Genomic DNA, 72,089 nt, shown 5'->3' with positions numbered 1-72,089 from the left:
AACTCTGCTGAAATTTTGAGAAAATGAAAGGAAAATGTCTTATTAGTTTTATTTTAATTAATTGCAAAGGAAAAATAGAAAAGAAGAAAAAAGGGGTCGTCGTTCTACTTTTATATACTTTTAAATATATATATATATGGTTTGTCCTGTCGCAAAAATGAAGATGGAAAAGAGTCTTATTTTTGATATATATATATATCTCTACATATATATATACAAATATAAAAATACGCCTTTATTTGTGGCAAAATTACTGGTTTTGCCAAAAGTCATGAAAGTAATAAATGTGCAGGGTTTTTCATAAAGTTTTATAAAAGTAGACGTCTAAATAAAGTTTTATTATTATTATTTTTTTTATTATTTTTTATTATTCACTTAGGCATAATCACCCCAATAAATGTGCAGGATGAGCACGGTACAAAACGAACCCTTTTCAATAATGACCAGGATCCCGTTTGAGTTGCGGTTATGGTGGAACGACTTAGGCAAAGAAGGGCAAGACAAAGTAAGGAAATATCTGAAAGGTCTCCCGGACCTACTAAACATTCAGCCTCGGGGTGATATCATCAGATCATTGGTCACTTGTTGGGATTCCGCACACAACGTGTTCCATTTTTCGGACTTCGAGCTCACCCCGACGTTGGAAGAAATAGCAGGGTACATCGGGATTGATGAAGCCCCTTTTAGATTCAAATACTTAATTGCACCTAGAGCTGTCACGGTACACAGGTTTCTGGATTTCCTAAAAATACCTCGGACATTCCACCATCCAGATCTTGCCAAAGGATTCTGCAGTCTCCACCTCATATATGCTAGATACGGTCACATGGGCGGGTTCAATAAGCCGGATTTCAAGCTATGCAGTAGAGGCAACCGACAAAAGTGGGACGAACACAGGCTAGTGGCTTTTATGACAGCCTTTCTGGGACTTATAGTGTTCCCTAGGAAAGATGGAAACATTGATCTAAGGATAGCCGGGGTTGTCAATACTTTGCTTACCCAAGATAAAAGTACTCTGGCGCCTATGATTATGGCTGACATTTTCCGGGCTCTCACTGCTTGTCGAGCCAGGGGCGACTTTTTCGAAGGATGTAACCTACTGTTGCAAATGTGGATGACCGATCATTTATGCCATCGCTCCTCACTTTTGGGTTATGGTTCGCCAGAAAAAACTTGTATTGGAGAATTCTACACGAGAATCAAAGGGCTCAATTTACCTAAGGGAGTCACATCATGGACCGCATTTCTCCGAACTCTCACTGCCAGCCAAATCCAGTGGACGCTCGGATGGTCACCTATCGAGGAAATCATATACATGCCGGCAACCCGGCCTCACTTTCTGTTGATGGGACTGAAAAGTATCCAACCCTATGCACCATATCGGGTTTTGAGGCAACTTGGGAGGTACCAAGTGGTACCGAAAGATGAAGATTTGAGTACCCAAGTGATTGAAATCAGTCCGAACGGTCATTTCCCTGAAGAAGAAGTCCGCCAAATATGGAGTGAATGCCAACATCTGACAGCAAACACTTGTGTGATTAATACGGCACAAGGGGAAGTCGCCCCAGAATATCACGCTTGGTTTAGAGGTAGCCTGTCCTACGAAAGACCGGCTAAGAGGCCGCATCTCAAAGATTTCGTAGAATCATCCCAAGGGCAATGGAACTGGTTAGCAAAAGAGAAGGGTTATCGGGCAGAGATTGGCGATTTGAAGCTACAAATGGATAGTCTGAAATTCGATAATAGCGTACAAGTCGCGGCGGATCGAAGCGAAAAGAATAGATTGATCCAAGAGAACGAAGAGCTTAAGGCCCAAATCCAAAAATTGAGATTGTCTCTCGACGAGCAGCCCAGAAGTCGATCAGACCAGCGGTTGATAAAGGGTTTGAAAAGGGAGATCGCGGAATGGCGAGACAGGTTAGAAGAATCCGAAAAGGTCATGACAGAGTTCAAGGCACGGTGGGGAACAAGAGTAGATAAGCATCGCCGGTGTTTGAACCAATTGAAACGTGACCACGAGAAGACTGTGGCCAAAATAAAGAGGGAGATGGCTACACTCGAGTTTAAAGCAGTTAAGCAGGCCGGGGATTTCCAATCGGAGAGTAGATACTGTTACGACTTGTTGGCCCAAATGAAGGAAGAAGTGCGACAGCTGAGGGATCAGCATATACAGGACTCACAGGTATTCAAGACGTGCAGTGATCAGATAAGACACCTACTCATAGAGAAGAAAAAAACCAGAGACAAGATCAGGGCCATTGCCCATGCCATCATCAGAAGGTGTCGACGGTGTGAAAACATGACCTGTGTTACCGTTCTCCCAGTAGTGATGGGTTATGTCAAACAGACCATGCACGAGTTGGAGCAGCTCGAAAGGGATCTCGCACCTAGAACCGCGAAAAGGCCGAACGATGCCTCGCGAGTCCCTAAGTTGGAAAATTAACCTCCGGCCGAGTCTTGTTTTAGTTAAGCTTTGATGTTTTCCCATATGTTGTTTTCCATTTTTTCTTCAATCAAATAGGGTCAAAGAACCATGGAGTCTGTACTGTTGCTATGTTGTTTGAAGCAATGTGTAATAGCAAATTTTGATAATGAAATTAAGTGACTCCGGAAGAATTTCTATGTGTCTTTACTTTAAGGCAGAACTACGCCTGGTCTGATTCACGCGGGGACGTGATACGTAGGCAATCCCCATAAGATTCGACCGCTTTTTAAATAAAGAAAAGAAAATGTAAATAAAATAAAAACGCGGGGTTTCGCATAATACTCTAAAAAAGAGACGAATGAACAAACCGGGATGACGCATGTGGTTTGAAGCAAAGCATGTAGAAACGGTCAACTGCCTAGGTGCATTGCATCCTCTATGTGTTATGATCAAATCTGTTAAGCTCTAACACTAACAAAGTTTGTTGTTGTCTGATACCAGACAGTTAGTTGTTAAAGAATTCTGGCAACACATTCATACCAAACCAGATCCAAAGGACCGGTAGCAACAAGCATGACCACTTCTGAGAATAGTAATGAGGAAGAAAGGCCGATGAGCCAGTTGCTAAAAGAGGCAATGGAAAAGATTGAGAGGATGGGACTGGAGATGCATGCCATGCAGCTAGCCCTGGCCAAAACGCAAAAGAGCCCTGAGACACTGGGACACGTACCGGAGTACCCTCACTCTGGCCCTTCCACAAGCCGCCCAAACCCCCTCTATCATCAAGAGAGAAGCCCTCATGATTCCCAAGCTCCACCACCCCACCAACCTCTCCCAACATCCAATATTCCCATTTTTGTGGGACCTGCATCAGCCCCTTTGCAGCGAACGACCAGTGAGCCATTGTTTCAGGCTCACGATACACAGTACTATCCCCCTGAGCCTACATTCCACGCACCGGAACCACAGGTTTACAATCCCCATTTGGAAGTACCGGCAGAGGTTGAGAAGCCTGTTAAGGCCCCAGAACAGGATGAAGTGTTAAGAAAGTTCAAAAGCCTGGAGCAATCCTTCAGAAACTTGCACGGGCTGGGCAATCAAGTCAGCGTGGCATACAAAGATCTGTGCCCTTTCCCAGATGTCCAACTCCCGGCTGGGTTCAAGATGCCCAAGTTTGATTTATATGAAGGGCACGGTGATCCCATGGCACATTTGCGGGGGTTCTGTAGCAAAATGAGAGGGGCAGGAGGCAAGGATGAGCTTTTGATAGCTTACTTCGGCCAAAGTCTGAGCGGATCTGCGCTGGAATGGTATACCAGGCAGGATTTCAGCAGGTGGTACACGTGGGATGATCTGGCACAGGCTTTTGCAGGTCATTTCCAGTACAATCTAGAGATAGTCCCTGACCGTCTCACGTTATTGAGGACTGGGAAGAAACCCGGGGAAAGTTTTCGCGAGTTCGGGTTCCGTTGGAGAGAACAAGCAGCTAGGGTCGATCCTCCCATGAGAGAGGGAGAAATGGTAGACTACTTTTTGCAGACATTGGATCCAACCTACTTTGGTCACTTGGTGACAACGGTTGGAAAATCTTTCAACGAGGTAGTCAAAATAGGGGTCATGATAGAAGAAGGTTTGAGGTCGGACAAGATCTTAAACTATTCGGCACTTAAGGCCACGACCCAGGCTATTCAAAGCGGCACGGGAGGTGCGCTAAGAAGAAAGAAAGAAGAGGTTGCCACGATCGAGGCAGGCAGTTGGTCCAGGGCTGGCAGGCCACACTACAACCAACCCAGGCCTCACAGGTCAAACTATCCATACAACCCACCACAAAATTTCTATCCACCTCGAGAACCACATTGTTCCGTACACCAAGCCCAGGTATACACTCAGCCTCCGGTTCGCCCACAATGGCGCGCACCGGCTCCCCAGAACATATATGCACCACCACAAAACACTTACCCTCCACCAAGGGCATATAGAAATCCTTCAGGGGCAGGTTTCCGGGGAAATCCAGATGCCAGAAATGACAGGTTGCGGAAGCAAAGAACCTTCACCGAACTGGGAGAAACCTACACCGCTGTGTTCCACAAGCTGCGGCAATTGGGTTTGGTTAGTCCCGTCCATACTCGGGAACCAAATCCCCCGCCTCAGAATTTGGATCGTTCAATCAGTTGTGAATACTGTTCAGGGATGCTCGGGCACGATACCGAGAAGTGTTGGAAGTTAAGGCATGCCATACAGGATCTTATTGACACCAATAAGATCGAGGTCCAGACACCGGAGACTCCTAACATCAACCAAAATCCACTGCCAGCGCACCACGAAGCTCACATGATTGAGTTGGTATGTGAGGGAGGTGAATTAAGAAAACCCTCACAAACAGTGATGATGATCCAAGCTGCCCCAAAAGAAGTCTTAACCAGGGGAGGAACAAATGCACAGTCGCAGGGAGAAGGTGTCAAGCCGGTAGTATTATGGGGGAAGAACCCGTCCGTCATAGCAAGCAAACCCGAGCCAAGCAAGTTGGTAATACCAGGGATCCTGCCCACACCGGCGGTCGTGTTGATAGGGGTATGTAGAGAACGGGTAACCATAAAGCCGGTGGTCCAACTGCCAATGCTTGACAGCAGGGCTGTCCCCTGGAAATATGAAAAAGCAGTGGTAACGTACCAAGGAAAACAGGTGGAAGAAGTCAGTTGTGAAGCGCAAGGGCTGACTCGATCAGGTCGATGTTTTGCTCCGATGGAGTTAAGGAAAACCAACCCAGTGGCAACCAAGAAGCCAGTGTCAGAAGAAGAGGCCGAAGACTTCCTGAGGAAGATGAAAGTGCAAGACTATTCTGTGGTTGAGCAGCTGAGAAAAACACCTGCCCAGATCTCACTATTGTCATTACTCCTCCATTCCGAGGAACATCGCCGAGCCCTGTTAAAAATATTGAACGAGGCCCATGTACCCAGTGAGATTTCTGTAAACCACCTGGAAACCATTGCCAGCAAGATTTTCGAGGTGAACAGAGTGACATTCTCAGATGATGACCTGCCGGTGGAAGGTACAGAGCACAACAAAGCTCTATACCTAGCTGTCAAATGTGAAGACTCGGTGGTAACCCGAGTATTAGTGGATAACGGCTCAAGCGCCAATATTTGTCCATTATCCACCCTGGACCAGTTAAAGATTGACCATGGAAGAATCCGGGAGAATAGCATCTGTGTCCGAGGGTTTGACGGAAACGGAACAGCCACTGTGGGGGATGTTGTACTTGAACTAACCATTGGCCCGGTCCTGTTTACCATGGAATTCCAGGTATTGGACGCCACGGTATCTTACAATTTGCTGTTAGGACGACCTTGGATTCATGCAGCTAAAGCGGTGCCTTCCACCCTACATCAGGCAGTGAAGTTCGAGTGGGAAAGACAAGAGGTCGTGTTGCACGGTGAGGATACAACATGCACCATGGGCGGAACCATTGTGCCTTTCATAGAGACCACTGATGACAAGGGTCCTTGGGTCTACCAGATTCTCGATACAGGGTCGGCCAACAAAATCTCTGAAGGAGAAATCATCCCGCACCCTAGGGTAGCTGCCGCGACAGTCATGATGGTATCGGAGATGCTGGGTAATGGGTTTGTGCCGGGAAAAGGCCTGGGAGTTGAACTTCAAGGGATAGTCCAACCTGTCTCCCTTCCTAAGAATCTGGAAACTTTCGGGTTGGGGTTCAAACCAACCCCAGCAGACAGGAAGCAAGCGCGAAAAATGAAGAAGAGGGTCTGGTTTCTGCCTAAACCAGTACCACGACTCTCGAGGTCTTTTGTTAAAGCTAGTGCCAAGGGGTCAGCGATCCCAAAGATTCAAGGACCTTTGATCGGCATAAATGAAGACCTGAATCAGAGTTTTGAGAGACTATTCGCGGATGTCAGTGTGGTGGAAGCTGGAGAGGGTTCCAGCAGGGCAGAGATACAATTTGTGGGGCCTGAGGCCAAGACCAACAATTGGACGGTTACTCCTCTTCCTGTCCGAGGGGAGTCTTGGTAGTAGGCTTTGATTAATGTTTTGTTTGTTTGTTTGTTTGATCGGATTATTCAAGGGTGTAATCCCAATTTTACTTTCGTTTTGTAAAAGTGTGAACCCTTTTTATCCTGCAAATTTAATAAAGTTCTTTTCTTTTGTCCCATTTTAATTTCTGGTTTTGTTCTTTTTCTTTCTGAACAGTTCTCTTTTTACTGGTCCTAATGACATGGCATGCACAGCGGATCTTCGACCTAGTCTAATAAATCAATCTGAATCTGACTCAACAATGCAAGAGGTCGTTTGTGATAATGAATCCGAATGTGACGAAGGAGAAGCCTTCGAAGAAATAAATCGAGAACTGTGCCAATTTGAAGAGAAACCCAAGCCTAACCTAAATGACACTGAGGCTGTGAACCTAGGAGACGCTGATATCATCCAAGAGACCAAAATTAGCATCCACATTGAGCCAAATGTCAAAGCAGAATTGATCGAAACTCTCAGGGAATTCAAAGATGTTTTTGCATGGTCATATGATGATATGCCTGGATTGAGCACCAATTTAGTGGTTCACAAATTGCCCACTGACCCGGCATGCCCTCCGGTCAAGCAAAAACTAAGGAAATTTAAAACAGAAATGAGTGTAAAGATCAAAGAAGAAGTGATCAAGCAATTACAATCGAAGGTCATTCGGGTCACTCGGTATCCCGAATGGTTGGCCAATGTGGTACCAGTCCCAAAGAAGGATGGAAAAATCAGGGTGTGCGTCGACTACCGCAACCTCAACAAAGCAAGTCCCAAGGACAATTTCCCGTTACCCAACATTCATATCCTGATCGATAATTGCGCTGGGCGCGAGATCGGATCCTTTGTGGATTGCTATGCGGGTTATCATCAGATCCTAATGGATGAGGAGGATGCTGAGAAGACAGCATTTATTACGCCATGGGGAACCTACTGCTATCGGGTAATGCCGTTCGGTTTAAAGAACGCTGGGGCAACGTACATGCGAGCAATGACTGCTGTGTTTCATGACATGATACACAAAGAAATAGAGGTGTACGTCGATGATGTGATCATCAAATCTTGGCGTCAGGAGGACCATGTGGCAGACCTAAGGAGATTTTTCCAAAGACTCCGGAGGTATGATATCAAGCTTAACCCGGCCAAATGCGCATTCGGGGTTCCATCAGGAAAGTTGCTAGGATTCATCGTCAGTCGACGGGGGATTGAGTTAGACCCATCCAAAATTGAATCCATCCGAGATTTGCCACCGCCAAGGAACAAAACAGAGGTAATGAGTTTGCTGGGTAGACTCAATTACATCAGCAGGTTCATCGCTCAACTCACAGCAACTTGTGAGCCCATATTTCGGCTACTGAGAAAGGATGCTGCAGAAGGTTGGACGACAGAGTGTCAAGAGGCTTTCGACCAAATCAAAGGGTATCTGTCTAATCCACCCGTGTTGGTCCCGCCTAAGCCCGGGAAACCCCTAATCCTTTACCTGACAGTCTTGGAAAATTCATTTGGTTGTGTACTGGGGCAACATGATGACACAGGAAGGAAGGAGCAGGCCATCTACTATCTTAGCAAGAAATTCACAGTGCATGAGGTCAAGTACACTCAACTCGAGAAAACATGCTGCGCCCTGACTTGGGTAGCTCAGAAGTTGAAGCACTACCTGTCCTCATATACTACTTATCTCATATCCCGCTTGGACCCATTGAAGTATATCTTTCAGAAACCTATGCCCACGGGAAGGTTGGCAAAGTGGCAAATTCTGCTCACAGAGTTTGATATCATCTACGTAACAAGGACGGCCATGAAAGCCCAGGCACTAGCAGACCATTTGGCAGAGAATCCCGTTGACGAAAAATACGAGCCTTTAAGAACGTATTTTCCTGACGAAGAGGTGATGCATACAAATGAGTTGGAATTACCCGAGGAACCGGGTTGGAAGCTTTTCTTTGATGGAGCGGCAAATGCAAAAGGGGTGGGAATAGGGGCAGTACTCATCTCTGAAACAGGACGGCATTATCCTGTTACGGCCCAACTGCGCTTCTATTGCACTAACAATATGGCCGAATATGAGGCTTGCATTCTGGGTCTGCGCTTGGCTGCTGACATGGATGTCCAAGACGTCTTGGTCTTGGGAGACTCGGACCTCTTGGTACATCAAATTCAGGGTGAATGGGAAACACGAGATCTGAAGCTCATACCATACCGACAATGCTTGCATGATCTGAGCAAGCAATTTCGATCGGTGAAGTTCAAACACATCCCGAGAGTTCACAATGAGGTTGCAGATGCTTTAGCCACCTTAGCATCAATGCTGCACCACCCTGACAAAATGTATGTTGATCCTCTGCATATCCAAGTCCGTGATCAGCACGCCTACTGCAATACCATAGAAGAAGAAGCAGATGGCGAACCCTGGTTTCATGATATCAAGGAATATCTCAGAATGGGGATATATCCAGAACATGCCTCTGGAGACCAAAAAAGAGCCCTTCGGCGTTTGTCGAATGGTTTCTTCCTCAGTGGAGGAGTATTGTACAAAAGAACCCCGGATTTGGGGTTGTTGAGATGCATAGATGCCGGGCAGGCAACGACGGTTATGGCGGAAGTACATGCCGGAGTTTGTGGGCCACACATGAGCGGATATGTATTGGCAAGAAAGATCCTTCGAACAGGGTGTTATTGGCTAACCATGGAACACGACTGTATCACTTTCGTAAGGAAATGCCATAAGTGCCAGATACATGGAGATTTGATTCATTCTCCGCCAACAGAGTTACATACGATGTCAGCACCCTGGCCGTTTGTAGCATGGGGCATGGATGTCATTGGGCCCATCGAGCCAGCAGCGTCCAACGGTCATAGGTTCATTCTAGTGACCATTGATTACTTCACCAAATGGGTGGAGGCTAAAACCTTCAAATCGGTAACCAAGAAGGCGGTGGTGGACTTTGTTCACTCCCATATCATCTGCAGATTTGGGATCCCAAAAGTGATCATTACGGATAACGGCGCGAATCTTAATAGCAGCCTGATGAGAGAGGTGTGCCAACAATTCAAGATTACACACCGCAATTCCACCCCATATCGTCCCAAGGCGAATGGAGCAGTCGAAGCAGCCAATAAGAATATCAAGAAGATACTACGAAAAATGGTGGAAGGGTCCAGACAATGGCACGAGAAATTACCCTTTGCTTTGTTGGGGTACCGCACTACCGTCCGGACCTCCATAGGCACAACTCCTTATTTGTTGGTGTATGGAACTGAGGCCGTGATACCAACGGAGGTCGAAATTCCATCCCTCCGAATTGTCGCTGAAGCCGGGATTGATGATGATGAATGGGTAAAAGCTCGATTGGAACAGTTGAGCCTGATAGATGAGAAAAGATTGGCAGCAGTGTGCCATGGTCAACTGTATCAGAAGAGAATGGCAAGAGCATATAACAAGAAGGTGCGCCCCAGGAAGTTTGAGGTAGGGCAGCAGGTGTTAAAGAAGATCCTCCCACATCAGGTCGAAGCAAAAGGCAAATTCGCCCCAAATTGGCAAGGGCCTTATATCGTGACCAGAGTATTGTCCAACGGCGCTCTGTGTTTGACAGATATCGAAGGTAGATGTGTCGACATGGCTATCAATTCAGATGCAGTCAAGAGATATTATGCGTAATTTCTTTAATTATGGCAATTTTTGGTTTATTTGTTTGTATTTGGCATTTGATGGATAATGAGATGACGGAGGCAATTCTTTCTTCTATCCAAACACTGTTTAACCCTTGCTTCCCCCTTTGAGCCTTAAGTAATCCTTTCATACCCCTCTTTTGGAATCACTAATGGAAAGGACATGAAAAAAAAAAAAAAAAAAAAAAGAAAAAGAAGAAGAAAAAGAAGATGAAATCATAAAGAAATACAAAACCGTGGGAACTACGTTTGACCTGATTCCTCAAAGAGGATACGTAGGCGCCTCACGGCTCGGTCATAGTATGCATCATAATAAATATAGGATGCATAATGTACATAGTATGCATAATAGACACAGCGTGCGTAATGCACGTAGCACAACATAAAAGTAAAAAATAAATAAATTCCCCAAGCAAGAAAACTGGGGCAGAAGTTATGTTTTAAGTTCCAACAAAGGTTTGATTCCAAAAGTTGTAGCACATCACCCTCCAAGTTGTTTTCATTTTTTTTTGTTTCCAAAAGTTGTAGCCTTCCTTCAATCCCACACCAAAACCAACATCGACATCCAAAAGACCTCCCGATCAATGTTCGAGAGATGCCAAATCCGGCAAATAAGGCCGAGAATGATACACCGATCCCCAGCAAAGAAAAGGATCGTAAGACTGGGAATGAGTTGATAGTCAAAAGAATCTCCAGAAGAGAGGATCATATCTACAACACCCCGATTCCTCGAAAAGAAATAAAATGAGAGAGTCTCATCGGTGAAAACCTTCACAGGCACCGAGAGGCGATGTAAGATGAGGGAAATGAAATGAGAGAGTCTTATTGGTGAAAACCTTCACAGGCACCATAAGGCGCCGGGAGATGAGAGAAAAGAGAGAGTCTCATTAGTGAAAACCCCTCGAAGGGCACTATGAGGCGACAAGATAGAGCAGCGAAACCTACCACATTCGCAACAAGATGAACATCCATTTATCATCCCCAGCAAGTCAGCCCGTCGGACAAATCAATTGATACAAATAGACTGGGTCGGGAATCTATGGTGCATGTCATGATCACGGGGACCAGTTGTGTCATCCAGATAAGTTCTTTTGATTGTCTCCTCCCACAAAAGATTGGTTCAGAAAGATTTTCTCTTTTCCATATCTTTATTTTCTTTTCCTAAAAAAGTGTTCTTTAAAGGATTTTTCAAAGCTTACTACCAGAAACCGAAGGGAAATTCACCCAATGCAGGGTAATACAAACAGTCTTAAAAGGCCGGCCCCAGGCGATGCAGGGACTGTGCTCGGAAATGTTGGAAGAAGTAAGCTCCAAAGGGAGTGGTTTCGGGAGTTAGAAGCAGACTCCCACATCATGTGTTTTAAAAGAAAGCAGAAAAGGGGATAAATTGAAAACCATATCCCCAGCAGGCTAGAGATCCCCAACAGGCAACTTTGCCTGCCAACCCATTATGGGGACAAAGAGCAAGAAAAGGGGAGAGAGAAAAATGGCTCGCCAGAAAGGCACCCTCTACCCCCACGATTAAAACTGACTAAAACCTTTTGTCTTTTGCAGGAGAGCAAAGAATTGATGACGGCAACAAGATGCAATGCCATGGAAGTTACCAAAAACCGGGGCAGAAAATTTTCTGCCGATTGTCGAAAATTTTCTCGGAAGAACGGGGAAACAATTGGAATACTTTTAAGTTCTAGGTCGCCCACCAGTATAATGCGGGAATACTTTTAAGTTCTAGGTCGCCCACCAGTATAATGCGGGAATACTTTTAAGTTCTAGGTCGCCCACCAGTATAATGCGGGAATACATTTAAGTTCTAGGTCGCCCACCAGTATAATGCGGGAATACTTTTAAGTTCTAGGTCGCCCACCAGTATAATGCGGGAATACATTTAAGTTCTAGGTCGCCCACCAGTATAATGCGGGAATACTTTTAAGTTCTAGGTCGCCCACCAGTATAATGCGGGAATACTTTTAAGTTCTAGGTCGCCCACCAGTATAATGCGGGAATACATTTAAGTTCTAGGTCGCCCACCAGTATAATGCGGGAATACTTTTAAGTTCTAGGTCGCCCACCAGTATAATGCGGGAATACATTTAAGTTCTAGGTCGCCCACCAGTATAATGCGGGAATACTTTTAAGTTCTAGGTCGCCCACCAGTATAATGCGGGAATACATTTAAGTTCTAGGTCGCCCACCAGTATAATGCGGGAATACTTTTAAGTTCTAGGTCGCCCACCAGTATAATGCGGGAATACATTTAAGTTCTAGGTCGCCCACCAGTATAATGCGGGAATACTTTTAAGTTCTAGGTCGCCCACCAGTATAATGCGGGAATACATTTAAGTTCTAGGTCGCCCACCAGTATAATGCGGGAATACTTTTAAGTTCTAGGTCGCCCACCAGTATAATGCGGGAATACATTTAGGTTCTAGGTCGCCCACCAGTATAATGCGGGAATACATTTAAGTTCTAGGTCGCCCACCAGTATAATGCGGGAATACTTTTAAGTTCTAGGTCGCCCACCAGTATAATGCGGGAATACTTTTAAGTTCTAGGTCGCCCACCAGTATAATGCGGGAATACATTTAAGTTCTAGGTCGCCCACCAGTATAATGCGGGAATACTTTTAAGTTCTAGGTCGCCCACCAGTATAATGCGGGAATACATTTAAGTTCTAGGTCGCCCACCAGTATAATGCGGGAATACTTTTAAGTTCTAGGTCGCCCACCAGTATAATGCGGGAATACATTTAAGTTCTAGGTCGCCCACCAGTATAATGCGGGAATACTTTTAAGTTCTAGGTCGCCCACCAGTATAATGCGGGAATACATTTAAGTTCTAGGTCGCCCACCAGTATAATGCGGGAATACTTTTAAGTTCTAGGTCGCCCACCAGTATAATGCGGGAATACATTTAAGTTCTAGGTCGCCCACCAGTATAATGCGGGAATACATTTAGGTTCTAGGTCGCCCACCAGTATAATGCGGGAATACATTTAAGTTCTAGGTCGCCCACCAGTATAATGCGGGAATACTTTTAAGTTCTAGGTCGCCCACCAGTATAATGCGGGAATACATTTAAGTTCTAGGTCGCCCACCAGTATAATGCGGGAATACTTTTAAGTTCTAGGTCGCCCACCAGTATAATGCGGGAATACATTTAAGTTCTAGGTCGCCCACCAGTATAATGCGGGAATACTTTTAAGTTCTAGGTCGCCCACCAGTATAATGCGGGAATACTTTTAAGTTCTAGGTCGCCCACCAGTATAATGCGGGAATACATTTAAGTTCTAGGTCGCCCACCAGTATAATGCGGGAATACTTTTAAGTTCTAGGTCGCCCACCAGTATAATGCGGGAATACATTTAAGTTCTAGGTCGCCCACCAGTATAATGCGGGAATACTTTTAAGTTCTAGGTCGCCCACCAGTATAATGCGGGAATACATTTAAGTTCTAGGTCGCCCACCAGTATAATGCGGGAATACTTTTAAGTTCTAGGTCGCCCACCAGTATAATGCGGGAATACATTTAAGTTCTAGGTCGCCCACCAGTATAATGCGGGAATACTTTTAAGTTCTAGGTCGCCCACCAGTATAATGCGGGAATACATTTAAGTTCTAGGTCGCCCACCAGTATAATGCGGGAATACTTTTAAGTTCTAGGTCGCCCACCAGTATAATGCGGGAATACATTTAAGTTCTAGGTCGCCCACCAGTATAATGCGGGAATACTTTTAAGTTCTAGGTCGCCCACCAGTATAATGCGGGAATACATTTAAGTTCTAGGTCGCCCACCAGTATAATGCGGGAATACTTTTAAGTTCTAGGTCGCCCACCAGTATAATGCGGGAATACATTTAGGTTCTAGGTCGCCCACCAGTATAATGCGGGAATACATTTAAGTTCTAGGTCGCCCACCAGTATAATGCGGGAATACTTTTAAGTTCTAGGTCGCCCACCAGTATAATGCGGGAATACATTTAAGTTCTAGGTCGCCCACCAGTATAATGCGGGAATACTTTTAAGTTCTAGGTCGCCCACCAGTATAATGCGGGAATACATTTAAGTTCTAGGTCGCCCACCAGTATAATGCGGGAATACTTTTAAGTTCTAGGTCGCCCACCAGTATAATGCGGGAATACATTTAAGTTCTAGGTCGCCCACCAGTATAATGCGGGAATACTTTTAAGTTCTAGGTCGCCCACCAGTATAATGCGGGAATACTTTTAAGTTCTAGGTCGCCCACCAGTATAATGCGGGAATACATTTAAGTTCTAGGTCGCCCACCAGTATAATGCGGGAATACTTTTAAGTTCTAGGTCGCCCACCAGTATAATGCGGGAATACATTTAAGTTCTAGGTCGCCCACCAGTATAATGCGGGAATACTTTTTCTAGGTCGCCCACCAGTATAACGCGGGAATACATTTAAGTTCTAGGTCGCCCACCAGTATAATGCGGGAATACATTCAGCTCTAGATTTTGGAATCAGTCACCCCACCTGAAGACGGAAGGTTACGACAGAGATCCCCAAACGGGAAACAATAAAATCCTCAGCACCAAGAAGCAGACAACTGCAAAAGCAAGCGCACATTCAAAGGGAAGAAGGAACGCGTCTCAAAAGAGCAGTTTGGGAACGCTATGGCATGCCCAACATAACAATTCTGATGAAAAGCCATACCACTGAGGAAACCATTGAAAGATTTAAAGAAGAAAGTCGTATCCCCAGCGGGTCAAGCAAAGTGACGAAAACTGGCATTCAAACGTCAGCGAAGGATCAGCATCATCTCCAAGTTCACAAAATACAGGCGTCAGAGGAAAGCATTAGCCGACAAGAAAGCAAGACAACAAGAACAAGTGGGAGATAGATGAGACCTCATACTCTAGCTTAACTTCTTGTTTTTCCTTTTAGAGCAATGTAATAGGGAGATCGGTTGAGCAGTAGCATCCTACAGCAGCATGCAACAGCGCACAACAACAGCAAGCAATACAGTCACATGGTAGTCCCAGCTACCAAAATTTCCCGAACTACATTGACCTGATTCCTGTTCAGCCCAGGATATGTAGGAAACCTCCGAAGCAAAGGTTCGGTCAAATCTTTTTCAAAAATGCTTCACACGGAGTATTCGGACGGGCAAAAATCGCTCGCTTTATCTTTGCGCGAAAACCCTTCGTGTCTCCGTGCAAAGAGGGGCAGCTGTAAGCACGTGATTTTTGCTTTACGGACATTCGCTCCAAAAGAAAATAAAAATAGTGACAAATGGCTTCGTTGTACAATTGTTCGAGTTTTCATGTGTTGTTAGTCACTTGTGGATCTGTCCATTCTTTTTTTTGCATTTAATCATTAACAAACAAAATACAAAATATATGTATTAGGATGGTTAAACCATAATTCGGTCAGTAAAAGAAAATTCAAAAAATATATATGTGCACCGTTCGCCCTAGGCTCTTAGCTAACCTACGTAAATATTTTTGTGATAATTGTGTTAAAATGTTGCATTGTTGTTTAATTCCGTTACCTTATTATTTGTTATTTTTATTTTGTTTAAAAGAAAAGAAAAAATAATAAGAAAGAAAACAAAAGCAAAAGAGTAGGGAAAATCGGTTTGGGCCAAGAAATGAAACAAAATAGGCCCAAGACCAGGACACAGATCCAGTCCAAACACAGGCTGCCCGGACACGTCCCAAACGACGTCGTATCAGCGCCTCAATCTGAGCCGTTGATTCATGGCAATCAAACGGTCCAATACAGCCCCTGCTAAGTCGAAACGACGTCGTTTCAGGCAAGTTAATCTGGGCCGTTCATTCCCATTGATCCAACGGATCCAGGCCTTCCTCTAAACCCGTCAACATGACCCGATCCAATCCCCTACCCGGTCATAACCCACTATCATCTCCCGAACGACGTCGTCCCTCCTCAATGGTTAGATCCTGGCCCTTGATCTCAATTGATCCAATGGCCAGGATCTAAACCCTCAATACATATATAAACCTAACCCCCTTACCCCACGCCCCAAGCCACACCCCCCCCTCGGCCACTATTCACCATCTTCCCCAGGCTCCCTTTCCTCTCAAACCCTAGCAGCCTAGGTTTCCCACCATAAGCCTGGCAACCACAGTTCCGATGACCACCAAAATAACACCCCCGATGCACCCGACCATCCTGAACACGAATCCACTAACCACAAGCCTCGAATCACTTCCGTTCGTCTCGAATCTTCGTTTGAAGATTTGAGTCGAACCTGGACCTATGCCAAACCACCCCATCTTCATGCTAGACACTCTCCTGACCTTCCTCGTGACCAAACCAAGCTTGGTTTGGTCCGAATCCACCCACAACTCCCAAAAATCCAGATCTGGAAATCCAGACTTCTGAAGCACATGCACCTGGGGAACCCGGCCAGTTTTGACATAGGTTTGAGGTCTAATAGACCTTAACCAAGGTGTTCTCATGTGAGAACACCCTGATTAAGGTTTGTTCGGCCTCAAAGGTTCGAAGTCGAGTTTGATTTGGGTCTGTTTGGTTTAAACATTTTGGTAAGTTTTCCGTTCTTTTGTTTTATTTCCAAATAAGTTGTCAGCATATCTCTTTGTGTTTGTTTGTTATTTTGTTACTTCTTCCAGATTTCTTTCATCTCTGTTAAAGACCCTTTATTTGGTCGATTGTCTTCTGTTTGTTCTGAATACACTCTGTGATAAACATGATCGTCAGTTAGATTAATCGTCAAAGGAACTAATTCATATAGGCCCAGTAATTTAATAAAAGTTGTCTGATACCCTTTAGGTCCCCGAACGTGTTGTTTATATGAGCGACTGATTATTACCTGCTATAATTAGTATAGTCGACTCGATAAATGTCGTCGATTAGTTTTCTATAACTAATGGATCGAAGGAGCTAGGAGTTTCACATAACTAATTAAACTCGGACACTGGCTGGATGACCTAGTAATGTTTGAAATGGTCTGTTGGCATTATAAAAATGACTAAAAGGGTTCAGTCTAGGCAGTCCTGAGTTCGAGTTTTCATCAGTGCAAAAATGCCCTAATGCTGCAATAGGCAGGGGCAGTAATAATCAAGGTTAACGGGGGTATTCTGGGGTGTTTAAAAAGAACAGAAGTAATTAGTTTAAGTGAGCTGACAAAAAGGGTACTAACTTAGGATTAAACTAATACCAATGGGGGAACAAGACACAAGGGTATGGGGGCTCAAAATGAATAAACAAATGAGCCCATAATTCTGGATTAAACAAAACCAGGCGTGGGGAATAAAGGGAGCTGACACCAAGCATGCTGAGCATGGGCTTAAAAGAGTATGGGCATTCTGCCAATTGGCAGGCAGGGCAGCTCAGCTGTAATGGTGCATTTGGCCTATAAATAGGCCATTTGATAACTAAAACAGGGGCTGAAGTTTAAGGGTCTTAGGCTGGACATTTTTGAGTCTGGAGAGAAAGAAAAAAAAAACAAAAAGAAAATTTCAGAATATTGTAACAAAACACTGTCTGAAAACTGCTTAGGAGTTCAAGTTAGCCAAGCTGTCTTTGCTAATTGTTGTTGGTTACTTGCCGAGCTGTTTGTGATTGTTGAACTGCTGGTGCTGTTATATTGAATACTCTGGTTTTCTGTTGGTTCATCATTCTGTTTCTGGGACTGCTTGTTTGTTGCTCGACCACTTGTGAGCTTCATCATTGTGGCTGGTTGTTGTTGCTGTGTTGTTGGTGTTATCTGCTGTTGCTGTATTCACTGCATATTGCTTAGCTGATCATTCCTTTCTTCTTTGTCCTCCTTACCAGGTACACAATCGATACCACTAATGTAACTGAGAGTTTGAACATAAATGCAAAAGAGAGGACCTGCAGATTGTTTATATACACGTGGACTGTTGTGTTAAATGTCATGTAGTATATAGTAGTTACATTTTTGTTTGGATAATAGAAGTAGCCTACATGCTTAGTGTATCAATGCAGGTTAATGCATGCTAGTCATGTATGTGTGCTGTTAGGTGAAAAAACATTCCCAGTGTAATAAGTTGTACCTTTAGACTTAGTCTGAGGGTGTAATATATTCTCTAATGTAAGCCAAATAGGAAAACTATCCACTTTAGTTAAAATTCTTTCTCCTTTTGCCAGATTGTCCCATATAAATTGATAAACTCATTTCACAGAACAAAGAATCAGTCCTAGGCCTCAATCTCATGAAGGCCGAGCCCAAATCGAAACAAATCAGTTAGGCCCATATCGAAAAAGGGGGCCTAAGTCTGGCCATCTCGCATGAGCTAGGTTTGGGCCCATAATTTTCGGCTAGTTATCCATAATCGCAGTCACATTTTATTATTCTGTAAAAGCATTTTAAATCCTGTTATAAGTAAACTCGCAATCATGTAATTAATTAGGACTGTCTACCGTTTTCAATTGATAGAGACGAACACGACAAGAAACGTAGTTGCTATAGGATATCCTTTTAAAATAAGAACGAGATGAGCCTCGATGAAAATAAACAAAACACGCAGATGCGGGGCCCTTGTTAAATGTAAATCATTGAAGCATTTAGTTTCCCGGACGGGTTGTTTAGCAAATCTCACAACCTTCCTAAAATGACAACACGTTAGTCTCTTTAGGATACGCTTTAATAAACTTTACCTTCTTAAACTCGGGTGCACATTTATGTGACCCAAATCCAAATCTCGACGGATTCGAAATGCCTCTCTAATCACGGGTACATTGACTGTGACGTGGTTCGAGATGCATGTCCATGACGTTGCAAATTCATTAGAAATAAAGAACGAGGTGAGCCTCGCCAAATAAAAATACAAATTGCGGGGCCCTCAATAAATATTGCTTTAAAAATTGTTTAGGCTTCGGGATGGACCGTTTAGTAAAATTCCACGGTCCTACCCAAAATAAATACGCTAGTCGCTTTAGGCGCGCCTTTAATAATTTAATTTCCTTAAACTCGGGTGCACATTGATGTGACCCAAATCCAAATCTCAACGGAGTCAAAGTGTGTCGACGACCACGGGTACATTGATTGTAACGCGGTTCGAGATACATTTTCACAACGTTGCAATTCTTGATAAAAACAGTAAATGATAAAAGCGGTTAAAAGTTAAATTTTGCACATAAGTTCACACTTGTATAAAATCAGATAATCAAGCCGAATATAACAGTTGAGCGACCGTGCTAGAACCACGGAACTCGGGAATGCCTAACACCTTCTCCCGGGTTAACAGAATTCCTTATCCGGATTTCTGGTACGCAGACCATAATATAGAGTCATTCTTTTCCTCGATTCGGGATTAAAATTGGTGACTTGGGACACCCTAAATCTCCCAAGTGGCGACTCTGAATAATTAAACCAATCCCGTTTCGATTGTCCTTTAATTGGAAAAAACTCCCCTGCGCCCCCGCGGGCGCGTAAAAAGGAGGTGTGACATGGGGTGCGTTTGAAAGTATATATACATAATGGGTGAGTGAATCCCAGCCGTTAGATCTGATGAGATCAACGGTTTGGATCACTTCACTTATATAAAATGGGGTCGTTTTGGTCTCAGTGGGGGAACTGGGTCGATCCAGGGAAAAACGGGTTGGTTATGGGGTGAGGTCTTGGACCGTTGGATGAGGATGGATGAACGGTCGAGATTTACTAGTCTCGAAACAAAGTCGTCTGATGCGTCTTTGAGAGCTGAGTGGTTTGGACCGGGTATAGGTCTCGTTTGGGCCTGATTTTGGCCCAAAAATGAAATGGCCCATTCCAATTTCTTTCCATATTTTTGTTCTTTTCCTTTTTAATTTCTAGTTTAATTCCGAATTTACCAAAATCCTAAAATAAATTATAAAACAACAATTATATTACCAAGACATTAATTGATTCTTAACAATAATTAACAACAACATCAAATATTAATTAAACAAAATCAACCATTAAACAATAGAGATGATAAACTTACCAAAATAATATTTTTTTTGTGATTTTCATTCCAAATATGATTTAATTAATTCCCAATAGCAGAATAAAATCCTAAATTCATACGACATGTTTTTTTTGTATTTAAACAATCACAGACAAAACTACAAATAACTATCCGAAATGCCACGCAGATTTTAAAAATTACGCACAAAGAAAATTTGTTTTATTTTTTGATTTCTTTTGGAGTAATTGTCGTGAGAGTAAAAATCACGTGCTCGCACTCTGAAAGATAAAGGGCTATATAAGTGAAATTTTTTGTTTGTTGCAAGGTTTTAGATCAAGCTATAAGACAATACATTTTATTCCACCATTTTGCATCATGTTTAATAAAGTTCCTTTGGTTTATTGTTAGACAAAATAATTAGTTTAATTTTGACAAATCAAATTCATTTCAATAGTAAGGATCTAGGAACAGATCTTTCAAAAACAAGCTTACGACTAAGGGAAGTGAAGACAACTCAAGTAGGGTTGTTCATGGTTCGGTTCGGTTTTTGTAATTATCGGTTCGAGTAGTCGGTTTTCAGTTTTTAAATATGTTAAACAGAATTGAAAGCATGGAATTCCTTAAGCCCTAAAAAGAGTAAACATTACTTTATATAGCCAAGTGTCACGTCCTTAGTTGTTAACTAAGTACACGTGCGACACTTGATAACTAGTTCACGATCTTGCACAACTTGCTCATGTTCTTGCTATGTCAAGTCAATCTTACTACACTCAAGATCGCTAAGAGAATGGAAGAAAGAACACAAGAGAACTGTTAAAGGAAGCTTTGTATTAGAGAGAACTTGAATTGTTTGCTTGGTGAATTACAAATGAGTGGCCCCCTTTATAAACTAGTCTCCTAGGGGCTAGTATGTAAATATTAATTATTATACAAGTCCTTGATATTTATAAGATAAGGGCTTTCTCTATAACTCTCTACAAGCCTAGAAGATTCCAATGACTTTCTTAGCAAATCCATAAGGATCTAGGTTCTTCCTAAGGAAATGTCCATACCTCTCTAGAATCTTCTCACAAATGCTAGCATTCTTCTTATGTAAGCTTCCATATGGCATTAATATATGCTAAATAGTGCCTATGTGGCATGATGACATGGCGGGTCATCACACTCTCCCCCGCCCAATATTGCGACGACCGCGGCGCAATGCTGCTGCATAAACTCTCGGATCTTATCTTTGAATTGCTACAAGTCTTCATATCATTCCCACGTGGCCTCCTACGGTGATTGCCCTTTCCAATGGACGAGGAACATAGCGGTGGCTTTTTGCCCTTGTTTTCACATGGCCTGGTAATCTATGATAGCCTCAATCTCCCGATCATGCGAGGCGGTGATAGTCATTGGCGCTCGACTTGATTGGCCCCTACTTGGAACATCCTTATCTTCATGATATGGCTTAAGCATGCTGGCATGGAAGACAGGGTAGATCTTAAGATACGATGGCATGTCAAGCTTGTATGAGATCTTGCCTACCTTGGCAACGATCTTAAATGGACCCTCATACTTGCGAATCAGATTCTGATGCATGCCCCATAGTGCCTTGAACTGTCTTGGGTTAAACTTCACCATGACCATGTCCCCAACTCTATAGTATGTGGGACGCCGCTTACGGTCCGCAAACTTCTTCATCTTCTTAGCTGCCTTATCCAAGTAGGACTTACCAGTGTCGAGCTGCTCCTCTCATCTTTTGGCCATATGATAAACCCCCAAACTCTTTCCCTCAAACGCGGCTGGTAATGAATGTGAAGTTTGTGGTTGTTGGCCTGTGGCTAGCTCAAATGGTGTCCGCCAAGTGGACTCACTCCGCTGCAAGTTATAAGAGAATTGGGTGATGTCTAGGAGCTTTGCCCAATCTTTCTGATGCACGCTTACATAATGCCTCAAGTAGCATTCTAGTAAGGCATTGACCCATTCCGTTTGTCCATCCATCTGTGGGTGGAAACTAGTAGAAAAATGCAGTTTCGTGCCAAGTATGTCGAACAACTCTCTCCAAAAGTTTCCAGTGAATCGGGGGTCTCGATCACTGATGATATGCCTTGGTAAGCCCCAATACTTTACCACATTCTTAAAGAATAGCTTGGAGGCTTCCTTAGCTGTGCAACCCGGTAAGGCAGGCATGAAGGTGGAATATTTGGAAAATCTATCCACGACCACTATAATAGTACCATAACAGTCAAACTTCGGTAGGAAAGTGATAAAGTCCATAGTCACGCTCTCCCATGGACGCTCTGCAACTGATAGTGGCTCCAAAAGTCCTCCAGGTTGTTGTTGTTCAACCTTGTCCTGTTGACAGACAAGACAAGTCTACACATAGCACTCTATGTCATCTCGCATGCGTGGCCAATAGTACACTGACTCAACCAAGGCCCTAGTGCGACGTTGACCTGGATGACCAGCCCACATTATATCATGACTCTCCCTTATTATCCATCGTCTAATGTATCCAAACTTAGGAACGTAGACCGACGACATGTGGTAAGTAGTAGGCCGTCTTCTATCCAAAACCGCCTCGTCTTGCCTTTGTTAGCTAACTCGATAAGTTGTCTGGATGCTGGATCATGTTACATGCCTTCTTTTATAGCCTCCCGAATGTCCCATCTCGTTGAAGTGATTGCAGTAAGCTCGGCTTTCCGCCTCAATGCATCGGCTACAATATTACCTTTTCCCGGCTTATACTCCAGCGCATAATCAAACTCGGCTAAGAAATCATGCCACCTAGCCTGCTTTGGTGTGATCTTCTTCTGTGTCTGAAAGTAGCTAGTAGCCACATTATCAGTCTTGACCACGAACCTCGACCCGAACAGATAATGTTTCCATGTACGAAGGCAATGCACAATGGCAGTCATTTCCTTCTCTTGCACCGTGTAATGCCGCTCAGTCTCATTTAACTTGCGGCTCTCAAATGCTATGAGATGCTTATCCTGTATCAGGACACCCCCAATGGAGAAGTTTAAGGCATCTGTGTGCACCTCAAATGTCTTTGGCAAAGTCAGGTAATGCCAAGACTGGCTCCTCTGTTACAGCTGCCTTAAGGCATTCAAACGCCTTTTGACAATGCTCCGTCCAAACCCATGGCTTGTTCTTCTTTAGCAACTCAGTCAATGGTGCGGCCTTTGCTGAGTATCCACTGATGAACTGACGATAGTAGTTAACAAGGCCAAGGAAGGATCTCAACTCAGTTACCTTTATGGGTGCCTCCCACTCCTGGATAGCATGTACCTTAGATTCGTCCATGCGTAGCTCGCCATTGCTAATGACATGGCCCAAGAAGTGCACCTTTGATTGTGCAAACTCGCACTTCTCTCTCTTGATGTATAGCTCGTTCTCCCGCAAGACTTGGAAAACCTTCGTTAAGTGCTCCATGTGTTCCTCCAAGGTGTTGTTTTAGATGACTATGTCATCCAGGTAGACTACCACGAACTGATCAAGGTAGGGATGAAACTTGTTCATAAGGGTGCAAAATGTAGTCGGTGCATTGGTTAAGCCGAAGGGCATCGCCAACCACTCAAAGGCTTCATATCTCGTCACACATGTTGTCTTTGGCTCATCCCCTTCCGTAATGCGAACCTGGTAGTAGCCCTTTCGAAGATCCACCTTGGTAAAGTACTTGGCTTGCCCAAGTCTATCGAACAAATCAGCAATGAGCGAGATCTGGTACTTATTCTTCATTGTAACCTTATTAAGTGCTCGGTAGTCTATGCACAAGCGCAGCGATCCATCCTTATTCTTCTGGAACAACACTGGTGCACCGAAAGGTGCCTTTGATGGGCGAATGTGACCAGCATCCAGTAACTCTTTCAATTGTTTCTTGAGCTCCTCCAGCTCAGGCGGTGCCATACGATATGGGGCAAATGCGGGTGGCTTAGCCCCTGGCTCCAACTCAATCTTGTGATCCACCTCTCGCCTAGGCAGCAAGTGCTTAGGTAACTCCTCGGGCATGACATCTTTGTTCTCCTCAAGCAATTTCTCTATGCAAGGCGGCACTATCTCTTGAAAATTGTTGTCTTCCTCTAGACTTGCAATGGTTTCCACGAACGTCGGCTCCCCCTTCTTGATCCCCTTGACAACCTGCATAGCTAAGAGTTGTGCTTGGATCTGTCCGTGTGGCATAGTCACTGTAGGTACCATGCAAGCAAGAGACGTTGGAGGTAGGGGTCGATTAAATTATGACAATGTCTAAAGAACTCTTGCCCCAATATGATGTCAAAGATATCCATAGTGGTTACGGTAAAGTTTGTCATACCTTTCCAAGTTCTCAATTTGACACCAACTCCCTCAGCTACCCCACGAGCATTCTGTATATCGGCATTCACGGTTTTGACGCGAGAGTTGGTTGGAGAAAGCTTCAATTCTAGTCTCTTTGCGGCAGCCTCAGTCACGAAATTATGAGTTGCTCCAGTATCCACCATTGCACGAGCGGGCTTGTTGTTGATGGTGAGATCCACGTACTGATTGCCATTCTTGGTAGGTTGGATAACTTACTTCGTGACAACACCAAATAATCTGATCATATCCAATTGTGCGGTTCCCGAACTTTTTCCTTGTGGCTGCTCCTTTCGCTCACGTACCATGGCACTGAGGCTCTTGAGGTCAGGATAATTCCTGAAGCCATGTGGCCCTCCGCATATATAGCATCCCTTCTTCTCGACCTGCGCCTTCTTCTCGACGTAGCCCTGACGGCCACTTGACTTTTTGAAATCTTGAGTCTTGGAGTATTGTTTTTGTATCTCCTTGCCTTTGCCATGGTCTCCCCCACCTTTGACATTGTTAACCTTTGACTCCTTGCCATTGCCTTTGTCGTGCTTGTCATGCCTGAAATCCATTAATGATTCGGCCTCCACTATGGCTTGGTCTATATCAGTGACTTGTCGGCATTGCAACTCCTGCTTAGCCCAATTTTGCAACTCGTCCATGAAGTGGAACAACAAGTCATCATTGGTCAGGTTGGGGATTTGAAGCATAAGGGTAGTGAACTCCTTGACATAGTTACGTATGCTCCCTGTTTGCTTCAATTCCCTAAGCTTGCGCCTTGCCTCGTACAAGACATTGTTTGGAAAGAACTGTCGCTTGAACTCCGCTTTGAACTAATCCCATGTGCTAATAGTACATAGACCTTTATCCACGTCGACCATATTCCTTCTCCATCATAGCATGGCAGTCTCTGAGAGCTACAATACCACAGTGTTGATCTTGGCCTCGTCGTCCCTCACTTTCCCATGCCTGAAGTGGTTCTCCAAGTGCTAAAGGAAGTTTTCCACTTCTTGTGCATCACGAACACCTTTGAACACCGGGGGTTTGGAGCCTCGATCTTGGCCTCCCTCGTCACCACAGCATTGGTGGCTACCTCGGTCACGCCAGCATTAACATGCTCTTTGAGTGACTCTATATTTGCCTTCATAGCATCGATAGTACTCAAAGCCTCCATGAGTCTGCACTCTAAGGCAGTGATGGTTTGCCTTAGTTCCATCTCAGTCCGTGTATGTCCTTCCAAGTCATTTCGGATACTATCAATCTCTTCAAGAGTGTGCCCATCAAGAACGTTAAGGGTGTCTTCCACCTTCCCCAAGCGTTGGCCAAAGATCTCAACGGCATCCATACCTGCGTTCATCTTTATCACCCACTCCTTACCGAGCAAGACATCCTCTGGAAGGACCTTTACTTCATCCTCGCTCGCCTCAGTGGCAGATGGTTCTTGGGATGTAAGCACTTCGTTTGACACAACCTCAGGTGGAACCTCCTGGTTCTTGTTGGTGGCATTCCTCTTTTTGCTACGACCGGTCTTGCCAGCAGCATCCTGGATAACGTTGGCTTGGGTGTTGGCAGCGTTAATTTCTCCGTCGTTCGCCATTCCCTTAGTTGAAACCTTCGCTCTGATACCACGTTGTCACGTCCTTAGTTGTTAACTAAGTACACGTGCATCACTTGACAACTCGCTCACGATCTTGCACAACTTGCTCACATTCTTGCTATGTCAAGTCAGCCTTACTACGCTCAAGATCGCTAAAAGAATGGATGAAAGAATACAAGAGAATTGTTAAAGGAAGCTTTGTATTAGAGAAAACTTGAATTGTTTGCTTGATGAATTACAAATGAGTGCCCCATTTATATACCAGTCTCCTAGGGGCTAGTGTGTAAATATTAATTATTATACAAGTCCTTGATATTTACAAGATAAGGGCTTTCTCTAGAATTTTCTACAAGCCTAGAAGATTCCAAGGACTTTCTTAGCAAATCCATAAGGATCTAGGTTCTTCATAAGGAAATGTCCATACCTCTCTAGAATCTTCTCACAAATGCTAGCCTTCTTCTTATGTAAGCTTCTACATGGCATTAATATATGCCAAATGGCACCTATGTGGCATGATGACATGGCGGGTCATCATACAAGGGTAAATTAAGTATATCATATCGGGTTATCGGTTAAACTGATGATGAAATTGGACAAACCGATAACCCGTTAGTCATATAGTTCCAAATCGTTCCAAACCATTAATCCAATAACATGGTACTGCCAAACAAGTAACACTTTTTTCAATTCGGATTATCGTTTAGAATAGCACATCACAATTCACATCCATGATATTGTTTTGTTCGGATTATCATGGATGTGATATCTTTACCAAACTGAGATGGTTGGATTATACAAACTTTTATTTAAGTTTGTATATATATATATAATAGTCAAATTAATATATATTTATTTCATCTCAAACATGGGTGTTCATAACAAATTTTTGACACGAAAAATAGGTGCCATTACAAAAGAATAAAGTAATTTTATCAATCAATTGTGAGTACAATTTTGTTCTCCCTTGATTAATCTCTTCTGATTATCTTCGTGATTCGTGCGTTTCTCGAACGTAGGATGATGCGGACTTCCTTGGATGTATCTGATATCCATGAAAGTATGTTGTGGATATTAATAATTATCTAGCCACATCTTGATCTATTTGTAAGTATCCCGTGAGTTTATGGGATATTCAAGATGATCTCCAGAGCTAGATTTACAACTGATAATTGAAAAATAGTCACAGTTTTAAAAGTAATTAAAATTTAACAACTTTTTCATGTAAAGATAAAATCTGAACAAAAACACCCTTAAAAATTCGGAAAACAATTTAGCATAATATGTTGGAGTTCGAAATTTAACATATGAGATTTTAGCATAATGTGATGGAATTTTATGATGTACTAGAGTTCCAACATAATATGCTGGAAATTCATACGCAGAAGCTTCAATGTTCAGTAAATTATGCCGGAACATTTTGTGTGCTGGAGTTCCAACATAATATGCTGGAAGTTTATGTGCAGGAGCTCCATAATCCAGCATATTATTATGTTGGAACTTTTCATGTTTCAGCAAAATAATGATTATTTTTTAATGACTTTACAAATGTTGACTATTTTTTAATTACCAATCCGAAAATTGACTAGCTTGTGCTATTTTTTATTCTACTAACTCATAAACATTAATCTTAAATTTGCCTCTGCAAGCTATCCCTTGAGAAGAAAGAAAAGTTTGCAAATTATTAAACAAAAGAGGCATGTACCTCCACAGAATATAAACATTAATCTTAAATTCTTTTTACGACATCAACTTTCTCTCTTAATTTTTTGAAAAAGTTGTAGATCCCTACATTTCATATGTGTCTACCATAACGATTAATCAAATAAGAAAAAAATTTAATGAAACTTTATTATAGCTATATACTTTCAAATATTCACTACAATTCATCGTTATTCTAAGGAAATTAACTCGACAAAGGGGAAGAAGAAGAGAGGAAAAGGCTGACAATATGTATCTTATCAAACTTGTGTATATGACCTTAGCTTGATCCTACAATTGGTCATGGTAGCACTATTACTTTTCGAATAGGACCTTAAACTTGATCACCAAAACCTGGAAAAAAAAAAAAAAAAACTCATACATGAAACTTTAGCATACCGATCTTAACAATCTCATCGGCCCAAGGGATTCACGATCTCAGAGAAAATGGCGACGTTCTTCATTCTTTTTGACACAGATGTACCACTGCTTGCCAACTTTCTTTCAACTTCACCGGAACCTGAAAAAACCTCATCTTCATCGCTCGACATATTGGCATCACCATTAGTAATCAGGCAAAAAGACGAGCTAGGCGCGTATATGTATCCTTCTAACTCGTGACCTCTATTATCTGCAGCCTCTTGAAGTTGTAATGCAAATTCTAGAGTCCTTACAACATCATCCATTGATGGCCTTTGGACCCCTTGATCCCTCAAGCAACGGTATGCCAATTCTGCAAACTTGCTTAAACATTCTGGGGCAATTTGACCTTGCAAGTTAGGATCAATGATTTGTTCAAGATTCCTTTTTCTACAGCCCCTGCAAGCCCACTCTGCCAAATTCACTTGGCCTTTTGGCAAGTTAGGAATTATTGCTGGCCTAGCACACAACACTTCAAACAGAACTACCCCAAAAGAATACACGTCTGATTTTTCTGTCAATTGTTGTCGCTTGTAGTATTCAGGGTCTACGTACCCAAAACTTCCTTTCACAGCCGTGCTAATGTGAGTAATATCTGTCCCACCAAGTGGACCTACTTTGGACAATCCAAAATCTGATACCTTGGCCAACCATTTATCGTCCAATAAGATGTTAGTTGACTTGACATCACGGTGGATGATCATGTTTTTGGTACCTGTAGCAGCAAAATCAACTCATTTTTCAAGTAATTCACTCAAGTGTAAATGTATTGGGTTATGATTTGACCCAATTAATTAGGTAAATTCGAAATGACTCATCAAACTAATGGATTAAAACATATCAATTTGTGAAACACAACAGGTCAAAATGCAACTCAAACATACAAAACCCAATTTGGAGATCTAGAATTACGATTATGTAAATTTGGAAAAATAATCTAATAATTTAAGAAAAATAAATTAGCTTTCATATTTTAAGAAAACAAAACAAAAACGGAGATTGAGTCATGTTGTGCGAACTGACATTGACCTGTTCTGAGCCAAGCCAACAGATATTGAACGGGCTGGATCATGACCTGTTTTGCAAATGTAACCTATTTTGACTCATCTGGATTTAACAACTTACCCGAATGGAGGTAATACAATCCTTTTGCTGCACCAATGCAAATGTCAAGGCGTTTCTTCCATGGAAGAGGAATATTATCTGTATTGTACAAGTGATCACGGAGGGTTCCATGAGCCATGTAATCATAAACCAATATCATCTCATTGTTATCATCACAATAACCAATTAAGGACACCAGATGTCGATGCCTTAGCTTCGATGACAGCATCTCAATCTCTGCCTGGAACTCGCGAACCCCTTGCCTTGATGAAGGATTCAATCTCTTCACTGCAACTATGGTTGTACCATTATCGAGGAATCCTTTATAAACATTACCAAAGCCTCCATAGCCAATCACAAAGTTGTCATCAAAATTGTCTGTTGCATTTTTTATCTCTTTTAGTAAAAAGTGTCGGCACAGATCGGATGATAAGCCTGAGCCGCCAGTCATTTGCGTGCACTTTGATGACTTGGGAACACTTGTAGCAGATTCTTTTCCCCCATTCCATCGCCGTAAAATTAAGAGACCCAGAATTGAGAAAACAAAAATTCCGCCAATCACACCTGGGATGATAGCAACGATGATATGCGATGATTTTTTCTTTTTGTTGATTGGTGGTGAATTGATCGGAACTTGTAAGAGTGATTCAGGATTTGGCACGGCCAAATTTCCAATTGTGTCATTCAATTTGAAAATTTCTAAGCCATTTAAGATTGCATTAGCATACACAGCTTTTGTTTCCATGTTAGGGCGCAATTCAAGCAACACATCTTCCTTGCTTCGCCGGCCATCTGTGTCTCTCACATACACCACATAGTCTCTGTAAACCGGGATTCTCCTGCCGCCGCTCCATTGTATTACATCAGCCAATTCCTCTGCCGTTTGGTTTCCAATGGATATATCAAAAACCCGATAATTCGCATCCTTAATTTCCAGCTGAAACTCACAAAAATGGAGCCTGAACAGATAGTAGAACCCAGAATCTAATGGGAATGTCCAATCCAGGCGTTGGCTGTAATTGGCCATTGTCCTAGAGGTTGTGTAAACTACGGTTGGCGTAGTATAAGCGGGGGTTTGAGAAGTGTAAGTGATGGGGACATCTAAATGTAGAGTTCTAAAACCAAGTCCAACAACACAATTCTGATCTGCAGCCCATTCACGATACATCCCCGTATCCTCTGTGCTACTAACCAGATTGCCTCCGACGTTCAGCCTGTATAAAGTTTCAAGAGCAGTGCTGTTATTGATGTAATAAAAATTATTCCGCCCCTGTACCAATTTGATGCCATATTCGTCTCCGCGGATATAAAGATCAGTTGGCATGGAAACAATCTCAATCCCGTTAACAAAAGCATAAGAGTTTGGTGAAGGAGAAAAAGTTATATTGAGTATTTGACTTTCATCAACATGGATGACGTATTCTTTTCGAATTGCTTTACTAGACTCATCATCATCACTAGCAGAGACAGTGAGGAAAGCGCTGAAGTTACTCAAGAGAGTGACATGATTAGCAGTAACAGAGAAAAAGGATTCAGATTTATTGAATCCAGAGTAGTCGGTCGGATAAAAATAGAGACGGAGGAATTTAGTGCCAGGGGAAACAATGAAATTGTAGGTGAATTGAGATTGGAAAATACGGGCACTCATATAATAGACTCTAGTGACCTGTCCAGAAGCGTTGGCTGTTGTAGATATGCTTGAAAAATCTGAAGGTAAGGAATCTGGATAGTTGGCATCAGTACTCCATAGACGGTCTTCGTCTATAGCGTCTGATGATGCGCCACAGTTGAGCAAGAAATGGACTGTGGCATTGTACTGTGGCCTGAGAGCCATAGTGACTGTCGTGAGATGTAATAGGACAAAGGAAAGCAAAGCAATGGCTACCATGGTGTTGCTAGTAAAATTTCTGTATTTGGCTACCATGCATTTTTATGACTTCTTTGACAATCAACAATTATACTGCACAATTGCCAAGACTTGATTGTTGACTCTCAATTCACTTGAGTTATTTCTAATTTTCCATTTGGTTGAAAGCTGCCGTTGACCGAGACTATTTCCTTAGTCATTGGTCGTTTTATTTACTTTATTGTTTAAGTTTTGTTAAGAAGAAATATCTTAATAACTTGTTGTAATCAGTTCAATTGAATTGATGGTGTAAAATTTCTTTAATATTATCAAGTATATTATTTTTAAGTTATTTCAGTCCAAGTTGGAGGTCTGTTAGTGTGAGGGGTAAGAGTGAGCCAAAAAACTAACTAGTGCAGAGATTGTGGTAAGATTGGCGAAATATGTTTCTGTTCGAATACTTCTGACTATCATAAATCAAGAAAAAATTAAGTCGATCAGTGAATGCAAAGTATCATTGCTCACTACTATTACCATATATATATGTTGGACACTAATTCAACCAGAAAAAATGAATATCTATGAAATGGAGAGAAGTAGGAATTAAGTGTACCACTTAGCAGGTTCAGTAAGTAGTTTATACTTTGCATTTCCATTCAATTTGATATTTACAACGAGGGAATACTCCTGTTATGTCTGAGTATGGCCTAAATTAAAAATCAACACCCGCTAAATTTCTTGATGGAGATCAAAAAAGAAGGTAAAAGTAGCAAATAGCCAGTTTACACAGAATATTCTTGTTGCTTAATTTCTTTTTCTTTAATTATAAAGCATCACATCTTTTTAATTATCACTTCACTCTAATTATCATTAGAATATTATAGTGAGTGAATATTCAGAAACATATTTCTCGCCAAATCTTCACCAAACAAACGGAAGGAAAGAGAATAGAACACAATCAATTTTCTTTTATAAACCTTTTTTTATGCCTCCCAGGAGCTATCCACTTTGCTTTCTTGGTGACTCGAACCCGCAATCTCACAATTAGCGATGGAGAATGCTTACCACTTGAGCAACCTTCTCTTGTCGAACATAACCAAGTTTGGTTCTATATGTTGGGTTTTAAAGATAAAAACTCCAACACGTTATATATGCCGGAGTTGATTACTTGGAGAAGCTTGAACTCTGGCATTATGTGCTGAAGTTTTTCCATATTTTAGTTAAGAGTCTACATTTGGATTTGTGATTGTTTTTCAATATATGTCTGAAATTCTAAAGGGCTTCTACTTAGGAATTAGCAAATATGTCTTGAATTTTAAATTTTCAAGACACAATCCTGAATTACTCTGAAACTAAGATTTTTAATGCAAATTTTCAGGACAAAATAAATATTGGTTAATCCCTAAATAGCAGCCTTAAGAATGGATGTTTGTGCACTTTCCCCTAAAGTGGACACTCAGTACCATTTTTACTAAGAAGATCTACTAACTGGACTGTCGAAACAACCTGTTGGGCTGATCTATAACCTTATTTACTGTTTTGGGCTAGTTTTTGAATGTTGCCCACGGACTAACGAGTCACAAAAGGGCCTAAAATCTATTAGCAAGAAGGCGACAACTCATGTTCCTCGTCTCGTCTAATGTCTACTACTTCCACTCTTACATTTTATACGAATCCACGTATGATAACACTATTTTTTTTTTTTTTGATTTATCTCAACAAAAATAACATATTAATGACATGCTCTTATACCCATAAAAATATCATGACATATTTAAGAACTCTATCTCGATGTCTATAAACTAACATTCTCACAAAAGGTAGGTAGCTTATAGCAAGGGAAATTGATAATATGCCGGGTTCATTAGATTCTACCACTGCGAGGCTCAGTTGCTTTTGTTCCATTACTCAAATCATTCAATGCATTTAGAGCTATTTAAGTTGCCAACTATCAAGTAGCAGATTAAGTGCAGTAAGTAGAATACAATATATGAAGTGTTTTTGAGGAGGACTTGAGGGAGATGTCATGAAGTTAATTACTGTGGCAACTGGCAACTCTTAGTTGTTGGTGATATGCTTTTCATCTACGTCCTCAAATAAATGGTTTAACTCATTGAAGGATTGAGATATTAATTAATGATCCAAGAGTTGAACTAGTCAACGAATGATGAAGAAAGATGCAAAGTTATGAATTAAAAATGGGGACCATAAACCCAAGAAAAAGACATGGAAAAAAAAGGCGAGGAAAACTTGTTAATTGGATAGTCTATCTTTTCTTGTAGGCCATGGAAACGACTTGTCTTAACACGTATTAGGCGTTTGACATAATTTTCTTACCCTATTTGGTTTTTCTATTTGTTGAAGGAAATGACAATATAATTAACTTAATTAGGTTTTTCTTTTTGTAGAAGGAAATTATAATTCTCATATACTTGGCTAGTCCTTTTTCTTGTAGGAAAAGGTTTGGAGTTCTATAAATTGAAGATTCGTGCTTCTCATTCAGTAGCATCCACAATGTAGCCATAGGGGGCTTGAGAGTCTTGTTTAGAGGGAGAACTTTACGGGACAAGTGTTAGTGTGTCACTTGTGTTTGCCTCTTCGTAAGGTTGTTCTCTCGATATTTTGTACTCTCTTTTTATATAGTGGATTGCTCATTTCAGTGGTGGACGTAGGTCAGTTGACGGAACCACGTTAAATGTTTGTGTCTCTTTTGTTATATTTCTCCTTTGTTGTATGATTTATCGTCGTTCAAGGTTTGCTTTGTTAGCTTCCGTATGACACTTGATTTTTACTTCCTAACAGTACTAAGTTGCCTTTCATTTTCATAGTCTGTTATTTTCCGTTCAATAATTCCAGTGGAGCCATCGGCCAGATATAGACATATTTCACATACACGTGAAATGAAAGGCATATATTGGGTGATTTTTCTTCAGAATTTGGATGATTCTTTGTTACTCATATTTTGATCAGACTTTTCAACACTTAATGAGTTGTAAGACATTAACTTTTTCTTTTGATAATTTTGTGAAAAAAGTTGCGGAGCCCTACATGTTCATATTTAAATACGTGTAACGACACATCAAATAATTAAGAGTCATAAATTTCAGGTAGGGAAAAAAATTAATTACCCGTAATTACTACTTCCACCCCTATAGTGCCATGTTTATTGGGTCTAAGACAAACAAACAAAACGAAGAAGAAAAGTAGAAGTCACTCATTTATTACTGGGCCATGAACATGATATAGCAACCTTTTCTTGTTCCTATTCATTTTATGTTGTTTCCTTTTCTTGATATGATTTATTTTCTTCTGCTTAAAAGTCTTCTCCGTATGGCAGTATGCCAGACATATACTTTAGAATAAATTCTCAAACCACCTAACCTTATTAACTCGACATTAGTCGTTTATCCAATAATTAATGGAACTTTATTCTACCCAAGAAAAAATAGTAAAACTTTATAATAGCTATATAATTCCAAAATATTCGCTACAATTCATTGATATTATAAGGAAATTTACTCAACAAAGGAAAAAGAAAAAAGAGAAGATCTAATATTTAATTCATCAGTTTGTAACAATCTCATTGACCAGATGGATTCAGGATCTCAGAGAAAATGGTGTCGCACGCTATTCAATTTATCACTATAACAACATGTCATGGATGTAGCACTACTTTTCGAGTTGGAAACTAACTTGAAGCGGAAAACCCCGTCATTTTCCAGAAGAGCGCGCTAATATGTAACTTATCGTGCTAGCCATAACAATTTCATCTGCCTAATGGATTTCGAATCTCAGAGAAAATAGTGCCACTCTTCAATTTGTCACTACTGGTCATGGAGCTACCACTGCTTGTCCACTTGCCTCCAACTTCACCTGAACCTGAAAAAGCCTCACTTTCATCTGTCGATATATTGGTTTGATCATTCAAAATCATGGGGAGAGAAGGGCTAGCCGGGTAGCTGTACCCTTCCACTGTGTGACCTCTATTATCTGCAGCTTCTTGAAGTTGTAATGCAAATTCTAAAGTCCACACAACATCACTCATTGGTGGCCTTTGGACCCCTTGATCCTTCAAACAACTAGATGCTACTTCTGCAAACTTGCTTAAACACTCTGGTGCAATTTGTCCTTCCAAACAAGGATCAATTATCTGATCAAGATTCCCTTTTCTACAGCACCTACAAGCCCAATCAGCCAAATTCACTTGGCCTTTTGGCAAGTTTTGAATTATTGCTGGCCTAGCGCACAACACTTCAAATAGTACCACTCCAAAGGAATACACATCTGATTTTTCTGTCAATTGTTGTCGCTTGTAGTATTCAGGGTCTAAGTACCCAAAACTTCCTTTCACCGCCGTGCTAACGTGAGTAATATCTGTCCCACCAAGCGGACCAACTTTGGACAATCCAAAATCTGACACCTTAGCGACCCATTTATCGTCCAATAAAATGTTAGTCGACTTGACATCTCGGTGAATGATGGTGTGCTTTGTACCTATTAAATTAATTTCAGAATCATAACAACTATACTTTATCAAATAGTATAACAATAAAGTCACTAATTTTACCCGCTATAAACCACAAAACCTACCAATCATCATGGCAACTTTAAGCTTAAAGTGGATTAAATTACTTCAACATGAAAAATAATAGACTTTTATCATTGTAAAGTTTAGTGACGATAGTTGAAATTAACCATATACCTGTATGGAGATAACACAATCCTTTTGCTGCGCCAATACAAATCTCAAGGCGTTTCTTCCATGGAAGAGGAACATTATTAGATCTGTACAAGTGATCGCGTAGGGTTCCATGAGTCATGTAATCATAAACCAAGATCATCTCATAGTTATCATCACAATAACCAATCAAGGACACCAGATGCAAATGCCTTAGCTTCGATAGCATCTCAATCTCTGTTTGGAACTCGCGAGCTCCTTGCTTTGACGAAGGATTCAGTCTCTTGACTGCAACAATGGTTGTACCATTGTCTATGCACCCTTTATACACATTACCAAAACCTCCATAGCCAATCACAAAATTGTCATCAAAATTGCCTGTTGCGGCTTTAATCTCATCTAATAAAAAGTGTCTGCACAAATCGGACGGTAGCGTTGATGAGCCTGAGCGGCCGGTCTTTTGAGTTGACTCCGACTTAATTGACATCCACGATGTCTTTGTAACGCTTCCACCGGAATCTTTCCCACTTTTCCGTCGACGGAAAATAAAAACCCCCAGAATTGAGAGAACAGCTAATGCGCTAATCACACCTGCAATGACATAAATAACGGTATGCGATGATTTTTTATCTTTGTTGATTGGTGGTGAATTAATCGGAACTTGTAAGTGCGATTCAGGATTTGGCACGGCCAGATTTCCATGTGTGTCATTCAATTTGAAAATTTCTAAGCCATTTAAGATAGCATTAGCATACACAGCTTTTGTTTCCATGTTAGGGCGCAATTCAAGCACTTCATCTTCCTTGCTTCGCCGGCCATCTGTGTCTCTCACATACACCACGTAGTCTCTGTAAACCGGGATTCTCCAGCCGCCGCTCCATTGTATTACATCAGCCAATTCCTCTGCCGTTTGGTTTCCAATGGATATATCAAAAACCCGATAATTCGCATCCTTAATTTCCAGCTGAAACTCACAAAAATGGAGCCTGAACAGATAGTAGAACCCAGAATCTAATGGGAATGTCCAATCCAGGCGTTGGCTGTAATTGGCCATTGTCCTAGAGGTTGTGTAAACTATTGTTGGCGCAGTATAAGCCGGGGTTTGAGAAGTGTAAGTAATGGGGACATCTAAATGTGGAGTTTGAAAACCAAGTGCAACAACAAAATTCTGATCTGCAGCCCATTCGCGATACATCCCTGTATCCTCTTTGCTGGAAACCAAATTGCCTCCCACGTTCAGTCTGTACAAAGTTTCAAGAGCAGTGCTACTATTGATGTAATAAAAATTATTCTGCCCCTGTACCAATTTGATGCCATATTCGTCTCCGCGGATGTAAAGATCAGTTGGTATGGAAACAATCTCAATCCCATTAACAAAAGCATAAGAGTTTGGTGAAGGAGAAAAAGTAATATTTAGTCTCTGACTTTCATCAACATTGACGACGTATTCTTTTCGAATTGCTTTATTTGACTCATCAGCACTAGCAGAGACAGTGAGGAAAGCGCTGAAGTTACTCAAGAGAGTGACATGATTAGCAGTAACAGAGAAAAAGGATTCAGATTTATTGAAGCGGCCGCCAGAGTAATCGGCTGGGTGAAAATAGAGACGAAGGAATTTGGTGCCAGGGGAAACAGGGAAAGTGTAGGTGAATTGAGATTTGAAAATACGAGCATTCATATAAGGGACTGTAGTGACAGAGCCTTGTTCAGAAGCTATGGCCGGTGTGGATATGGTTGTAAAGTTGGAAGGTAAGAGATTTGTGAAGTGGATATCAGTATTCCATAGACGGTCATCTTCGTCTGTGGCGTCTGATGATGCGCCACAGTTGAGCAAGAAATGGACTGTGGCATTGTACTGTGATGATGTAACAGAAACAGTAGCAGCCACGAAACTTAATAATAGCAGAAAGGAAACGAAAGAAATGGTGGTTGCCATGGTGGTGTTATGAATTGAATTTTTGTGTTTGTGTATAGAGATATTATATGTTCAGAGTCGAACAGTTAGAGAGACTAGAGAGCAATGGCCAAGACTTGTGTGTTGACTCTTAAGTTATTTCTGTTTAATTTCTAATTTTCTATGGTTGAAAGCCGACGTTGAGCGAGACCGACGCCTTAGTCATTGGTCGTTTTATTTACTTTATTATAGTGCTACTAGTTATGTACAAAAAGAAAGTAGCTTTAAATTGTATTGATATGGTATTGGGCTATTGTCTCTACTATTAATTAAACCCCTTTCTATTTATCATATTAAGAGAAGTTTAAAGTATTCGTTAACTGTTATGAAATATAATTCAAAGTAACAATATGGAACAAAAAAATAAAAGTAATTTAGTAAAATATGAACAAGAGATGGAGATACAGAGAAGGAAGAGATTTCTTCTTCAATTGTGTGTGTCTTTCCATTGCAATTACATAGCCTTTTATAGGCATAAAAAGTAAAAATGATGGACATAAAGTAGGATATTTAATCTTTAAGTTATTCACAACATGGGCATCCAATGTAGCATCCAATGTACAAACTATTCATAACACTCCCACTTGGATGTCCATGTAAGATAATGTGCCTCATTAAGAACTTACAAAAAAAATATTGGGATGTACATAGTTATTTATAATATGCATTGCTTGCTGCCTCATTAAAAACCTTACCAGGAAAACCCAGTGGGACAAAACTTTGGTTAAGGAAAAGAGTGCAGCGTGTAGTTACTCCCCCTGATGAAAAATCACTTAATGTCTCGAAGACGATGCATTCCAATCTTATATATCAGCTTTTCAAATATTGAGGTTGGTAATGCCTTAGTGAACAGATCAGTCAAATTATCACTTGAACGAACTTGTTGTACATCTATTTCACCATTCTTCTAAAGATCATGAGTGAAAAAAAATTCGGTGAAATGTGTTTTGTTCTATCTCCTTTGATATATCCTCCTTTCAATTGAGCTATGCATGCAGCATTGTCTTCATGCAATATTGTTGGAATATTCTCTTTCGAAGAAAGATCACATATTTGCTGAATGTGTTGAGTTATCGATCTCAACCAAACGCATTCTTGACTTGCTTCGTGAATGGCTATTATCTCTGCATGATTTGAAGAAGTAGCAACCATAGTTTGTTTTGTTGAACGCCATGATATGGTTGTACCTCCATTTGTAAATAAATAGTTTGTCTGAGATCGACCTTTGTATGGATTAGAAAAACATCCTGCATCTGCATAACCAATCAATGATGGCTTGGATTCATTTGAATAAAATAAACCCATATCAATGGTCCCTTGGAGGTATCTGAATATATGTTTAATACCATTCTAGTGTCTTTGTGTTGGCGAAGAACAAAATCTTGCCAATAAGCTTACTGAGAAAGTTATATCTGGTCAGGAATTATTGGCAAGATACATTAATGCCCCAATTGCACTAAGATATGGTACTTCGGCACCAAGAAGCTCTTCGTCATTTTCATGAGGTCAGAATGGATCTTTCTTTATATCAAGTGATCTCACAACCATCGGGGTACTCAATGGATGTGCTTTATCTATATAGAATCGCTTTAAAACTTTTCGGTATATCTTGATTTATGGACAAATATTCCATCTTTCATATACTCAATTTGTAGACCAAGACAAAATTTTGTCTTTCCAAGATCTTTCATTTCAAATTCTTTCTTCAAACAGTCTACTGTTTTTGAAATCTCCCCAGGAGTTCCAATGATATTTAAATCATCAACATATACGGCGATTATAACAAATTCAGATCCAGATATTTTTATAAAGACACAAGGACAAATTGGATCATTCTCGTACCCTTATTTCAACAGGTATTCACTCAGGCGATTGTACCACATACGACCTAATTGTTTCAATATGTATAAAGATTTTTGAAGCTTTATTGAACAAGTTTCTCGAAAACTTTTATATGCTTCTGAACAATTTAAATCCTTCAATGATTTCCATTATACGCATATCAAGTTTTTCATGTATTGCCAGATTAAAATCTTAAATGACTACATCCACCACAAGAGAACATGTCTCTATATAATCAATGTCAGGATATTTACAAATATTCTTGTGACACAAGTCATCTTTATGTCTATCGACTTGACCTTTTTCGCACAAGAATACATTTACCTCCACTGGATTTATACTTTCAGGTGTTGGGACTCCGTCCAATTTTATATTTTTTAAGTGAAGTCAACTTTCATTGCGTATTTTTCATTTGGCCAATAATTTATCTGTCCAAATTTCATGACAGATTTGAGCTCAAGATCCTCGTCAATATTAATAATATTGAGCGCTACATTATGTTAACAATATCGTCGACGATCATTTTATATTGGTTCAATTATTACCTAATAAAGACATAACTTATTGAGATCTCTTTATCTCATTATTTCAGGTACCTGAACCTCTCCCATGAGGTCTTATGAAATATTATGTCGCGGTGCTCTTCTAGAGCATTTGCCTCCTTTTTATGACCATTTTGAATATTTGCCCCTCTCCTTCTTCAAGGAGTTTTATCTTTGGAACCGATTGGTCTGTTACGCTTTATGTGTGGCATAGACTCTGTCCCTCATGGACTTTATTCTATTTGGAGCATTAGCAGCTGAAATATGACATTTAGCTTTGGGTCAGCAAATGCGTCTGGCAATAATTTGTAACTGAATTATCACTTGAACTTCAAGTTCATATTTTCTTGTACGAGGATCTATATGTATTCATAATAATTCATTTCACGGATCACTTTCTCATCTGCTCATTTTCTCCCCCTAATGTTGGGATCACCAACACATTTTCCAACCTTCTTTGGGAACACATATTTGTGCATTGTGGTGGAATAATTAAATCATATAACACATCCATATTTCTATATAGTAATTATTTGGTTCCTGGCCCTGAACCGATTGTGATAGGAAGATTTTTCATAACTTGGCTAGATGCGTACAAGTGCTGCTGTATATTAAATAATACATCTCATACAAAATTTCGTTTTTTTTTTAGAGTTTTGTTCTCATAACCAATGATTTAGCTATAACTGGAGGCATACAATTTCTGCTAAACCAACTTGGATTTAAACCAGTATTATTAAGATAAATTATCATAATTTATATTCTGGAATTGTGCTCTAATAATTTGAGCAAGAAATCTTGCAAAAGCCAAACTGCAAGTTGATAACAAATGCACATGTGACCATATAATAGATGCATCTATTAAAATCATATAATAGTAAACGGTCCACATGGCAGGTGACTGGGCACATATATTTATCACATTTTATTTGTTCCAGAAATCAAAGGATGCAATCCCTACCTTAACTGATATATCATGAGAATAAGCAGCATAAGAGAATTCTTGAAGAATCTTCTATTCTTCAATATATGCCAATGTAATTCTCAATTAATTTTTTTCGCATCATAATTGAACCGGGATGGTCAACCGGTTATGCCAACTAATATTTATTTTAGTAAACCTCTAGTTTACTTGTGGCATATGATTCAAGCATCATGCTTATATTTGTGTAGTACAAATAGAAATAAAACTGGGTAACCTTTCATATTTACCCGATATGATTATAGAAATATGAATATATTCAATTTTTCTTTCATTTATTGTCTCAATATGATAATCACTTTGACTTGTACATTTGAAACTCAAAAAGTTTCTTCTGAGACTTTACAATATCAATGTCATGAATAATTTTATTCATCCGGAGCTCTTAACAACTTTTGTACTACACGATCTTTTATCAAACCATTCATATGGTAAATGTCTCCTTCACGGAGAAACTTATATTATAATAAATTGTCATGGTCAAAATCATCATAAGCAAAATCATTTATTGCTTTAATTTTGACTTTAATAACTTTTATAAGGCATGGCAAAATAATATTTGGCGTATCACATGTACGCGACCAATGACATATTTATGTAACCACACAATAATATTTATTCTCTTTATTTCACTCAAACCTCCCTTAGAGGTGAGTTGTGTGGTATTCATATAATCATGAATTGCATGTCTTTATTCATTGCTTTTATCACATATTGTCACATTCAACTTTAGGAATGGGTTTGCATTCTCAATGATTATCACAAGTTACATTCTCTTCAAGGAATGGATCATAATCAGCGACGTGCTTTATTATTTTCATACCAATTTTATGGTAAACATTGTCTTCACATTTTGAAGGACTATTTTGAGAACCCTTATTGTTTTCCTTTAAAATCATAGTGATGATTATTATTATTTTGATCTTTGGAACGCCCACGTTCATTGTTCAACCACATGTCTTCATTTAAACTTATTATGTACTGCTACCACATTCACTTCAAGAATGAAGCAAATCAAGTGGGACAATCTGCATGCCTTTAATGAAAAATATATTATTTTTCGTTAGTCATCATTATATCATCAATATGATGCATTGGGACTCGAATCCAATGTATTACCCATGTAAAGGCATGTTTGACCATAATGACTTGAAACTCTATCAGGATTCAAATCCATGTTTTACCCCAAGCTTTAAAAATAATGCCAATTTATAATGATTACATGCATAAAACCAATTAGTGCTCTAGTGATATCATATTTGTAAGTTCATATGAACTAACACTATAAAAATATTTATTCTACACTAAATAACTAATTATTGTGGTATTGATTAAAAATTGGACATCGATATCTCAATAACCCAAAGCAAATATCACGTCCGCTAATTTGAATAAAATGAATTAAGTGGTGCATAAATATGATATAAAAATATCATAATAATTTGACAAAAATCGTAAATTAGATAATACCAAAATATGTCTAAACCGTATGTCTAGTTAGTGCATGGTATACATTATTAAATTATATGACTTAATTCGCATGACTTAAAAGGTACTAAATACATGTAGGAACAATACTAGTTAATATGAATACCTTATTGCACTAAGGTCTTTATCAAGCAATTCCAGTAATAATTTGGTTAAGTGATTTGACATGCTACATAACTAGTATTGTTGCTTTATTATATATCACAATTCATTTTTCAGAAAGTTAATAAGAAAGTAATAATATTTTGCTAGACAGTTTACATATTCTAATAGGCTAGCTAGCTATAAAACATAATGATATCACTATTGCCAAGTACAAGCAAAATCATGTTACTTTGCTTTTAAAGTCATTAGTTCATATAATTAGATGAACAATTCAATGAAGGCAGTAAACAATAACAAGGAAAGAATTGATTAGTTTAATAACTATTCCGATCAAACATATATCTGTCCGTAAAACTAAAAGGTCATGAGAATTGTACCAAAGTATAAATTATTTCACAGTTTCTAATGGAACTAAGCTCCAAAGTTAGTTAAAGAAAAAAAATTGTACCGAATTTTCATACCACAAGATGGAGTAGAAATGATAGAATGCGGCTTACTTGGAATATTATCGTTGTCCGATAAGAGATGTAGCAAATAAAGACATATATTTCCATATAGAAATGATTGAACACGTTAATTTGATAAGAACTATCATTAATGAAAAAATTGGTGTAGTACATACCTCTTATACTAATATTTTATCTTATCAAAATAAAATAGTTACGAATATTATTATTATTATTATATTAATTATATGTGACAGTAAACTAATGTATAATCATTATACTAGGCATACTAAATTGTATTATAAGGTAAAACCATAAGCATGCATAATAAAGTATAATTGTAATTTTGTAAATTATGTAGTCTAACGCATGCCACCTATTATTAGTTCACGAAAATTTAACTATACTATATTCATGAACAAGATGCTCAAGTTTATATTATGACAATAGATCATCCAGATATACCTTACCAGAAGTGGAATTCAACCTTAAGGTTAGAGACTTCGTGTTGATAACGTGTTATGAAATATAACTCAAAGTAACAATATGGAACAAGAAAATAAAAGCAATTTAGTAAAACATGAACAAGAAATGGAGATAGAGAGAAGGAAGAGATTTCTTCCTCAATTGTGTGTGTCTTTCCATTGCAATTACATAGCCTTTTATAGGCATAAAAAGTAAAGATGATGGACATAAAGTAGGAGATTTAATCTTTAAGTTATTCACAACATGAACATCCAATGTAGTATCCAATTTACAAACTATTCATAACATTAACTAATTTATCTCTCATTTTCTTTTTTTGGCTTTTAATCATCGTGGTGGTCTATTCTTTCAGAAAACATGGATAAAAAGTATCGCGCATTAATGATGCATGTCTTGGACCAAAAATTAGTTTGGCCTATACTCAAGTTGCACTTTTAGATTGTAATAGCTAGGTGTATAATCTTGACTCTTCTTTCTCTGATTTTTATTTTTTTCTTTTTCTTTTTTGGTGATGTAGTTAGATGTCAGATGATATAAAGTAAATATCTTTTACATGTAATTAGTTAGTTAATTTGGTCTAAGTGGTTTAATTGGCAAATTCAAATTTCATGCATAGTTCGATTATTTAACCCCAAAACGTTTCTCTTTTAGACATTTGGTTGTACAGGGGTTACAACATACTTTTCTGCAAACTAGGAATTACGCTAAATTACTAAATTTACTACCGGCGTTAAAAATTAGTAAGTTATGCCGGTATAAGTTATGCTGGGATTGTTGTTTATTCACTGTTTGGTATGTTGTATTAAGAATGACAATTATATAATTTCTAAGAAGAATGTATAAGTATACAGGTGCTAATTACCCCACCTTCTATAAGGTATAAGTTATCCCGGTGTTAAAATTAATACCGGGATAACTTATACCTAGTTTGTGTTATGAATAGGCCCATTACTGATTGTGTTATTGGGTTAGAAGCTAAGATATTCGGGCCAGCTGCTGAATTGAGCAAAACCCAATGTATGATGTGGGATCCAGGTTGAGACAAGACTGGTGAGCTGAACAGAATACAAGGCTTATATATAACAGGAGGGTGTACGGAGTAGAGTATGGAAATACTGAGTTTTTTCTTTAATTTGATTTAGCTCTTGTTGGAGCACTCTGGAACCTCCCTCCATTCTTGTTTTCCTTTTTAGTTCTTTTTCCTTGTATCCAATATTGTTTGTCCTTGGAATCAATCTCTATCTTCTTCGGTAAATATGGATTCATTACAGTTTGCTAACCAAACAAAATATTAAAGTGATATTAAATTTCTATACCACTCCTATAACTTCTTATACCTCATGCCAAACGACCCTTAGAGAATATATATTACTTAATCATGGGGCTTGGTGCAAATACAGAGTGCGGATAATTTTTTTCCAGTTTTGTTTCTCCCAGGAGAAGGTCCTTTCTAGTTTCTCCATACACGTAAGTTAGATTGGATCAGATGATAAGATATTTCAGTGAAAATCAAGGTATTACACAACAACAAACACCTTTAATGATTAATGACATAATGCTTCACACTCAAATGATTTAACGTAGAGATATACTCCACAGTGAGTCATAATTGCTTAATTCTTAGCTTAGTCTTCTTTAAGCTTTTGCTTATACCAGAATAACAAAATAGAAACCATGTGCAAGAGAGAGATTCTGCTATGTAACTATGTTGTTTATGATGATTTCTATGAGGATTAAAAAGTTTTCCAACGAGTCGTGAGAGTGTTGATTGTATCTCGTCTACAATTGATTTCCAGCGGTTCTAAATTATAATAAGCATAGTCATATTTCTTCTTGCTAATTAATGTATAATTTTTTTTTTGAAATTTCGATGAATAGAATGGAGCAATATCACAAGAAAGATTCTATTCTACCTTGTGCACTGATCCTTTCTCCTACCAATCATCCCCTAAAACGTTTTACTAAGAAAGCACACCCAAAAAATATTTAAAAAAAAAACATGAAGAAGTTGTTGATACAAGATGTTCAACAAAAAATAATAGTACATGATACAACAGCATCTCAATTTAGGTAAAATCAAGCGTGCGATTAGTACTTAGAGACATTGACACAACAGAATACCACAGTAAACAACTATACCAGTATTATTCCACATTGTGAGGTCTGGAGAGGAAGATAAACAAATACACTTAGCACGAAATGTACAATAAGTAGTTGATTGGTTCAAGAAGATAAACCATAACAAATTAAACTCGATCTATATAACGAGCGAAACATCAATTTGATTCCCTTGGAAACTTGTCCATCATTTCACAGCTAGCTGACATTACTTAGGGTTTGGCATATGTTTGCAGCGATTATCATAGGTGCAGGGTCGCTGTATACCATTCAGCTGCGCTCCGATGCAATTACCGATAATCTTTGCATCACATATCTGTGGTTTCTGAAGGCCTTTAAAGGCTAGTGGATCTTTTCCGTTAGCTAGAAGCATAGTGCTTGTTTCTGATTCCATTAGGAATTCATCGCTATCTACAAGGCAATCGCCTATGCTCGTCCCATTGCATTCTAATTGGCCACCACCCGCAATTTTTTGCAGGAATAAGAGGAATAGCGTTAGCACCACAAGTAGCGTCGCTTCTCTTCCCATCTCTCTCCGATGGTTTCAATAATTGATGATATACTATACTATATAACTTAAGTAACTTCTTCTCTCTTTGGTGTTTACTTAAATAGGAGTAATAGATCATTCAAACTGCCTACAATTAATTTTCCTACTGCTATTGACGCTGGGATAAGAAATGAATGGATACCCTTTTTCTTCTAAAGTTGACTAGAGGTCTTTCTTTGCTAATATCTCCTATATATGTCCTACTTCAATAGTGAAAACCTCAGCATCCACCAGCTCAGTGGTCACCCTCACCTACCTAGGGCGCTGTCTAATCTAATTAAAAGTATAGACAGTTAGATTTGGATCTAGAGTGGGTATTAATTACTCCAAGTTTAACTAAACTCAATGTTTTTGACTCATTTACTAGTTTATATGCAATATTAAAGTTAAAAAAAAATTATAATTGTGTGTCGGTTAATTCAGTTTCACAATTGAACTTGCAGGATAATGATGACGGATTCGAGGGACTCACTCCGAAAGGTGATGAAATTTATGCCCAATCACAACTGCTACGCCTACGACACTTGACAACGAATTGAAAAAAATGAGTAATTTACTCCTTAATTATTAAAACTATTACTCATTCATGAATTAAAAACATGTATAATTACTTAAACACGTCTTATACTCTTTTTGACATAAACTTTGTATCTTGCATTTTCCTCTCTGAATCCAATCTTTTGGCATCAAGGGTATAACATAGTATATAGCAAAATAGACACTTGAAATGGGGCGCATAAACATTCGAATGAGATGCATCACCGTTAGTTTGCTAAAAAGCAAGCATCTACTACTTAAGAGACACATTGACAAAATAAAAACCATAGTAAAACCACTGTATATAGCACAAAATGTACCACAAGTAGTTGATTCAAGAAGAGAGAAGTTACGCAATTAACTCGGTCTATTAGTGACAGTAATTGACTATTGCTTGGAAGTTGAAAGTAAAACAAACAACTGAATTAATTCAATCTGTTTACAAGATTTGATATGAAGTACTCACATTTCTCTATTAGGTGTTAGTATATTAAATAATGTAGATGCAACCTTCTACAATGAATTCCCCACCGCTATTGACGCAGGGGTAATAAATGAATGTTCCTACCTATTCTTTCTTCTTTTAGACTCAACGACTTTGTGACATACTATTTCCTACTTCAATTTATTGTGATTTTTTTTTCCTCTGAATCTAACCTTTGTCATCAAGGGCATATGCAAAGACTGAAACAAATAAAATCAGAAAAACGAGTCGAATAGAGTAGCAGTTTTGCAAACATGCCATAGCGAACCTTGATAACAGTTTTGCAGCCAGGGAATGGCAACATAGACCCTAGAAGAAGTTCCTTCTGCTTATGAGAATATCCTAACAAGTGAAACTATAGGATGAAGTTAACTATTTCCAAATACTGGAATCAGCTTGATAGTACAAAATGAAAACCATCATCACATAGAACTACAGCTCTTAAACCTTGACGGACAAAATAAAAGTGCTTCTTCTAAGCATATCTTTGCCCCGAACAAAAAAGATGACAAAAAATAATAGCTAAATTCAGCGGATAGCTAATCCTTGCATTTGTTGTGCGCTATCTTCTGTTATCTTGTTGGTTTGAATCGTGCTGATAACACCCGCAATGTTACCCTGCAAAGAGTTGAAAAGATTCAAACCATACACAGCATATGATCCATTACAAATAAGAATGAAAATGAACATCTAAATAGATGAAGCGTTAGTGTGGAAGCAATATGTTGTACTAATTTGTGTTTTGGGGCAGAAGTAAGGTAAGACCAAGCCTCGGAGGTATTTGAGAAGGCGGGTGGGGGTGTAACACCAATAAAAGCTTGTACAAACCAGATTGTTATTCGTGTTAGTTTGGGAAAGAATATCTTATTTACCCTCCAAGTAGTAAGCTTTGTGCGGAGCTCTTGCCACTGATACAACCCAAATACACGCTCTGTACATCGGCTGCACAATGACACAACAAAGGAACAATTGTTACACACAACGAATCACAGGAAAATGGTTAACAGAATTTTCAAGCTGAAGCAGAAGAGACAGTAAAGGGAGGCTGACTACAGAAAGCACACCTCACTATTACTACTTGATTCATCTGGTCAATCTTACAGTCAAGTAACTTAGCTGTAATTGCCTTAACAACCCAAGATTCTACCTCAGTGTCGTCAATCTGAAAAGAGCAAAAGACCAAATGAGCTAAATGCAGCGTAGAAACATCAACAAACAAAATAAGACGAGAAATATACCCGCAATGCGTCCTTGATGATAGAATAAGGAATTTGACTAGATCCATTCAAGCCAAGATCTACCAACGACATTAACCTCATTTTTGATATACAGTTTTCATGGACAAGTCCTACATCATTAGGCAGAAGTCTCAGGCCGCATAGCCCACTCCAAATTAAAGGCTTGATTCATACAATAGCCCAAAGTTCAAAGTAGCATAATGACAAGTAAATTACCATAGCTTTTTAATAATGCCGAATTTGCAGCCTCGAAATCCAAGTAAGCGTCCAGCCTCTGAGTGAGAAAGATCTTCAGAAGCTGATATACTGGAGCATATCTAGCATCTTTCTCCAACTGGGATATAGCAGGCATATCCAGCAAGTCACACTGCCAAAGAAAAGACAAAGTTCAACTATGGAAAACAAGTATACATAAGGCACAATCCTTCATTGTTTCTTTTCTGATAGGTCTTCGATCTGATCATATAGTGGTCTACTCTACAATACCAGTATCTAAATTTTTCTCTATAAGCTTCAATTCCACTCACAGCAGCCAGGAAATAGCAAATTCAAATCAACTAATCCACAATTACTGGGTCATTGTTGTTGTTGTTGTTGTAATCCACAATAGCCAAAACATTTAAAACTGTAACATACTAACCATGCATTCTGCTAATACTGTCAAGCACTCTGGTCAACCGTGACACGTGGAATGGTAAGACTACTAAGACCACAGAATATAATTGCATGGAATACTGTTGGCTGCTGTCCTTTTGTGTTTTTATTTTTTGGATAAGTCTATGTGTGCTGTTTATGCAATTTAAGAGCAAGTCACAAAACTATTGTGCATTTCAGTAATTTGTTGTCAGAGTTCACTTCACTATTGAAATACCTTGAACATATCAGGTGACCTGACAAAATCGATAATTGCGCGGGCAGCTTCTTCCTTAGCCTCATTCATCGTATAAGCATCTTCAGCCGAAAAGGTTTCCAGATACTTTGTTAGAAACATGAAAGAATCTTTTGTAGAGCTGCAAATGTGCACGAGAATGAGAAAAAGGCATCATCATCAGCATAAATGGTTCAAAATCAGAAGTCTTTCCCCTCTTACCCCTTGTTTTCCTTCAAAACGTTGGAGATTGCAAGGAAGAGCTCTCTCTGATCTTTGACTCCAAGATTCCATTCCTTCAAGAAGTTATCCATCTTTTTGACCGATGGCAAAATATGTTCAGTGACCTTTCCATGAATGGCCAAATTGAGGGACTTCAAGTAAACAAAGAAACGGCTGTATGGATTCTCCAACAGGTTATAGAGATTGAACAAGCTGAAAAGAGAGAAAAATGTTATTAGACAACAGAAAAAATTCAGATGAAAGTGATTATCACAAAGTGAGCTACATTTTCAAGCGCAAAGCGGGTTTATCATTTGGTTGCTGAATGATTTTAGTAGATATGAGGTCTGCCATCTCATGTACTTGGTCCAAGCTCTCAGGCTTCTTGACAAGGTTGCAAATGATAGTGAAAATGCACTCAAGATCTGAAGCAGAAGCCAATTAATGCATATTAGGTAACAACCGAAGCAAAAAAGGGGGAAAAGAGAAAACAAGGAGGAAAACATAAGATGACAATTGACAACAGCAGGCTAAAATGTCAGACAATCAAAGCCCCTGAGTTCAGAAAGGTCCAGGACATATCATTTAACAACAGTTGAATAGAATGAGGCACAAATGCAGTTTTACCTTTTTCAGAAGCTTTAGAAAATATTAAATCTGCGGAAGTGAGCATCAACGAAGCCAAATCCAACCACCTTCCTTCAATCATGCATTCCTGGGCCTCGACACACAATCTATTAACTTGAGGCTCTGCAATCTATAAATGGATCACCCAATTAAAACTTGTACAACAACCAGAAAGGTCCAATCAAAATAATCTTTCACCAATCAGTTTGTATAGAACCCTATGGAATTTATTGAACCATGACTCTGCATTTGGCGTCAGCTTGGGGTGTTGCCATAGAAAGCTTTATATGATGATACTGTGATTTCGGATGGACTTCGAGGGGTTCTTTTCTTTTATATTTATCAAATTTTCCCTTTTCTTATTTGTTGGTCAGCATATGTCAGCAAGAGACTATATGTCTTTTCACTCAGAGTTCTTCCAAGTCCCAGATGTGCCTCTTGACTTGTTATTGAGTCTTTTTTTATAACAGTAAAATCCCCGAGGGCTAGTGGCATACGATTCGAAACCGGTGGTTAATCCTGTACCCTTCTCCACTTAAATACCATGCATTTTGTCTACAACAAGGTTCAAACTCGTGACATGCGCTTAACCCACACATCACGTGCGGCACTTTTACCACTAGACCAAATTCCTGGGAGCTGAATTTGTTATTGAGTCTTCCAACTATATTTACCAGACTAATGATCCCCTTTCCAGTAACTCTAATGAGAAGGGAGGAAAATATGAATGTAAACTCCTGATAAGCATGTGATATTGGAGAGAATAGCAGAAGCAAAAAACTGCTGCGCAAATGAGAAGGGATGTCACAATACAACAATAGATCAATCAGATTCCAGCTTTTTTTTTCTTTTTAAAAAGCCAAAAGTGGTTATTATGCATCCTAACCAGAAACTATACATATATGCTTTCTTATGAATCCACTATAACCATTCCATATATGATTGGTCAATTGAGTTTGGGATATGCCGATAGGGACAAGCAAATTTTATATCCATGCTTCTTTTAAGACTTCTTGTGCGCACCTGGACTATTCCATCTACTACCTCCCGGCAGGATAATCAAATTGTACATCCATATATAAACTCCTAGATTAAATTTCCTATGAGCCCTCGATGTCCACTACATATAGCTAGGGATTGGGAGAATAATAAATAAATTGCCACCTCATTCCCAAACAACTCCTGGTCGGCTATATGAATCCTCTATATCGATTCAGCACAATTTTATTCCATATCTAAAATAATGCAGAGGATTGACAAAACCACAAAAAACGATTCCATCTAATAAAAGTAGAGGTCGAACACCATTTCCGCGAAGACATCAAACTCTTGAGAAAATAAATACATTTAATAGAATAAATAGAAGGTTAAAAGCAAGGGGCAGAAATTACATCGGCGCCGGCGTCAGACCATGACATCTCCGCCGTAAACCGGACGACGGAGAGCACGGGATCTTCCTCTGAAGTAGGGACCACCGTCGTCATTTTTATTTGTTGCAAATTTTCCAAGAGAGAGAGAGTGCAGCAAGCAGCGCAGCAGAGACCTCTCTTGGTCAGGAGGAGAAAAACCCTAGCTCGATAGGGATAAAGTTCGAGAGTTGCCAATTAGACGACACAATGACAAAAATAACCCCATATGGTTTGGGTTAGTCTAAACTGGTCCTTAAAACATACATTTGTGCAGTTTTAGCCCCTTATTTTTACTAAGATTGAGCACTTTTGATTTCTATTATTACAATCACTATTAGAGTAGAACATAGCATTATCTTTGATAGAATTGATCGTTAGAGGTAGATGAGCCAGTTAAACTAAGTAGGCGTTTGGACATAACAATTCTAAAATTCCAAACAAAAAATAGTATTTTTTTTTCAAGTAAAAATGGTATTTAAAAATTAGGGTTGTGTTCGGACATGAATATAATTTTGGATTGTTTTTGAAGTTTTGTGATTGATCTAAGTGAAAATTTTGAAAGCAGTTTTTGGAGTTTTTAAAATTTTCGAAGAATTCCGAAATTTTTCTAGGATAATACATAATTTTTCCATTATAATTGTACCAAAGTGTCAGTTGCGCCCCTTAAAAATACGGATGTCCTATGACCCCCTGAATTTGTTAGAAGTGTAATAAGTAACACCTTTTAAGCTCATGTGGTGTAAAGAGTGTAAATCAATCGAGAGACAAAAATAAATATTAAACATTCATTTTTATTAGCTTCTTTTATTAAATATTAATTATTTTTCACTTTTTAAGTTATGTAAGAATTTGTGGGCCCTCTTTTCTTTTACATAACATTTTTTTCTTTCTATTTCTTGTCTTCTCCATAGCCGTATCTCTCACCGACGCTTTTCCACTGCCACGCCACCATAATTACAACCAGCATATCCATTATCATAAGTTTTCTTTACCAACACCATATATTCCTTCATTATCACCATGAACATGCTTATTTGTCAAAGATAAAATCAGTCAATTAATCAATCTTTATCTTTAATGGGTTTGAATTCATCAACACTCTCAGTAATGTCTAACACATTTGCAGTTTTGCACTAATATTTTCCATCAAAATTACTCTTTAAGTATGAAAGAAAGACTGAGATTTGTGAAAATTTTCTCTTGTTGTTTCATTCACAGTAATTTGTTCCTTATATACAAGTCTATGTTATAGATACAAAGAATATAAATAAAATATTCCTATACACTTGTACTATCTCATATCGGCTAAATGTATAACTAACTATCAAACAATTATTCTTTACAATATGTACATGTGCTTATTCACGTGTAGAAGCTTCTAATATTCCTTCATCGACTGTATTAAATGAATGGCTCAGATTTTCCTTCTCCTTTAAATCAAGAATTCAATATTAGATCTTAGGAATTTAATATCAAAGGCTAAGATGCTAACACGTCACATAATCAAAAGTCTTCAAAAATAAGCCCAAAGCTTTCTTTGTAAACTCCGAAGACTTTTATGCTTTCTTCTTCATTGCATCTTCTTCTTCTCTCTTTTTCTTCTTTCTTGTATCTTCATCATCCATTAAATTATCATGGGGGTTCTGTTCTTCAAAAATCCCCCCCCTTCTCAAGGTGAAAGGGAGAGAATGGAACCCTATCTTGCACAAAATACTCCGATGAGAACCCCCAGATAAGGGTTTGGTAAATAAATCGGCAAGCTGAGAATCCGATGGAACAAAAGAAAGAGATATCAAGCCAGAGAGAAATTGTTGACGAACAAATTGGCAGTCCAGTTCCACATGTTTGGTGCGTTCATGAAAGACGAGGTTTTGAGCTATATGAATCGCGGCTTGGCTATTAGAGTAAATAGGCACGGGTAAAGTAGGTTGGATTGTGAGATCTCCCAAAAGGCAAACAAGCTAAGTGATTTATGCAGTGAATCGACGCATTGAATGATATTCGGCTTCGGCAGATGACAAAGAAATGGAGGCCTGTTTCTTGGACTTCCAGGAAATAGAGTCACCCCCGAGGTTAATGAAGAACCCATTCACTGATCGTCTAGAATCGTGACAGGCTGCCCAATCAGCATCGCAAAAGGCCATCAAATCAAAAGAAGGGTGTGAAGATAATAGAATTCCTTGTGAGGGAACTGTGCGAAGATATCTTAACACACGTTGAGCAGCAGAAAGATGAGAAAGACAAGGTTTTTGCATGTATTGGCTCAGAGACAAAACAACAAAGGAGAGGTCGGGTATGGTGTTCGTCAGATAGTTAAGCTTACCAACTAAATGGCGATAAAGACTTGGGTCATCCAATGGTGGCCCCAAATCTGCCTGAAGCTTAGTGGAAGGATCAAGTGGTGAAGTAATCCGAGCTCATGAACAATGGAACTCCTGCAGTAACTCAAAGGTAAATTTCCTTTTGTTGACAATGAACCCCTATTTTTCTACGAGTATTTTTATGCCTAGGAAATAGTGAATATCCCCTAAGTGTTTCACCTTAAATTCTGAATTGAGAAAATCAGTAATATGTTCAATCTCTGTTGCATCATCTCCTGTGAGTAGGATATCATCTACATATACTGCTAGGATAGAAACAAGACCTTCATTCTCTTTGTAGAAAAGAGAATAATCATTGAGTGAAGTAGGATAGCCTTTAAAGCTCAAAGCACCTACAAGTCTGGCATACCACTGTCTGGGTGCCTGTTTTAACCATAAAGAGATTTCTTCAGTAGACATACTTGATTTGGTTTAGGCTGAAGAACACCCGCAGGGAATTTCATATAAACCTCTTCCTGCAATTCCCCATGGAGGAATGCATTATTCACATCAAGTTGTGACGCTCCCCAATCTTTCTTCACAGTGACAGTCAAAAGATATTTTATAGTTGTCATTTTGACCACTGGTGAAAAAGTTTCAAAATAGTCAATTCCTTCCTTTTGAATGTGCTCCCTGACTACTAGTCTAACTTTCAATCTTTCCACAGTCCCATCTGAGAAGTGCTTGACCTTGTACACCCATTTACAGGGTAAAGCTTTCTTCCCTATATTTAAATCTACCACATCCAAAGTGTGGTTTAATTGTAAAGCTGCAATATATGCTTACATAGCTGCTTTCCATCCTGAGTGTATGGAAGCTTGGGCATAGCTGTTAGGTTCAAATATGGTAGAAAGTGAGTGAACAAGATGTTGTTTTGTAGCAGAAAGAGCCCTAAAAAAGAAAACATTAGTTGCAGCAGGCTGTGTGAAACAAGAACCAGTGAGATCAGAAAGAATAATAGCATTGCACACATAATCCTTCAAATAAGTAGGTCTTTGAGAAATTCTGTCAGATTTCCTGCTAGGTGGTAGAGGTGTAGGAATCACATTTCTGGATATTGGTTGAACAGGTAAATAGGAAGGAGTGTAGGACTCTTCTAAGATTGGTGTAAGGTTAGTTTCAGGATGAAGTGAAGAGCGTGGAACTCTGAGTGAGATAGGGCTAGAAACAGGTATAGAAGCTATGTCTGAAATAAAAGAATGTGGTGACGAATCTGGTAGTAGATTGTGTGAAGGAGAGTCAGTACTAGGAACTGAAGATGGGGTATAGGTTGGTGGCATAGCTGGTACGTGAGTATGGTTAGTGGAATTAGAATAAGAAGTAAAGTAGGTGTTGGAATGTGGTGAATAAAAAGGGAAGAAATCTTCATGGAATTTGATGTCCTTGGAAACAAATACTATTTTTGTATCTTTGTCCATTACTTTGTATCCCTTTTGACCTTGTGCATAGCCTAAGAAGATACAAGACTTAGCTCTTGGCTCAAACTTTCCTCTGTTTTAAGATAGAGTTGATACATAGCATAAACACTCAAAACTTGTTAGAACCCCATATGCAAGTTCCTTCCCAAACAAAACTGCATAAGGTGTCTTCCCTTTCAACAATTTGGAAGGGAACTTGTTGATTAAAAATATTGCAGTTAAAACACAATCTCCCCAATATTGAAGAGGAATATTGGACTGAAATAGTAATCCTATTGCAATTTCCAGAAGGTGTCTATGTTTCTTCTCAACTATCTCATTCTGTTGAGGTATAGCTACACAAGATGTTTCATGAATAATCCCTTGTTCTTGAAAGAATTTAGATTTTTGTGTTCCCTTTCCCAATTCCCAAGCATTGTCTAATCTTACTCTTCTTGTTTTCTTGTTGAATTGCCTCTCTACCATGTAGAGAAAAGACTTCAGGACTAGAAAGGCATTACTTTTGGTACTTAGTAAAAAGGTCCAAGTGGCCCTACTAAAATTATCAACTATGGTCAAGAATTAATTGTAACCATTGTATGTAGTAGTCCTAAAAGGTCCTCAAGTATCTATATGAATGAGATCAAATGGAGATGTTGTCCTGATTTGGCTAATGGGAAAAGGGAGCCTAGTTTGCCTTGACTTAGCACAAATTTTACATATATCATTAAAATTTGAAGGAAAATGAAAAAAATTGAATTTCTTCATTACTGAAAAAGGCAAATGCCCCAACCCGACATGTCATTGAATTATATCTGAAAGAGCATTAGCAAAGACTGGAAATGAACGAGAAGCTTTACTAGGTACTAGACTGGAATCACTTCCTTTTGGAATGGAAATTACATTTTGACTGAATTGAATTCTAGACTCAAAACTTCTAGGCTGGAGTAGATATAATTCATCTCTTACTTCACTACAAACTTGTCCCCTCCTCGTTAAAGGGACCTGCAATAGACATTGACTAGAAGTAAGATTGATGAAGCATTTGAATTGAGTGCATAACTTATGAACAGATAACAAGTTATACTTAAAAAATGAAACATATAGCACCCTTTATAAAACTATATCAGGCTAAATGCAAACCTGTCCTATGTGTGTGACAAAGAGCTAAAAAGAGTTAGGCAAACTTATATGTAAAGGCACATGCAAAGGTGACAAAGTTAGGAAAGATTTGGAATCAAAACACATGTTCTGAGGCACCCGAATCAATAATCCAGGTTTTAGTATTAAAAACAACAAGACATGTCCTTGAATATTTAAGAATAATACCAGCAACAACATTGGCACTAATCTATGAGTTTGTACTTCCTATACTTCCAACTTGCACCTGTTTGATTAAGTTTACTACTTCAGAAACCTGTTCTTTACTGAAAAACTGTGTCAGATTGTTTGAATGTCCTCCATTGTTTTCATCACAGTTTCCATCACCCTGCTGATATGCTATTGTAGCATTTACTTTTATTGTTTCTTGAAAGTTTCCGCTCTTGTTAAACTGAGATTCATTAGGGAATCCTATAAGTCTATAACAATCAGCCCTTACATGTCTTATTTTTTAGCAATGACCGCAACTAACATTAGGATTGAATTTGAACTTCCTTGGATTGGATTTATACTGTGTGTTAGCTGACTTTTATTGAGGATTCCACCCTTTTTGTGCTTGGTTATTTTTTTTGTGAAAACTTGTTCTATGTGCATACCATGAAAGAAGCCCCATTAGTAGAATAATGTGGGCTCATGTAGATCTCCCTTTGGCTCTCATCTTGTAGCAACAATGAGTAAGTTTGATCCATGCTAGGGGTAGGACAAAGCACGAGTATGTTTCCCCTTGCTTGTACATAAGCACTATTCAGCCCCATTATGAATTAAATGACCCTTCGATCTTCCATGAATTTAGCCATCTTCTTTTTACCATCACAGTTACATGCACAAGTGCACCCTAAGTGTGAATTAAGGGAGTCCAACTCATCCCATAGTCTATTAAGAGTGGTGAAATAACCTGATATGTTGTTGTTTTCTTGGATTGTCTTTGAAATTTCCTTCTGCATATGGTATAACTTGGCTCCACTTGACTGACCAAATATATGTTCTAGGCTGCTCCAAAGGTCCTTAGCTTTTCTTGAGTAAATGACATTGTCACCTATCTCTTTTGTCAAAGAGTTCAGCAACCAGGAGGTGACCATGTCATTGCATCTACTCCACAATGGATAATCCTTGTCATCTATTGCTGGTTCAACATAAGATCCATTGATAAAACCAAGTTTATTCTTGGCTGAGATTGCAATGAGGACATATATTTTCATCCTAGAAATCCTCTTCCATCAAATGGTGAGCTTACCAAAGCCATCCCTGGAGTATCAGAATAGTGTAAGTGAATAGGGTGATTGGAATCATTGGTTACTCCACTACTTGTTGATCCAGAGACAATAATATCAGTTGCAGCTTCTGTACCATGCATGATTTGACGTACAAATGAAGATAGAGCTGATTTGGGAAAATTGACAGAGATTTGAGAAAATTTGTGAATGGATCGAGCTAAATCTGCTCTGATACCATGAAAGAAAGACTGAGATTTGTGAAAATTTTCTCTTGTTGTTTCATTCACAGTAATTTGTTCCTTATATACAAGTCTATGTTATAGATACAAAGAATATAAATAAAATATTTCTATACACTTGTACTATCTCCTATTGGCTAATTGTATAACAAATTATCAACCAATTATTCTTTACAATATATGCATGTGCTTATTCACGTGTAGAAACTTCTAATATTCTTTCATTAGCTGTATTAAATGAATGACTCAGATTTGCCTTCTCCTTTCAATCCAACGTTCAATATTAGATATTAGGAATTTAATATCAAAGGCTAAGATGCTGACACGTCACATAATCAAAAGTCTTCAGACATAATCCCTAGGCTTTCTTTGTAAACTCCGAAGACTTTTATGCTTTCTTCTTCATTGCATCTTCTTCTTCTTTCTTATATCTTCATCATCCATTAAATTATCATGGGGGTTCTGTTCTTCAATAAAGTATGAAAAATTTATGAACTGATCAAAAATTTCACAAAATCACAAAAAAAGAAGAAGGCGATTTCAATTTTTGCACTACTAGGTTAGAATTTCAACTTGCCAGAAAAGTTTGAATCTTGTTTGGCAAAGATGAGAGAAGTTTAAGAGTCTTAGTCTCGGGCTTCAATGGCTTTTGCCATTGTTGGAGAGCTCTAATTTTTTTTTTTTGGGGGGGGGGGGAGGGGGAGAGGGGGGAGAGGTGAGGTGAGAGTCTTTTGTCTTCATGATTCCCTTCATTTTAGATTCAAGCATCACTAATAATCTGGTGCTAGTCTCCATTCTCGCCGGTCAACAATTTTCGGTGAGTCTGCATCGATCTAGGAGCAAAAAGAATAAGTGGGTTACATGGATAAAAATATTGAAGAAAGAAAGTGAAATCGAAAAGAAAAGAAAGATAATGAAAAGAATAAGAAGGAAAGATAAATAGAAAGGATAAATGAAAAATAAATAAATTAATTTATTCTACACGTGGCAAGTAAAGATTGATGCGTGTTCTACCCATCTTTTTTGAAACTGGGATTGACTTTAAAAGGTGTTACTTATTACATTTCTGACAAATTCAGGGGGGTCATAGGACAACCGTATTTTTAAGGGGTGCAACTGGCACTTTGGTAAAATCCCAATGGGGTGATTATGTATTATCCCAAATTTTTCTTAAAATGAAATTTGAAATTTTTTTGGCCAAGCACTAATTTCCAAAAAAAGTAAAAAAAAAATCGAAAAAAGTTGAAAAAAATCCTAATAGACCAAACGGGCTCTAAAGAAAACAATAGGATGAACTGAACTCGTCTTAGACTATTTTCCTCAATTCATAACTTCAAAGAATCATATGCATGCCAATTCAATGCATCATTTGACTTCTTCGACTTTCACTTACATAAATTAAAGAATGAATTAATGTTTATTTTTCTTTTGAAGCTTCAATAGCACCCTTTGTTGTTGAATTTTATGGTTGGGGATTTTTTCCTAAGGTATAAATCGGGAGAAATGAGTTCGGAGAAGCATGTCCTAATTTTTTTTAATTAAAATATAAATTCAAGAACATAAAGCATTTAACATGATGAATATTATGTAAAATCAACAACCAATTGACTCGAGAAGAAATTAAAGAATTTATAGCTTATAGGCTGGGCAAAGTGTCGAGTAACCCCACTCCCTTTGTTTAATCAAAGATTGGACAAGACTAGCCCGGCTCAACTAGGATTCCTTGATTGATGTATTTTAAAAATTAAATTACTTCCTAAAACCCATGAACTAAATTTATAAAATATTCAATAAACTAATTTTAACATATTAACTTAATGACTAATAATAAATAAAGTTGTGCTTTTGTACAACTTTGTTTGATCTAATAAATTTGTAATCACAGTGTAACTTAAGTATAGTTTATGGATGACCTGAAATGTTAATTTCACAAATAACTGTGAAACACCTTTTTTTTTCTTTTTTCTTCTTGTTATTGAAATACTTTTAACTATACTTAATTGTGATTATGCTTTGTAAAACGAAACAAGGTAACCGACGAACGTATAAATAAATTTGTGCTTAGGGTTTCTGTATCCGCCGCTCCCGACTCAGTCCCATCATCCCGCGTTGAGCAGAACCGAAAATGGTACGCCGCTGCTTTGTTTCCCTTTGCCCTTCGTTTACGGTGACGATTGTTTGATTTATGTGTTTGTTGCAATTTCAGCCTTCGCACAAGACATTCATGATAAAGAAGAAGCTGGCGAAGAAGCAGAGGCAGAACAGGCCTATTCCTTACTGGATCCGCATGCGCACTGACAACACCATCCGTTACAACGCCAAGCGCAGGCACTGGCGCCGCACCAAGCTCGGATTCTAAGGATCCATCTCTTTTTTCCCTCATTATCTCTGGGCCATGAGCTGCGGAGTTCTGTTAGCGTTTACTCTTTAGCTTTAATTTTCAGAATTAGTTCTTTAAATTTGAAGTTGTTATAACTATGATTCCTGTGCGAAGGTGTGCACAAAGTTTTACTGTGATGTTTGCTACTTAATTATAAGCTGAAATCAAATTTAGTTTACCTCATTTTTCTTGTGGTTCCAGTTTTGCTTTTGTGATACGGCATTGTGTTATTGTGCTAGTGAACAGCTAGTCGATTATTAACTGGGAACTAGGAATTATATATGATTATTTGCAACATGTTTTGCACATTTTCTTTAATTTGAGGAGAGAAGGAGGATGTAACCTTCTGCTTGATTCATGGGGTACTTGCCTACTTAGCTTTCCTACTTGAGTTCCAGGGGATTTTTTGATAAACAGAGAAGCATGCCCAAAGCTATATTTTTGGTTTTTCCCCTTCTTGTTTGGTGCTATTGATATGAAGGAAATGTTTCCCGTGAAAGCTAATTTGAAATTTGCAAAAGGTTTGCTTGATGGTTCATAGCTCTTGGTGTTGGGACTCTTTTTTTGTTTTGTTTTTGTTTTGCTAATGAAAGGAGAGACTTTATAGTAAAAGCATAGAAGGTTTAGTTATTGTACATAACATAGGGATAGACCGATTTTTCCCAATTTGTCTTTATTAAAAACATGTAAAATAAAGTCCGGAGGTGTTTCCCAAAACATAGTGTTATCTCCCTCCGTTGTTGTTGGTTGCTTGGAGCTTCCATACTTTGCCAGACTGTCAACCATAGAGTTGCCTTCCAATTGCAATGGCTAATATTTTGCTGATGATTCTGCATGTTAAAAGCCAACAACAATGTTTATGTGCTGTAATGTATTGAAATTTAACAACTTTTTGGAGATAAAGGAAACTAACCAAACACCATATCATCTTGGTGCTTCCACCTCTTTTTAAGAGTGCCCTGTGAGCTTGTTAAACATTTGTTAAATCATCAGAACTGCAGGTGTATCGTTTTGATGCATCAGCTGCTTTCAATTTACCGTTTGTTCAATTTCAAAGTCGTCAAATGACAGCAGCAGAATGTTGCAGTTAGATCTCAACATTGTTTGCTACTTGAACTGTCAGTTTTTAATTTCATTTGTGGTTTATGAAACTGTGTCTTGTACAGTTTTCATAGTCCTTGGTCTCATCAAAGAAAAGTAGGAAAAACCGGGTGTTTGCCCAAAACACTAGTAGTAATTTTGCTACCTTTATGAAAATGAATGTAAATGTTGTGGTTGCTGGTTAGTCGGTTCAAATTTGGTTAGTTATGCCGCTACAGGTTATGTTCTCTGCTGAATTCAGTAAAAAATTTCAGTCAAGAGGACTTCTACTGCAAAAGTTTAGTTTGGTGATATACGGTGTACTAGAAGAACAATTTTGAAAGGTACATGCTGCTGATAACAATGACATATTTTTTCGCTATATTGAGTGATAATTCTGGATCCCAACAATTAAGGAGATCAATTTCCTCATGAAACGGCAGACGAATGTGTTGATATTCATCATAGGTTCCTTACTGCTGTTTACATACGGCGGGGCATGTTCAACTTAATCTAACAGAACTCCTCCATATTCGATTATCATTATCGATAGGGGTGGCAAACGGGCTGGTCGGGTCGGATATAGGTGAAAACGGGTAATGCAAAACCGGATAAATTATCCGACCCAATCAATATTTAATACGGACAAAAATGAGTTAACCGGTAGATTCTATAGCTTCTTGAATATGATCATTTTTGGGAGAATTCCTGCTTTCCCATACCCTAAATTTGAGTCTTTTCAAATGTAAGTTAAACTCATTGGTGTAAGCACGTGATTTTTGCCCAATATGAGAATTACTCCCAAAAAATCCAAAAATAAAATGATTTTTCTTTGGTGTGCAATTTTGTGATATTTTGAATAATTATTTGTATTTGTCTGTGCGTGTTTATTTGATAAATTAATAAAAAATACAAAAATATGTCGCATTTGCATGTAGGATTTAATTCTATAATTGTTACTAATTAAATTTGTTTACAAAAAATGAAAATTACAAAAATAGGCATCTTTTGCATTTTTAGCATTTAATGTCCAAATATACAATTTTATGCTTAATTATTACTTAATTGTGCGTTAATTGTTATTTGGAGTTAATTTGCACTTTTATAACTTAATTTAGTTCTTAATAATAGTTTAAGTATTTTTATAATTTAGTTTTAGAGAAATAAAAGAAGAAAAGAGAGCGAAAATATAAAGAAAGTCGGAATTGGGCCTCGTCTTCGATTTCAAGCCATAGGCCCAAAAAATGGCCCAATCTTCCCTACGACCCAGTCCATTTCGAACTGGGTCGACCCAGTCCATAACCCAAAAGACCCAAACCCCTTTGTCTTACATTTTACAAAACAAAACAAAAATTAAAAGACAAGAAACCCTAACACTAAACCAATCCGCCCCCACCCCTCCTATCTTCTTCTTCTTCCTCAAGCTTTATCAAGCACACATCCATGGCAGCCCTTCCTCACGCCTCCACCACCTCAACACACACACACACATGACATTCTCCATCGTCCCATCGACCCCAACACGAGCAGCCATGGCTGCTTCCCCCCCCCCCATTTCCCGTTGTCGAAACCAAACGACCATTGGAGTAGCTTCACGTCCGCCATTGTTGCTGCGTTTTCTTCCAGTCGTTGCAGCTGCTACTGCTGTTCCTTCGTCATCCATGGAGGTCCTTCTGCTTCCATCTTCTCAACCTCAAGTCCAAACGACCAAGCTGCTCCGTTCTCCAAAACGCAGCAATGAGAGCTGCTCGAAACCAGCCCAAAAACGAGCTCCATTGTCGCTCCGTCGTGTTGCTGCGTCGCTGCGTCTTCAGCTTCACCATTGCTGCTGCTGCTCACGTTTCTGCTCCAGCTGCTTCTCGCCGGGTCTGCCTTCGTCCTCTTCGTCGAGCTCAAGCTTGAGCTCGACATCCATGGACGCCGCTGTTTCTTCTTCATCGAAGCCCAACTCCATCGCGCTACTGCTGCTCCGTTCCAGCTGCTTCTTGCTGCGTTTTTCTTCATCTTTCACCTCAAATGATGCTTGTTTCTTTGTCGTCTTCAAGTCCGTTTATGCCCAAGTTCGTTGGTTTCGTTTAGAGTTCGTTCGATGTTCGTCGTTGGACATTCACGGTTAGTTATTCTAAGTTCTATTACGTCCATAATTTGTTTGATATTTTCAGATTTTGAATTAGCATAAGTTTGCTTTATTTTTCTTATTTTGTTTTAGATAAAAATTGTTAGTTTAATTATATTGTTGTTAGATTTAAGTTGAAGATTTAATTTAATTATTTTCAGTTTGTTTTATTAATTTTAAGAGGATTTAGTTTTAATGTAGAAAGGTGTTAGTTTAAATCGTTTAAATCCGTTGTTTGTTGTTAATATAGATTTAATTCGTATTCATTTTTGAAGTTGGTTTTAATTTAGTGATTTAATGTGAAGTTATGTTTTGGTTTTAATTTTTGGATCATGCATCTTTGTTATAAGTTTCGTTGGATTTAATTTAAGAAAGATTAGTTGATTATTTGAAGATTAGTGATTTGAATATGTTTATTTGTTTTGTTTAAGTTTAATTCGAAGTTTGAACAAAGTTTGTTTGTTATTGTTATTGAATATTTTCATTCATGTTCATACTTTGTTTGGTTGATCTTGAATCCGAAATTTGTATAGTTTGATTTCTTGTTTACCATTTATGATTATTTCTTGAATTGGTCTCATAATCTTGTTTAAAGTTTAATATAAGAATTGTTTGTTGTAATGTTGTTAGTAGTTGATTTTAAGTTCAATATGATTGAAGTTAGAAATCTAAATATACTTGTTTGTTGTTGTTGTTTAAATCCGAAAATAGGTTTGTTGCTAAAATATTGTTCAATCAAATTTTAGTTGTTCTTTGTTGTTCAATTTGTGTTCATGTGATTTGTTGTTGAAATGTTGTTAAAATCGTGTTCATGTGATATTGTTGTTATGATGTTCATCCATGTTCATATTGTTGTTTGAACATTGTTAGAAATTGATCATATTGTCTATATTTTGGTTAAGTTTGATTAATTGATGTGTTATAGTTGATGGGTAGTTTGGTAAATTTGTAATACGTTCAGGGGTAGTTTGGTAATTTCAGTAAGGTCGGAAGGGGTAGTTTAGGAATTGTACATTTTGAAATTGTTTATTTGAAGCATGGGGGACAAAATGAAATGGGGTGGGTTGTGATATGATTATTTAATATAAAGGGGGGACAAGATTTAAATTAAAGGGGAATCTTGCATTATTTTAATTAAAGCATGGGGGACAAAATATAATGGGGTGGTGTGATATGTTTATTTAATGTAATGGGGATGAGTGGAAAGATAATGGGTTGGGTAGAGAAAAAGTATTGATTTAATTGATTAAAAGATTTATGGGATGGGATTATATATATGGGAAGTCTTGAAGACAAATGAATAACAAGAAATACAGAGAGAAATAGGGAGAGAGATACGAAAAAAATACACACACAGATAGAGAGAAAAATTCCGAAAAATATTTAAGCTTTCAAAATAAAAATAAAACTAAAAAAAAATCTACTGCTTTCTTTCTTTGTTTGAAATTAGTATTAATGGTTGTTATTTCATTTAAAGCTTAAAGCTTTTGTTTTTGGGATTACTACTCCACCGGTCTGCTACTGGGTTGTTACTGTTGCTGGGCAGTTGTTGCTATTGTACTGTTATTATTGTTGCTGATTCTCATCTTCATTTTCTTTTGCTTCCAATATCAGGTACATATCTGAAAATTCATGTCATGAAAAGCTTAACATGGCAAGTAAATGAAGTTTGATTATAAGGATGTCTTCTACTCATTTAAATTTCATTAGTTTAAGTTTCAGTTTTGTTTTAGTTGGTTAATATAGTATTAAATCAATTGGTAGATTAATTCTCTTTCTTAATAACAAATGGCTTAGTTATTTTAGGAACGCGATCAACTCATTTCTTTTAATATATGAAATAATGTCAATGATTTTTTACAAAATATAGAGTTAGTGTTTGCAAATATTCGCATAGGCAGAATATAAGAATTGGTTTATTTATCTCAAACCCAATCTTCGTAAGCAAAATTAACCAAACAATTATAACCTCGGACTAAAAACAAGTGGTGTAAAAGAAGGATGAGATTTATAGATTGTAACATTTTAAGTCAAAAAATGTGTAAATAGCGTTTGCTCCAAATATAACAATGAAAATTCTTCAAAAAATATTACTTCATTTATTAAATCAATTGTTTTCCTAAGTTTTATACGCAATTCGCTTTTTGGGTAGATAAATATTGTATTTACCATAAAAATGGTAGTATTAATCACACGTTGTTTATTTTTATTTTATTTTTATTTTACTCTTTAAACTCATGGTTTTTGAGGAATATAATTCACACGTAAAAATATAATTTGCGGTCAACACTTAATGAATTGTGAATTCTTTTCAAGGAATTTAGAGGCATCTCAAATAGTGATTTCTCATGACTCTTACATTTAAAAATAGATGGATGCAATAAACATTTGTAGAGAATTTATTGTGAGCACGTGATTTTTGCATTACGAAAAATTGCTCCAAAATAAATCAAAATAAATTTCTTTTACTGTGTAATTTGTGAATTTGCGTGGTGTTAAATATTTGTATTATGTCCGTAAATGTTTATATTTGTCATAATAAAATAAAAATAAAGTAAAATACATATTGCATGCATATAGGATTTAATTATGCATTTAAGAGATAATTTAAATAAAATCGCAAAAATACGCATTGGTTCTATTTTAAATGTTTCACTGTGTGATTGATGTTTTTGTCTATGTGTTAAATAATGGTTATAGAGTAATTAATATATTTTTGTGAAGTTAAAATGGTTTTATAATTTTTTTTAAATTAGAAAATGAATTAATTGAAAAAAAAATAAAAAAAAACATACTAGTAAAAGATTGGACCTGGATTAAAATCCAGGCCCAAATCAATTAATTCCCTTCACAAGCCCAATCCCAACAGCCCCATGTCCGGTCCAATTCAAGCAGAATCAAACGACGTCGTTTGGTCACCCTTATCAAGGGCCGTTGGATTAAATACAACCAACGGCCAAGATCTCATCACCCTAACCCAAGACCCTTACCCGACCCACTGCCCCGGTTCAACCCGTCCCCCTAACTTAAACCAAACGACACCGTTTGGTTAAGTGAATAGATCCTAGCCCTCCATTCTAATTGATCCAACGGACGATACCAATCCACCCTACCCCTATATAAATCCCAAACCTTACCCAGCCCCTAACTGAACACCCCCCCTCTCCGCTCCTGTTCATCATCGTTCTAAACAGACCCCTAACCCTAGCCGCCCCTATTCCCCTTCGCCTGAAACCCGGCGGCATCAACGCCGCCGGTCACCAACTTAACACCCTAGGACCTCCTGAACCTCCCCTACACAAATCCAACCTTAGTTTCCTTCGAATCAGGCCACAACTCTTCGAATCTTAAATCGAAGGTTGGCCTGAAAACTTGATCTAAACCAATCAGCCCCAAATTAACACCATGGCTTCCCCTAGTCATCCTGAGTATGGATCTGTTGGTTGTTAGGTTCGAATCCGTTCGGAACTTCTCGAATCTTCTTTTGAAGATTCGGACCAAACAAAAATTTACCCAGATCTGTTTCAAACTCACACCAGTTACCCTCCTGGCCTCCCTCGTGCCTAGAATATCTTTGGTTCTTCTCGAATCTGACCAGAAATGGTTAAATTCCAAATCGTGTTTTTAAGAACCCTAAAAATACCAAACTTCCGGATTCTGTGCCTATTAAATGAAGATTGAGGTTTAATCGACCTTAGTCGAAGTATTTTCAGTGGAAAATACTTCGACTAAGGTCAGTTTGATTTCAAACAAAAAGGTCCAAATCCAAGTTGAGTTCGAGTGAAGATTCAGAGGTATTTTTTCTATTTCTTTTGTGTATTCTACGTGTATTGTTGTCTGTTTTAATAGCTTTTTTTAGTTTTTCATATTCGTTTTGATCAATTCTGTCATTTCTGTCTCCTACCTATTTACTTGATCCGAATGTGAATAGTTTCTATTGTTTGTGATTGTTTACAATGTGTGTAATCGACTCGATTAAGTTCGTCGATTAGTTATATTACGAATTTTTCATTTCTGAAAATGTTGACTGAAACAGTCTGCTTCTATTATTTTAGACTAATTATTGACAAATGTTGTAAATAGTCAATTGATTAATGCTCGTCAATTAAATCATGATTGTCTGTGAATCAGTGAATTCAAATGTATGTTGTATATGTTATTGTCTGAACATTAAAGTTTCAGGACATTGTCAGTATTGACAATGATCCTGTGTGTGTTTGATTCTAGTTCAGTATTAAGTCCAGTCTGAATTGTTTTGATAATTGCAGTAATATGTTGTTAGTTCTGAATTCAGTATAATATTGCTGTAATGTCCAGTTTGAATTCAAGTTTGCAAAAGTTGGTCAAATGCAATTGTGTTAGGAAGTTAATAGGATTGGTTATAGCTGTAAATCAGGAGATAACTAAGTTTGTACAGATTTTAGAATCTGTTTTGTTATAGGTTCTGATTTTTCAGTAATAGCATCAAGATTTCAGGGGCATTTCTGGGAATGAGCAGTAAAAAACAGGGTGTTAGTACTAGTATATTATAATGTAATGTTAGTGGCTATTAGTTAATGATACTAATGGGGAACAAGGGATAATGGGCTGCTGAAAATCAGGGAAAAGGTTTTACATAATGGGATTTTCTGTTTTTTTTAAGAAGAAGGGGTCCAAGAAACACTTAAATTGCCTAGGACCAGCCCTGTATAAATACAGGAGCTGGACAGACAGTTCACAGAGAGAATTTTAACAGAATTTTGAGTGAGAAAGAGAGAATTTTAAGAGAGAATTTTAACAGAATTTTGAGTGAGAAAGAGAGAATTTTAAGAGAGAAAAACAGAATTTTGAAAAAAAAAAAACAGAATTTTCATAGAGAATTTCTAAAGGCAGAATTTTTCAGAAGGAAGATTCTAAGAAAGAAAAAGAAAGGCAGAGAGAATTTTTAAGAGATAATCTTTAAGAGATTTTGAGGGCTGAGAATTTAAAGAAAGGAAACCGAAAATAGAACACTCACATATACACTCACACACAGATACAGCATCAGAAACAGAAAAATCAGAAACAAACTGAATTTGTAACTGAAGAAAAGCTGAAATCTGAAATATTGTTCTTGTGATGAATCTGTTCAACTTTGTGTGATTCCACTGTTCAGTTAAAATCTGAAGTGTCTTTCAAAGTATCTTACTGTGCATCTGGGCTCTTCGAATCCTATTCTTGATCAGATTTACTGTGTTATCAGTATATTCTACTGAATTTGTTACTGCTGTAACTGCTGAAACTTACTTCTTCTACCTCCATTTTCAGGTATATGTCTTTTAAATTTTAAGTTGGAAAGAGATTTCAGCATGACCCGTCAATGAAGTTTGAATTGAAATGTTATTTTCCAATTGTCCAAGTTCATTAGTTCTAATTTCATTTTTATGTTAGTTAACTAATAGTGAATTCAATTTGATAGCTATGAGTTAAATTGTCTTATTTTGAAATTCATATAAAGTTTTGTAATAATGTTAGCTATTCCGAAATCTCATTGGTATAGATATACATGAATTGTCAAGACAGGGAATAAGGCATAAAAATGGACCATTGATTGCATCCCTTAACACTATTAGCTAAATGCAAAGATAAAGAAGTTACATTAGTAGAATATTTTGTAATGAGTATGATTTTGTTTAGATTGGTATAAGTTATTATATGGTATGATGACAGGTATAATCATATGAGTAAAGTAAGTTGGTATAGCTCGTCATGATGACAGAACGTTATGAATGCTTACGCCAAATAGTCGGGTTGCATGTAATGTAACTTTGTTAAATTAACTTGCATAATAATTCCCTTTCTACAAATTCGATGCTTATCTACTTTCATAAAACAAAGTGAACAAGTAATTAGGCCTATTAGATTAAAAGTGAGTGTATGAGAATGAAAAGAGATGTACAAGCATAGATTGCCACATTTTACATCTTTGATAATTAGAAATAGAATTTGTATTAAGTAAACAATGAAAATTCTCGAAAATATTTCCTTCCCTTTATGAATTATTTATTTTTAGTTCCATATGCCATTTATTCTTCGGCATGTATATATATATATATACGTCATATATTTTTTTAAAAAGATAGTATTAATCATATTTTTATTATGTCCTTTGAATTTGAACAGTTGGAATAAATTATTTATATTCGGAAAATATAATCAACGGTCAACATTTAATATTGTAAGTTCTTTGAAACCTTAAATGGGAATTTGTCATGAGTTTCATATAAAAATGTATGAATAATTTGTGGAAAAATCCTTAATATCATTGCAAATATTTTTGCGCAATTAGGGATACGTTCGCGTACCTTGATTATATTTTAGAAGCAAAAATTCGGATTATGCGTACGCGCAATTTCGAACAAATATTTAGTAAAAGGATTTATCCAAAGACGTTAAATCAATTTCATAAAAACCCGAGATGTACGGTTCACTATTCAATAAAAATAAATATTCTTGATTCAACACAATCTCGGAAAAATGATTGCTTAAAATATTATCAAAAAATTATTGTGTACACGTACGCGTGACACAATTCCGCATTTTTAAATTTGTAACACGAATATACGTACGCGTAATTCGATTCGAAGAAGGGTCCTTAATCACGATAAGTATAAGCGGTAGTAAAATCAGATAACATCAATATATTTAATAAAATCAAGATGATTAAGCCAATAATAAAAACAGTTAAGCGACCGTGCTAGAACCACGGAATTCGGGAATGCCTAACACCTTCTTCCGGATTAACAGAATTCCTTACTCAGGATTTTTGGTTCGCAGAAAAATAAACAGAGTCATATTCTCCTCGATTCAGGGATTATAATTGGTGACTTGGGACGCCTCAAAATTCCCAGGTGGCGACTCTGAAACAAATAAACAAATCCCGTTTCGACTGTCCTTTAATTGGAGAAAACTCCCCACGCGCCCCGCGGGCGCGGGAAAAAGGAGGTGCGACAGCTTTGGCGACTCTGCTGGGGACAAAATGTTGCCGTAACCCAGAACCATTGGTTCAGGGTTTAAAGAATTCGAGCTTAAAATATCTGTTTTATTGGCTTTACTTACTATATAATTTTCAACTGTTTATATGCTAATATGCTAAATGTTTTTTTTACCGCTTTAATATTATTTGAATTGTGAATATATACAACTGCTACGAAACCCCCTTCTTTCTGAGTCTTCTGAATTTATGGTGTACACGTGCGCGTGACCCACCTTTCTGTTAAAGTCATACCAAATAAGACGGAGTTGGGACAAGTAACTAGGCCGGGCAGACTTTCGTGCTCCCTGTACGTTACCCCCACTTCGGCTCAAACTGTCCGTTTGGGTAAGCCAGGTTTAGAACAATCAACCTAAGGTTTTACACTTAGAATAACTCAGCCATGTACCGGATCCCTAGTAGGAACGAATATTTGCATCATATGCATTTGCCCTTGGAGACTCAACACAGGGGTTGGGTCTGTCTAGGACAGGTGAACCCAAAATTAAAAGACCATCATGATGCATCCTACTTGCTACTTGTGCATTCATTTGCCTCAAACATGCTTGTTGACCAGCTTAAATAAAATCATGGTAAGAAGCAAGGAATAAAATGGGTTGTTTTAAAATTTTCGAAAAAAAAATAGTTTTAAATTTTGAAATAAAAATATTTAATGAAAAAAAAAATCGAAAATAAATTTTAGTATAAATTTTGACTTTATTAAAATTAAATTTCAGATACAAAATGAGCACCACACAAAGCCCCTCATCCACAAGTACGGAGGAATTTCTATGTCAGCTTCAAATGTGGTGGTATGATTTGGGCGAAGACGGTCAAAAATGGGTCGTCAAGCATTTGGGAAATCTCACGGACATTATGAAAGTTGAGCCTCGGGATGATCTGATTACGGCATTAGTAACTTTCTGGGACCCTGTTCACAATGTTTTCCGTTTCTCTGACTTCGAGCTTACTCCTACATTAGAGGAGGTAGCTGGCTATGTTGGTTTTGACGGAAGTTTAAGAAATCAAAGCTTGATATTCACAAAGGCTCCTTCAATACATCGATTCTTCGGTCTTCTGAACATCAGCAGTCAAATCAGGAAAAGCAATGTCATCAATGGATGTTGTTCCTTCAACTTTTTGTATTCCAGATTTGGAAAGTCAGATGGGTTCGAAATTCATGAGAAAGGCCTTACTAATAAGCAAAACAAAGACACTTGGCAGATACACCGACGATTTGCTTTCATGGTGGCTTTTCTAGGAGTCATGGTCTTCCCAAATAAAGAGCGAACAATTGATATTCGCACCGCAAAAATTGTGCAAATCCTCACCACTAAAGAAAATCACACCCTTGTCCCCATCATTCTGTCAGATATTTATCGGGCTTTGACTTTATGCAAATCAGGGGCGAAGGTTTTCGAAGGATGCAAAATTTTGTTGCAAATGTGGGTGATTGAACATCTCCAACAACAACCCAAGATCATACAGTATGGGTCGAACAGAGCTAATTGCATCGAGAGCTATGAGGAAAGAACAAAAAATTACCAAGCTCCAGAAGGGATAGAAGCATGGGTATCTCAT

At 38.4% G+C, this 72,089-nt stretch overlaps 5 protein-coding genes across 5 annotated transcripts; 1 reads left to right on the top strand and 4 right to left on the bottom strand.

The window, feature by feature from the left end:
* Positions 1 to 27,731: 27,731 nt before the first annotated feature.
* On the bottom strand, positions 27,732 to 31,216 carry LOC104237966 (receptor-like protein kinase FERONIA). Its single transcript, XM_009792211.2, has 2 exons — positions 29,170 to 31,216; positions 27,732 to 28,759 (listed from the first exon to the last, which is right to left on the bottom strand). The coding sequence occupies exons 1-2, from the start codon at positions 31,070 to 31,072 to the stop codon at positions 28,038 to 28,040; spliced, it is 2,625 nt and encodes an 874-aa protein (XP_009790513.1). The 5' UTR covers positions 31,073 to 31,216; the 3' UTR covers positions 27,732 to 28,037.
* A 3,305-nt stretch (positions 31,217 to 34,521) lies between these two features.
* On the bottom strand, positions 34,522 to 37,696 carry LOC104237967 (receptor-like protein kinase FERONIA). The gene is made up of 2 exons (XM_009792212.2): positions 35,697 to 37,696; positions 34,522 to 35,488 (listed from the first exon to the last, which is right to left on the bottom strand). Exons 1-2 carry the CDS (start codon positions 37,606 to 37,608, stop codon positions 34,761 to 34,763), a joined length of 2,640 nt encoding a protein of 879 aa, XP_009790514.1. The 5' UTR covers positions 37,609 to 37,696; the 3' UTR covers positions 34,522 to 34,760.
* A 9,722-nt stretch (positions 37,697 to 47,418) lies between these two features.
* On the bottom strand, positions 47,419 to 51,751 carry LOC104244316 (uncharacterized). Its single transcript, XM_009799721.2, has 10 exons — positions 51,553 to 51,751; positions 50,162 to 50,291; positions 49,821 to 49,959; positions 49,535 to 49,747; positions 49,316 to 49,454; positions 48,661 to 48,811; positions 48,445 to 48,554; positions 48,271 to 48,368; positions 48,079 to 48,148; positions 47,419 to 47,824 (listed from the first exon to the last, which is right to left on the bottom strand). The coding sequence occupies exons 1-10, from the start codon at positions 51,643 to 51,645 to the stop codon at positions 47,735 to 47,737; spliced, it is 1,233 nt and encodes a 410-aa protein (XP_009798023.1). The 5' UTR covers positions 51,646 to 51,751; the 3' UTR covers positions 47,419 to 47,734.
* A 5,498-nt stretch (positions 51,752 to 57,249) lies between these two features.
* LOC138882581 (uncharacterized) lies at positions 57,250 to 57,687 on the bottom strand. The gene has a single exon (XM_070163162.1). It carries the CDS (start codon positions 57,685 to 57,687, stop codon positions 57,250 to 57,252), a length of 438 nt encoding a protein of 145 aa, XP_070019263.1.
* Positions 57,688 to 59,960: 2,273 nt separating this feature from the next.
* LOC104244315 (large ribosomal subunit protein eL39x) lies at positions 59,961 to 60,504 on the top strand. The gene is made up of 2 exons (XM_009799720.2): positions 59,961 to 60,069; positions 60,148 to 60,504. The coding sequence occupies exons 1-2, from the start codon at positions 60,067 to 60,069 to the stop codon at positions 60,298 to 60,300; spliced, it is 156 nt and encodes a 51-aa protein (XP_009798022.1). The 5' UTR covers positions 59,961 to 60,066; the 3' UTR covers positions 60,301 to 60,504.
* Positions 60,505 to 72,089: the final 11,585 nt, after the last annotated feature.

The sequence above is a fragment of the Nicotiana sylvestris genome, chromosome 2, assembly GCF_000393655.2.
Source record: "Nicotiana sylvestris chromosome 2, ASM39365v2, whole genome shotgun sequence".
Classification (NCBI taxonomy): Eukaryota; Viridiplantae; Streptophyta; class Magnoliopsida; order Solanales; family Solanaceae; genus Nicotiana; species Nicotiana sylvestris.
Note: the sequence above shows the minus strand (reverse complement) of the source record. Positions and strands in the feature narration are given on the sequence as shown.

Bases quoted from the DNA above. Each gene is read 5' to 3' on its own strand.
- LOC104244316 (XM_009799721.2), bottom strand. From the start codon at position 51,645: ATGACGACGGTGGTCCCTACTTCAGAGGAAGATCCCGTGCTCTCCGTC. The intron at 49,748-49,820 runs GTAGCTCACTTT...CTCTCTTTTCAG, and splicing joins CCCGCTTTGCGCTTGAAAAT to CTTGTTCAATCTCTATAACC. The intron at 49,455-49,534 runs GTAAGAGGGGAA...GCACATTTGCAG, and splicing joins GTTTTGAAGGAAAACAAGGG to CTCTACAAAAGATTCTTTCA.
- LOC138882581 (XM_070163162.1), bottom strand. From the start codon at position 57,687: ATGAAAATATATGTCCTCATTGCAATCTCAGCCAAGAATAAACTTGGT.
- LOC104237967 (XM_009792212.2), bottom strand. From the start codon at position 37,608: ATGGCAACCACCATTTCTTTCGTTTCCTTTCTGCTATTATTAAGTTTC. The intron at 35,489-35,696 runs GTATATGGTTAA...TTAATTTAATAG, and splicing joins ATTGTGTTATCTCCATACAG to GTACAAAGCACACCATCATT.
- LOC104237966 (XM_009792211.2), bottom strand. From the start codon at position 31,072: ATGGTAGCCAAATACAGAAATTTTACTAGCAACACCATGGTAGCCATT. The intron at 28,760-29,169 runs GTAAGTTGTTAA...TTGCTGCTACAG, and splicing joins ATTGTATTACCTCCATTCGG to GTACCAAAAACATGATCATC.